We start from the raw sequence: 72,089 nt of genomic DNA on the forward strand, positions 1-72,089 counted from the left end.
AAAACAGCTCTTTTGAGTTGCTGCCCAGGTATTTCACAGTATGACACCCTGTTTACTCCCAAGTTGTGGAATTCAGTTAAAGACCTGAGCCTAGGATGCCTACCATAAGTTTTTGCTTTACTTTTCCCAGGGCATTTAAAATAAAAGCTTAGAGTTAAGCTGACAAAAAGTCAGTGACCTCTACCCTGACCACCTTGTAAATAATAGGAACTTGCTACCCTGCTCTCAATCTCCTGCTTGCTGGTGAACTGGCATGGAAGACTGCCCTTCCTTGGCTCATTATACCCCCTTGTTTCTGGGATCTCTAAATAATAAATGTTATGGTCTTCCTTTTTGAGGGTGTACTGGAACTTCACCTTCAATCAAAATGACTCTGGGATTTGCATTTCTCCAAAGTGGAAACTCAAATGCTAAAGGAGCTACCTGCCAACTATATGTGGGTTGCTTGTGCCTTCTCATTCAGCAGGTCATAATCTGTATATTTTAAAATGAATACACTTGCTCTGGGTCTTCCTGCACACCTGCTTAAAATGGCACTTGAACAGAGAGCACAGACCATGACTTCCCTGTCAGCAGGCCAAAAATGGTGACCCTGTCTAGCTAGGTAATTCAGTGGAGAGTCTCACCTGATTTGGATACTCAAACAATGAGCCATGCTGGCCCTCAGATCTATTCTACTGCTCTGATTGTACAGAAACTAAATCATAGCCCCTACTGAGTATAGTACTCAGTCCTGACCATGTAGTAAACTTAGCAGAAAACCCAGGCAACTGCAGAGCCCATCCTTCAGCTTTGCTTGGGCAGGGAACAAGACAGCAGTCTTATCCAACAGTTCTCAGCCAGAAGCACCCATTCTTGACCTAAGAGCTTGGGGAGCTCACCCAAAAATAGACCCTAGTATCAGACTCCAACTTTCCTAGATGCTACCACCTGATACATCCTAAACCTCAAACTGAGCTGACTGGTGAAGAACTGTCTCTGCCATAGTAAACCTGTAAAGTCTGGAAGAGAAGACCACTTACTCAAATGCACAAACACTAACATAAGCAATTGAGGATCAAAAAAAAATCAAGCAAACACAACAGCATCAAAGGAAACTAATAAAACTCTAATAACTGACCCTAAGGAAATGTAAATATTAGCTATCAGACAAATAATTCAGAATTATCCTCCTAAAGGAGTTCAGTGAATTACAGGAATACACAGGCAACTAAACTGAACTAGGAAAACAATGCATGAACACAATGAGATGTTCTCAAAGAAATAGAAACCATTAAAAAAAGAAAACAGGAGTCTTAGAGCTGAAAATACAATGAGTGAACTGAAGAATTCAATAGAGAGCACCAAGAGCCAGACTCAACCATGCAGAAGAAAGAATCAGCGCATTTGAAATTTTCAGTCAGAGTAGCAAAAAGAAAAAAGAATGAAAAAGAGTAAAGAATGTCTGTGGGCCTTATGTGATACAATTGAAAGAAACAATATATGCAGTATGGGAATTTCAAAGGAGAAAGAAAAAGGGATAGAAAGTACATTTAAAGCAATTCTGGCTGAAAACTTCCCAAACCTGAGGAAAGAATGCACATCCAGATGTATGAAGTCCAAAGAACTCCAAATAGTCCTCCAAGGAGGACTACTCTGGGACACATCAGGGTGAAATCCTCGAAAGTCTGAAAGAATGAATTTTGAAAGAAACAAGAGAAAAGAGAGAAATTAAATACAAGAGAACGTCCATAAGACTCTGGGTAGATTTCTCAACAGAAACATTTCAGGTCAGGAGAGAAGGGGAGCTTATATTCAAGATATTTTTAAAAGTCCAAAACAACCTCCCAACCAAGAATCCTACACGGGGCAAAACCATTCCTCCACAACAAAGGAGAGATAAAGACTTTCCTGAAGGAACAGACAGTAGCTGTGGGAGTTCTTAACTACTAGATCTGCCTTACAAGAAATGCTTGAGGGCATTATGCTAACTGAAACAAGTCACACAGGGAAATACAGTTACATGACATCTCACTGATACCTGGAACCTCAAAAAACAACAACCAAACTCATAGAAAAAGAAATCAGATTTGTGGTTACTAGAGACAGGTGGTGAATTACACATCAATATTACCATATTACAGAATCTAACTTTGACTACATACTTAACTATTACCAGAGAGTTTTACCCTGTCTTCTTATGTTTTTAGGATGTTAATTAGCACTCTTTTACTTGCACTCAAAGAACTCCTGTTAGCATGAGGTGAAGGTGGTGACAAGGTACAAACTTCCAATTAAAAGATAAAAAGTACTAGGAAAATAACGTACAGCATGGTGATTACAGTTAACACCAAGGTATGGTATTTATGAAAGTTGTTAAAAGAGTGAATCCTAAAAGTTCTCATCACAAGGACAAATTATTTTTTCCCTTTCCTTCCTTCCTTCCTTCCTTCCTTCCTTCCTTCCTTCCTTCCTATTTCCTTCCTTCCTTATTTCCTTCCTTCTCTCTCTCTCTCTTTCTTACTTTCTCTCTTTTTTCTGTATCCATGAGTTGATGAGTGTTAACTAAACTTCTTGTGGTAATCATTTCATGATATATGTATGTCAAAACATTATGCTGTATGTCAATCTTACCTCAATAAGACAAAAAATTCAAAAACAAATGTGCATAAAAATCTAAAAATACTTCTCTATTAACATGTTAAATAAGATCTAGACATAGGTCTATGACCACTACCATCATTTAGTAGTCATGAACATAAATGATATGTTATAACTGTAAAATGATAAGAAAAATCTTTGCCTTCTGTTCAAGACAAAGTCAGATACTGCTAATATTACATTCATAATGAACAGAAATGCATGTTTTGGTGAGGCATTAGCACAAGTAAAGAAATAATTTTTTCCTACATATCTTGATAGATTTCCCTGGATTCTATTCCTGGTCCTTTAACACAAGAGTGGAGTGAATACTTGACAACATTGTATAAAAGCAACATATAGGATGATAGAATGACATGATGGAATAAATCATGAGGCAGTTAGAGTTGACTTGATGGATGTCTGCTAGAGGTGGCAATTTTCACTAGAGAGAATGAGCATGTATCAACCAAGTTTAGAAAGTGGGAGACAGTGGTCCAGATGGAGAGGCTCCATGAAACACTCAGGTGAGCAACGGGGACATGTTGGGGACATGTCACCATGGAAGAGCTTGAAGAACAAGTGGACACCTAAAGAGGGCATTTTCTGTATGTTAGGAAGGTGCCTTGTTCTTGGGACACTGATTTGTAAGTGTTGAGTGGGAGTGATGGATGTGGCAATCTCTGGGAATTCAAGAAAGAACAGGTGTAAGGAGCAGAGAAGATGCTCAGAGAGGACACTGATAGAGACCATCAGGGAGAGGAGGGACAAGGATGAGGGGAATATCATGGAGGCCATGTCAGGAAGGGGTGCAAGTCACCTGCGCATTCTGAAGAGTCCAGAGTGTTAGTGTCCAGTAGATGGAGATGCTGACCTGTCAGGGACACTCTCTGGGCTGAGGTGAGGATTCATGAGCTCCTGTGTGGGGAAGCACCTGTAAGTATGGGTAACCAGCTGGACAATACATAGAGTTGTGTGGGGTCTCTTGTGCTTGGTGGCGTAGTAATAATTAATCATGCTTCATAGTTCATATTTTCTAGCATTCTTGTCTTATTTGATTTGAAATTCAAAACAGATGCTAGTGTTACACCTGTTTGAGTGATTTTAAAATAAAGCTAGTGTCAGGATAGATGACCCATCAAAATCACAGTTAAGATTAGACGTGGGGCTCAGGAGCTCCTAAAGCACTGACTCACAATGTTGCAGCTGAGGAAGATCTTCCAAGACTCAAAACCCCTGGGCTCTGGCAAGCAGAGTCCTGCTCCGCCTTGGGTCAGATCCACCTGTTGGCAGGCCCAGACTCTTTGAATAAGGCTTTCTCCTCAGGGATGCTTTTCCTCCAAGGTGTTCCAAGGCATCCCCAGAAAGCTTCATGGTAGAATGGGTCAGCCCAGCAGGGTGAACCTGAGCTCCCAGGATCAAAGCCCTCCTGAATGAGAGCTTGCCTAGGTACATTAGTTTCTGGTCCTTGTCCAGGGTTGTTTGGTGGCCTGGACTCCTCCTGGCTTGTCTTGAGCCAGTGCTCAGGAACTACCCTTCCAGCTGGACACCAGGAAAATGTTATACAGAATAAAAACCAAGATTTGTTAGTTTGTTTGAATATATAGAATCTATATGACACTGAAACTTGTTCTTGAATTAAAAAATAGCCATTCAGGGGACACCTGGGTGGCTCCATCAGTTAAGCATCTGATTGGCTCAGGTCATGATCTCATGGTTCACAAGTTTGAGCCCCGTGTAAGGCTCTGTGCTGACCACTCACAGCCTGGAGCCTGACTGAGATTCTGTGTCTCCCTCTCTCTCTGCCCCTCCCCACTCGTACTCTCTCTCTCTCTCTCAAAAATAAAGACATTAAAAAATTAAAAAAATAGCCATTCAATACAATTACAGTGCAAAGTTAATATGCATCTGTGCTCTGTGGGAATTTACCTGCTCTGATCTTTCCTTTGTGAATTTTCTAATGCTGCTGCAAAGGGAATGGTGTGATTCACAGTAGCCTTGCTGACTGCTGAGAGTTTTCAGATGCCTCTAGTTAGCGCTACCTTTACTGCTATCAGGTGTTCCATCTGCCCTGACACTAAGACTTTGTAATTGGATGTTTTCACTAAACAATGGAAATTTCTTCTCGAAATCAGGCTGTTTTGGTGCTTATTAACAATGCAGTAGGCATCACTCATTAATGGTATAATCTGCACTAAATGGTTTATAGAAGTTCTTGTTTTGATTCTTACAATAGCTAATGTATAAGATACCAGTTTTACAGAATGAATCTGAGACTCAGAGAGCTTAAGTAATTCACCCAATAAGAGACAAGACTAAGATTTGAACGTGGGTCTGTCACCGTAATGAGGTCAAGCTCTCAATACTGATAGTAGCTCTAGTCTGCTGCCAGCAAAATAGTACTGTAGAACACAACTATTCTTCAACCATCTTTCATTCCACTAGGAAAAGACTTCAACAGGGTTAGATTTTATTGATGGACTTTATTAATTTATTAATTAATTTTATTAATTTATTTATTGATTATTGAAGGTGAACAACCTATTCCAGAAAATGTCTCACCTGGGTTTCTACTCTGTGAAATAATTGTTTATTTACAGATCCCAATCTGAAGACCCCAAACACTAAGCCATTTTGCATGTGTGTATGTGATGATTAATGTGGTAAGGCTTACTTGATGACTCAGCGACCAGAAGAAGCAGCACATTGGTTTCAGCCAAAATCAATTCAGGAAAACCCAGAACCGTGTTCTGGGGATACTGTACAAGGTCACAGCACGTACACACTAGATGGAGCTTTAGGTGCAGAACCAGAGAATCCTACTTGGACACATGTGTGTGAATGGCTGGTGGGTGGGAACAGGGGAGGGATGCTCCTGATTATTCAGGGCTTTTGTAGCTAGATGGAGGCTGTGGAAGATGGGAGGTGTCTCAGGCTGGCTTACAGTCCTGAGGTAGGTGGAGAGGAGCACGTTGCACCCACTGGCTTTGTTCTGCCTCTACCAGATGCTAGTATTTGTCCCCAGCTGTAAATCCAGGCACAGCTCTGCTGTGGTCTCCTGCTTAGGGCAACCACACAGTTTAGTTGTCCTTGTTTCTCCATGTGGCTTCTGCAAACAACCAGTAAGAGTGTGAATGAGCAGGTGTAAATGGATGAATAAATGATCCATTAATCATTGCAGTGACAACTTTTGATGGGAGTCTCACGGGTTGTACTAAAGGACTTCAAAGACCAGATCCCTGGACATGAACTTACAACTATTTCAGCCCACCCCCTCTGTCCCCTGTAGAAGAAACATCCATCTTTTTCTTCCCCAAATGAGTTGAGGAGAAAGTGCATTTTAGGGAATCAGAAGGCTTGTACCAAAACACAGGTTCCTGTTTTCCAGTGCATGCATATGTGTGCCTGTGTGTGTGTGTGTGTGTGTGTGTGTGTGTGTGTGTTTTCAGGGTAAGAATGTTGTAGTCAGTGGACTGCATGGCTGTCATTGGGGTGAGGAAGGTAGAAGTAGTCTTCAGAGCTTCAGGTCTTATACATCTCACATAGTTCTTAATTAAATTTCTATTTACTTTATCTAATTGCTGAGTTTACACTTCTCTTTACACACATTACTACCCAGTATCCTCTATTGAAAAAAAATACTTGTACAGAATTTATTATCAAAATTCCATTTGATTGCATCAGGCGGTCATCCATTTTGCAAGACTTCTGGCTACGCTCCCAAGCCACAACTTCAATTATACTTTTGGGGCAGAGTCATGACTTCTTTATCTCTTTCTAAAGCTTAGTTCTTGATTAAGAAGCAGTAGATCAAAGCCTGTCACAGAACCATCTGTGAAGCCAAGTGCTCTAGTACACAGATTGCTCTTCCATTTATTAGCTAAGACCTTGGGGAGGTTCCTTCATCTTTCTATGCTTCAGTGTCTTCTTAAGTTATTGTCTGTTGTTGAAGAGGAATCAACATGGTGGAGAAGTAGGGGGGCCTGAAGTTCCCTCATTTCTCAAATGTAGCAGTATTGAGGCCAGAAGACTTGGAATTCCAGGAATCCTGGCTACAGAGTGACAGAAACATCTCCAGGGGCCTATGGGCACAACTCAGAGGGCCACAGGTATGTGATTATGAATTGGGAGAGATCAAACAGCTGGCATATGCATGGAGGGGAGGGATCCCTTTCTGTGGAGAGACAAAAGGAAGAGAAAAAGAGGCTGTGGAAATGTAGGATTGTATTTGGACAAGAGAAAAACCATGGACCAGGAACATAAAAAATGGAGAAGAAACCAATTTCTAACACAATCCAGGGTTGTGGGACTTTCTCCAGATTGGTACCAGCCACCCTGTGCATGTGTTGAGAAGGAGGGGAGTTAGCCCCGGGATGGGTAGTGAGTGCAGAGGCACAGCCAGAGAGAGCAGTCCCCTCCCTCCAGTGCTGTGGGAAGAAGGCATATAGCCACTTCAAGGACAAAAGACCCTGCAAGTGTCTACCAGCCAGAGACCTTTTGTTGGCTGGGTAGAGTAGTACTACCCTGGAATCAGGGCACGTGGAGTGGGATCCTTTAAGACATCAGGGTTTTAATCTCAGCTGACTGCCTTGAAGGCACAGGAGACTGTGGAGTGGGGCAAACCAGCTGCTTGCACCCACACAGCACTGTGAGGATGGCCTGAACAGAGTGGCTTGGGACACCCAGTCTGGGGAGAAGAGACTGTACTGTCACCATTTTTATCCCCATCATCAACAATGTGGGGATTTGGGGAAGAGGACAATGGGCCCACATTGGAGGGGGTAACCCATCTACACCAAACCATGCCCCTCTCCCTCTGATAACTGCTTATCTAACAGAGCTAGATTGATACTGACCAAACCAGACAGCTCCTCCTCCAGACCAGCACAGCCACAAGTTCCAAAGCATTATCAGATATTGGTCCAGCAGTTTTGCATTTTCTGATTTGATTCTTGGTCAATTCTTATATAGATATCATATATCTATATAAGATACATATATATGTATATATGTGTATATATCATATATATGTACATATATGTGTGTATATACACACACACATATATATATTCCTTTTCTTGCTCTTCCCTTCTCTATTTTGATTGTTGGTTTGTTTAAGCAGAAATTTCTAATCTATTCTTTTTAAACCTCTTTTGTATCTCCTTTATTTTCCTCTCTCTCTTTCTCTGGATTAAGCTGTATAGTTTCTCTGAATCTCTGCCTGGTCAATTTTTTTTTCATTTCTTTTTCCTTGCCCCTGTCATTTCTCTCTTTGTATGGGGTAAAGATTCCTCAACCACTCCCCCTTCCCCTTTTAAAATTTTTTCCAGGGTTACTTCAACAAACATATCAAAGCACACCTGGTGGAAGGTTCAAAACACTTCTATGAGTAGGGAGATAAAGTAATTAGAGTCACCACAACAGAGAGCATGCAACACACTCCATAAACATCCCTTGAAGGGCCAGGCCCTGGAAATTGTATGACCCCTTTTAAATATAGTAGTGTTTACAGGCACAGGACAAATAACAAGCTATTAAAACATGTAAAGGACATAAAACTAGCCAAAATGACAAAACAGAAGAATTCTCTTCAAATGAAATTACAGGAAGAAATGACAGCTTGAGAATAGCTCACCACAGATATAAACAATATATCTGATCAAGAATTTAGAATAATAGTCATAAGATTAAGATCTAGGCTTGAAAAAAGCATACAAGACAGCAAAGAATCAATTACTGCATAGATCAAGGAAATAAGAAAGAGTAATGATGAATTAAGAAATGTTGTAAATGAGGTGCAAAATAAACTAGATGCACTGACAGCAAGGAGGGAGGAAGCAGAGGGAAGGATAAGTGAAATAGAAGATAAAATTATGGAAAATGATGAAGCCGAGAAAAAGAGAGATAAGAAAATGCTAGACCACGAGGAGAGAATTAGAGAACTAAATGATTCAATGAGGCATAATAATATCTGTATCATAGGAGTTCCAGAAGAAGAGAGAGAGAAGGTGGCAGAAGATTTACTTGAACAAATTATAGCTGAGTACTTCCCTAATCTGGGGAAGGAAGCAGTAATCCAAACCTAGGAGGCACAGAGAGGCCCCTTAAGATTCAACCAGAATAGGTCTTCACCATGGCATATCATAGTGAAACTGGCAAAATACAAAGATAAAGAGAGAATTCTGAAGGCAGCTAGGGATAAACAGGGGTTAACCTACAAGGGTAGACACATAAGTAGCAGGCCTGTCCACTGAAACTTGTCAGGCCAGAATGGAGTGGCAAGAAATAATCAATGTGATGAATAGAAAAAATATGCGGCTAAGAATCCTTTATCTTGCAGGGTGTCATTCAGAATAGAAAGAGAGATAAAGGCTTTCCCAGACAAACAAAAACTGAAGGACTTCATGACCACTAAACCAGCCCTGTAAGAGATCTTAAGGAGGACTCTGTGAGTGGAATGCTGCAAAGACTACAAAGGACCAGAGACATCACCACAAGCATGAAACCTACAGATAACACAATGACATAAAATCCATATCTTTCAATAATAACTCTGAATGTAAATGGACTAAATGCCCTAATCAAAAGATATAGGGTATCAGTATGGATAAAAAAAAAAAAACAAGACCCATCTATATGCTGTCTACAAGAAACCATTTTAGACCCGAGGACACCTTCTGATTGAAAGTGAGGGGTTGGGGAACCACCTATCATGCTACTGGAAGTTAAAAGAAAACTGGAATGGCCATACTTATATCAGACAAGCTATATCTTAAACTAAAGACTGTAACAAGAGATGAAGAGCATTATAATTATGGGGTCTGTCCATCAAGAAGAGCTAACAATGGTAAATGTTTATGCCCCCAGCTTGAAAGAACCTGAATATATAAATCAATTAATCACAAACATAAGCAATATTACCGATAAGAATACAGTAACTGCTGGGGACTTTAATACGCTACTTATAGCAATGGCCAGATCAACTAGGCAGAAAATCAATAAAGAAACAATGGCATTGAATGATACTCTGGACCAGATGGACTTGACAGATATATTCAGAACATTTCATCCAAAAGAAGCAGAATACACATTCTTCTTGAGTGCACATAGAATATTCTCCGAGATTATCATATACTGGGTCACAAAACAGCACTCAATAAATTGAGGTCACACCATGCATGTTTTCAGATCATAATGCTATGAAAATTGAAATCAACCACAAGAAAAAATTTGGAAAGCCTCCAAATGCATGGAGGTTAAAGAACATCTTACTAAAGTATGAGTGGGTCAAGAGGCAATTAAAGAAGAAACTGAAAAATATGTGGAATCAAATGAAAATGAAAACACAACAGTCCAAACTCTTTGGGATTCAGCAAAGGCAGTCATAAGAGGAAAATACATTGCAGTCCACGCCTATCTCAAGAAACAAGAAAAAACCCAAATACAAAACCTAACCTCACACCTAAAGGAACAAGAAGCAGATCAACAAAGAAACCCCCAAGCCAGCAGAATAAAAATTAGAGCAGAAATAAAAAAAAATATATAGAATAAAAAAAAAACACCCCAGTATAACAGATCAATTAATTTAAGGGTTGGTTTTTTTTAAAGAATAAACAAAATTGATAACCCACTAGCCAGTCTTCTCAAAAAGAAAAGAGAGAGAACCCAAATAGATAAAATCATTAATGAAAGAGGAGAGATCACAACCAACACCACAGAAATACAAACAATTATTAGAGAATACTATGAAAAATTATATGCTAACAAACAGGACAACCTAGAAGAAATGGAGAAATTCTGAGCTACACACACTTTACCAAAACTCAAATGGGAAGAAATAGAAAATTTGAACAGACCCATAACCAGAAAAGAAATTGAATCAATTATCAAAAATCTCCCAACAAATAAGAGTCCTGGGCCAGATGGCTTCTCAGGGGAATTCTACTAGACTTTTAAAGCAGAGTTAATACCTATCCTTCTCAAGCTGATCCAAATTATAGAAATGGAAGGAAAGCTTCTTGACTCATATGTGAAGCCAGCATTACCTTGATTCCCAAACCAGACAGAAACCCCACACAAAAGGAGAATTATAGGCCAATATCCCTGATGAACATGGATGCAAAAATTCTCAACCAGATACTAGCAAATTGAATCCATTAAAAGAATTTTTTCACCATTATCAAATGGGATTCATTCCTGGGCTGCAGAGACTGGTTCAATATTCACAAATCAATCAATGTGATACATCACATTAGTAGAAGAGAATATAAGAAACATATGATTCTGACAATAGATGCAGAAAAAGCATTTGACAAAATACAGCATTCTTTCTTAATAAAAAACCCTCAAGAAAGTCAAGGTAGAAGGAACACACCTTAATATCATAAAAGCCATATATGAAAAGCCCACAGCTAATACCATCCTCAATGCAGAAAAATGGAGAGCTTTCCCCTGGAGATCAGGAATACGACAGTGATGTCCACTCTCACCACTGTTGTTTAACATAGTGTTGGAAGTCCAAGCCTCAGCAATCGGACAATGAAATGAAATAAAAGGCATCAAAATTGGCAAAGAAGTCAAACTTGCACTTTTCACAAATGACATGATGCTCTACATGGAAAACCTGAAAAACTCCACCAAAAAAGCTGCTAGAACTGATACATGAATTCAGCAAAGTTTCAGGATATAAAATCAACGTACAGAAATTGGTTGCATTTTTATACACCAATAGTGAAGCAGCAGAAAGAAGAATCAAGAAATGGATCCCATTTACAATTGCACCAAGAACCATAAAATACCTAGGAATAAACCTATTCAAAGACGCAAAAGATCTGTATGCTGAAAACTGTAGAAAACTTATGAAAGAAGTTGAAAAAGACACAAAGAAATAGAAAAACATTCCATGCTCATGGGTTGGAAGAACAAATATTGTTAAAATGTCAATACTACTCAAAGTAATATACACATTCAATTCAATCCCAATCAAAATTGCACTGGCATTTTGCTCAGAGCTAGAAAAAACAATCCTGAAATTTGTATGGAACCATAAAAGACCTCAAATAGCCAAAGCAATGTTGAAAAAGAAAACCAAAGTGGAAGGCATTACAATCCCAGACTTTAGCCTTTACCAGAATGCTGTAATCACGAAGACAGTATGGTATTGGCACAAAAACAGACACATAGAACAATTGCATAGAATATAGAACCCAGAACTGGACTGACAAATGCATGGCCAACCAATCTGTGAGAAAGCAGGAAAGAGTATCCAATGGAATAAAGACAGTCTCTTTAGCAAATGGTGCTGGGAGAACTGGATAGCAAAATACAAAAGAATGAAACTGGACTACTTTCTTACACCATACACAAAAATAAACTCAAAATGGATAAAAGACCTAGATGTGAGACAGGAAACCATCAAAACTCTAGAGGGGAAAACAGGCAACAACCTCTGACCTCAGCCACAGCAACTTCTTATGCGACATGTCTCTGGAGGCAAGAGAAATAAAAGCAAAAATGAACTATTGGGACCTCATTGAGAAAAAAAAACTTTCTGCAATGCAAAAGAAACAATGAACAGTACTAAAAGGCAACCAAGAGTATTGGAGAAGACATTTGTAAATGACATATTGGATAAAAGATTAGTATCCAAAATCTATAAAGAACTTACCAAACTCAACATACAAAAAAAACAAATAATCCAGTGAAGAAATGGGCAGAAGACATGAATATACACTTTTCCAAAGAAGACATCCAGATGACCAACAGATACATGAAAAGATGCTCAACATCACTCATCATCAGGGAAATAGAAATCAAAATAACATTGATATACCACCTCACACTGGTCAGAGCGGCTAAAATCAACAACTCAGGCAACAACAGATGTTGAGGAGGATGTGGAGAAACGAGAACCCTCTTGCAGTTTTGGTGGGAATGCAAACTGGTACAGTGGCTCTGGAAAACAGTGTGGAGATTCCTCAAAAAAAGTAAAAATAGAATTACCCTATGACCCAGCAATAGCAGTACTAGGAATTTATCCAAAGGATACAGGAGTGCTGATTCATAGGGACACACGTACCCCAATGTTTATAGCAGTGCTTTCACCAATAACCAAATTATGGAAAGAGCCCAAATGTCCATCATCTGATGAATGGATAAAGACGATGTGGTTTATATATACAATGAAATACTACCTGACAGTGAAAAAGAATGAAATCTTGCCTTTTGCAAAAAAGTGGATGGGAACTTGAGGGTATTATGCTAAATAAAATAAGTCAGTCAGATAAAAACAGATATCATATGTTTTCACTCATGTGGAATTAGAGAAACTTATCAGAAGTCCATGGGGAAAGAGAAGGGAAAAAAATAGTTTCAAACACAGAGGGAGGCAAACCATAAGAGACTCTTAAATACAGAGAACAAACTGAGGGTGGATGGGGGTGGTGAGGGAGGCTGGAAAATGGATGATGGATATTGAGGAGGGCACTTGCTGGGATGAGCACTGGGTGTTGTATGTAAACAATGAATCATGGGAATCTATTCCTGAAGTCAAGAGAACACTGTATACATTGTATGTTAGCTAACTTGACAATAAATTATATTAATAAAAAGTTATTGTCTGTTAGGTTTACAATAACTTTTGGTTAAGTTGGTTCAGAGGGTTGGATGACTTATGTAAACCACTTACAGCAGTGTCCAGAACACAATAAGCCATGTACATATATATAATAATATATAATACATATAATCAGTATATATATAATCAAATACACACACACACACACACACACACTACCTTGAGTGGGTAAAAACTAATGGCTTTGAATTCCCAAATTTCGAGAAGTGATACCTAACTCATATAATTAATAATGAACTGTCCAGGAGACCCATAGATGCTGAGTCCTGTGCTCCCTCCCTGTTCTAGGCACATTGTAATCATGATCTGTTTCAGGGACATTACAAGACTTTCAATAAAGGCTGAAAATCCTATTTCTATTGTTTTTTGTATTATCCAGTAAATTGTTAAAGGCTAACTCAGGTAATCCTATTGACAGAGGGGCTTTAACTTACAAACACTGAACTGGCTATTAACTTACTATAGAGAAAGAGAAAAGCATTATGTAAGTGTTAAAGCAAATGTTAAAGTCTGTATACTTATTCTGTATTTGTCATTATAAAGTTCACTTCTGCCCAAGTCTGTTTGTTGAAGAGGTAAAAAAAGCTTTCCCCAGTTAATTTTGCTATTAGACCTGCTTTTTCTTTGTTTGGAGAGAGGTTATGAGTCAGTATACTTGCTTTTGAGTATTTGTCATAAAAACTTTATCAAGATATTTTTATTACAGGGGACTGCATTTGTTAAATTATTACTTGTATAAAACTGCATATTCACTTAAAGTTGTGAACTATATTTATCTTAAGATGTTGATATTATCCATCAACCAAGTGTTAAGTAGTTCTTGTGTGCTTTAGCTCTAAATCAACTTGGCTAAAAAAATTATACAGATTTTAAACATTAAAATAAAGCAAAAGAGTTTAACTTTTAGACTCCTTTAAAAATACAAAGTAATTAACTCCACCAGATTAACGTTAAAACACAATGAGAATTGGTTTGTGCTCAGTTAGTGGTCTAATGACAGGGTTAAGTTATGAAAGACTTTAAGACAGGAAGAGAGAATGGAATCTCTTCCTGAAGACAATGAAAATAGTGCCTTCAAATAAGATTAATTAGCTTTGGAAACTTCTAATTTACTGCATCTCTGATCTGACTGCAGTATTGAAAACTTGGTTAGTTTTCTTGGATTCCTAAAGCTTTAGTCTTAGTAGTCATAAAATGTGTTGGAGAAATAATTTATTATTCTCTCAATGTATTCAATTAAATAAATTTTATAGATAATGTTAATTTTGTTAATTTAACGCAAGTGTTAATTTTATTAGAACTTTTGTCAATCTGACACTTCAGGATGTACAGTTTTATGGTTTTGTTAAGTATATAGATTTATGATTATAATATGCAGAAATATAAAAATAATTGAGAAAGAGACCATTTCAAATAAACTTTCTTTCTAGTTCCAAAGGTATAACATCATGTGCAAAGTTGATCCTGATGAGGGTGGTGTCACCTGATTCACTTTTTAGTCCTTAGAAATTCATGGAAGCAAAACAGGATACAAATATGTACATAGGCTCCAAGCATACTTGCTAATTGAGCACTGACCACATTCTGTACCTTAATTATGCCAAATAATAAATATATTTTCCTTTTTTTTGTCAACTGAAGTGTAGTATCTTTATTCCATATCAGTGACTTTATTTCTCTTCTAAATATTGGGAATAAATTTAGAGGTCAATTGAGTTTTAGAAGAAAATATGTATCTGATTGAATTCTTCTGATGGAATGCATTTCTGGGAAGAGTATATTTTTTTCAATAGAACTGGGATTTTGTCACTTGTGTTACCCCTTCCTCACCCTGCAAGCTCCAAAATGCCCTTCCTTTTGTGCTCTTTACAAATTATTACTTTGAATTAACAACACTGGTTAAAAACATAAAAGCATGGGATTGATATTGGGTTGTTTATTTTTTAAAACTTTTCAAAAAGGTTAAGATTATAGTAACTTAGGACAAACTATGTGGGGAAAAAGATATAGATCCTGGTGTCACAAAGGACAGCATATTCTTTTGTTGGGAAGCATGTTTGCCTTTCACAGGATATATTATATCATCTTTTCTCTATCAATTAAAAAAATTTTGAATTAAATTAAAAAATTATGAACATGGTATATCTTTTTATTTGTATCATCTTCAATTTCTTTCTTCAGTGTCTTGTGGTTTTCAGAGTACAAGATCTTTTACCTCTTTGGTTAAATTTAAGAAATTGAAAAAAAATTATTTTTTAATTGAAATAAAAAATTTTTTAATTGAAATTCACATAACATAAAATTAACCATTTTAAGGTGAACGATTTAGTGGCATTTAGTAGATTCCACAATGTTGTGCAACTGTTTTGGAAGCTGGTCCGGATCACCTGGCAGAAGAACCAAGAGGCACTAGGAGATCTTGGAAGGAAGGAGGTTTATTTTACACTGGTGGGCCCAGAGGAGATCATTCTCCAGAGATCTGAGCACAGAGCATCTACCGAGGGGACAATTTATAGGTTGTTACTTCCGCATTCCTCATTAGTAGTAATTTGGCACCTGAGGCAAGCAGGGTGGGGACAAGAACCCAGAAAGGAAGTCTTCAGGCAGGGACTAAAATTCCCTTATCAGTCCTGTTGGCCATTATGTAACAGATTTTTCCTTAACACAACCATCACTATCATCTAGTTCCAGAACATCTTTGTCACCCTAAAAGGAAACTATGTATCCATTAAGCTATTGGTTCCCAACAGTCTCAGCAGCTACCTGAGTTTAATCTGAAACTGGACCCATGCCCAGGGAGAGACCAAAGAAAGGCACACCACTCCAGATTGATAGGTGGCAGTTTTAATAGGCAAAGGGGACTTATACGAGAGGCTTGTATCGGGCAGCAGCAAGACAAATGGATCCCCTTCCTGGGGTTTTGGAATGGTGGGTGTCTGGAGTTGATGGCCAAGAAAGAATTCTTGAGATGTGTTTGGTGCAAAAGGGTGATTTTATTAAAGCATGCGACAGGACCCCTGGGCAGGAATTGCTGCGGTGAGATTGTGAAAAGTGACTAGTAATATACTATGGAGTTGGGGGGAAGTAAAGGCAAAAAGGAGGCCTCCAGAAGGACTTTCATTTGCTAAAGAGGACTCATAGGATCCTGGAGGCCTTGCTGTTGTCAAGCTAAGGTTTTTCCTCTAGTAAGGAAAGTAGTAGGGAGGGAGGATAGTAGGGAGTCCCTGGAGAAATGTCTTACTCTGTATTTGCCTCAAGTATTTGTCAATGGGCTGCAGGTTATAAGGAAATTTAATTTTATTTACATTTCCTTCTTGCATTTGTTTCCCACATTGCTATGGAGGGGAGGATGATGTCAGTGCTCCAAGAAACTGAGTCTATAGGTTTCTGGAGATTAGGCTATTGATAAGATTGTCTTTTTCTTATAATTTACTAAGATGTATATAAACTTATGGAGACTCATGACCTGCATGACTGTGATCTCCATCAGTTAACCATCTGTTTTCCCCTTTCCTTTGTTCTTGGGTAGTCTGGAGTGCCTAGGAAATATCACACATATCCCACCTTGGTGTGGGGTTGCAGGGTGGTCAGCTTGCCTTATGCTCCCTCACCACCCTCTCCTGCCTGCCCACTGAATCTTACAATTTATATAGAAGCCTTAACTGGGTTCAATCATGTGTAGGGTGCAGGTGTTCTCAACACAACATCACTATCTCAAAGCTGTGTCCTGGGAGCAGCCTCTAGGAGTGGGGAAAGCAAGCATAGCCCTCGTCCCAAGGACCAGGGAAAAGGTGAGGAAGTCTGAGGTCCACCTCATTGGTAAATCTGTGGTCACGTCTTTTCAATGACCTCCCCCAACATAAGCTGCCATTCCCCATTTCCTCCTTCCAGCACCTCCTGGTAACCACCAAGTTGCCTTTATAGATTTGACTATTTGGGGTATTTCATACAAATAGAATTATACAAGTCTATGTGACCTTTTGTGTCTGGCTTTTTTTGCTTAGCATAATGTTTTGAGGTTCATTTACATTGTAACATGTATCAGTACTCCATTTCTTTTTGTGGCTGAAAAATACTCCATTGTGTGTGTATGCCATATTTGTTTATTCATTCACCCACTGATGGTCATTTGTTGTTTCCACCTTTTGGTTAATGTGACTAGTTTTTCTATGAACATTTGTGAAGAAGTATTTGTCAGAGTACCTGTTTTCAAGTGTTTCAGGTATATGCCTAGGAGGGGAATTGCTAGCTCATAAGGTAATTTTGTGTTTAACTTTTTGAGGAACCATCAAATCATTTTCCATAGTGGCTGCACATTTCACTTTCCCACCAGCAAAGTAGAAGATTCCCAATTTCTCCACATCTCTCCAGGGAGAGACCAAAGAAAGGGCATGCCACTCCAGGTTGATAGGTGGAGTGTTCTTTTCCACTTGTTCTTTCCATTTGTTCTTTTCCATTTTAAAAATTATAGCTATTCTAGTGAGTGTGAAGTGCTATGTCATTGTGGTTTTGATTTGCATTTCCCTAGTAGCTAATGATGTCAAATATTGCACTTTTCAATTGAATATATTATGAATCAACCAAAAATTTTAAATATGCTTTGCTTTTAATCCTTTTTTTAGGACATACAATGTATAATGATATTTGGTAATTACTTCTGTTTGAGTTTTAATTTTTTAATTGGGGAACTTGCAAAGTTAAATATTTTTATATAGTGTCTACAACATGCATATTTAATACTATATACAATATATGTATTTTCATAAGAATCTGTTTAATTTAGACCACTTTGTCTCAGGGAAGAGAGGTAAAATAACTTCAGAATTATCTTAGAGTTTTATCAATATATACAATCCACTTGTAGTTGTATTTTTAAAAGTTCCTCTGCCTTAATCCAAGGAAGATAGGAATTGTAGAAATTCAGATAATATATGGAAGAAATGCTCCAGAACAGATTTTTCTAAAGTGAGTTCAGCATATTTTTAAAGTATGCTAAAGGCAAATAGGCAAATAGGCAAATTTAAGTAAGGATGGGGAACATGGTATTTCAGGTGGTCAAAGATATATATATGTAAAATATGCATAATATATATGTATAATATGTGTATAACATATATATTTCTAAAATACTTTTAAACTTCTAATACATGTGTATATTCTTTAATAATTTCCCTTGAATTGCTGAAAGAAAATTGAATTATTAGCTACCAGAAAAGAATGAGATACTCTTAAATACTAGAAAATACTTAAAAAAATAGCAACTAAATACTGATGAAGATGCAGTTAAATGGTCACAACTCAAACAGTGCTGATGGAAGGGAAAATTGGTGTATTATTTTTGAGAACAATTGAGCAGTATGAGACTTAATGAGTTTATGCTCATTGAGCCAGTAGTTACATATCTGGAAATACACCTTGATTCACTTAGAGACAAAGGCTTATGTACACAGGTATTTACTGCACTGTTAAAATGACAAAGATGCAAAATTACCTAATTATTAGGAATTGTTGAGTGAATAGTAGTGCCTCTTTAAGATAAAATCTTAATCAGTCACTAAAAATTATGTGTACAAATAATTATTGATAAAAGAAGAAAATGTATGACAGCAAGTCATTATGAGTGTTTTCATGTCACCATCACTAGATAAACATTGTTTCTGATAAGCCTCTCAAGCAGTCTTTGATATTGGTGCTATTCTTGCATGTATTTTGTTGGTGAGGAAACAGGCACATTGGTGTTCAGTAATTTGCAACCAACAAGAGGTGGGGTTGGATTTAAATCTAGATATTGTCATTGAAGTGTTGGATTCAAACTCTGTACCATTTTTCTTTTCTCTAGTTTAGGGAGCTCAAGGGTCTTGTCCAAAGTAACAAGGCCAATAATTAGTAAAAGCTGACACTACACCTGAACAACAGCAAATTCAGAGACCAGGCTTGTAACTGCTTTGTTTATGGTGTCCAAAATCTCCAATGAAGAGGGTCAGGTGGGGAACATAGTATCTTCAAAAATTTGAAGAACTGAAACATGGAGGATGATGAAGTGGACAGGCATGAATATCTCCAAAGAACAGAATTATCACATGCAGATTGAAATTTCAACAAACTGCATGTAATTCAGATATTTAAACAATTAAAGCCATCTGGCTATTAGGCAGGAAGTCTTAAAAGAAAGTAACATTTTGACCAGAAGCTAACAGACCCTCTTTTAGGAATATTGTACTAAGAATTTCTGCACGGAGACAGAGGCTTTTCTAAATTTTAGGAACCTACCAAAATGCTATGGTTCTTCAGAATGCTAACCTAAACATAAACATTATAAACTAATATTTGTAAAGCACTTGATGTTATAAGTATTTACCTTTAAAGACAAACTGTATCAATGTTATAGGCATATGTACTAGCATATGTGTATGTATATATATATATATATACACTATATATAATAAATAAGTTAAATAATATTAATTATAAATAGATATAAAAATAAAAATAAAACATGAATCTTAAAAATTTTTTTCATGTTCATTTGTTTATTTTGAAGGAGAGAGAGAGAGTGAGAGAGAGCAAGTGGGGGAGGGGCAGAGACAGAGGGAGAGGGAATCCCAAGCAGGATCCATGCTGTCAGCACGGAGCCTGATGCAGGGCTCAATCTCATGAACCGTGTGATCATAACCTGAACAGAAATAGAGCTGGACGTTTAACCAACTGAATCACTCAGGACCCTGAATCTTTTAATAATAGGTGGTGTTCTTCCTGGGGACAAACAAACTGTAATCTGAGTCTGGTCCATTTCTGTGTGTGTGTGTGTGTGTGTGTGTGTGTGTTTTGTTTTGTTTTTGAGAGAGAGAGAGAGCAAAAGTGCATGAGTGTGTGAGCAGGGAGAAAGGGAGAGGGGCAGAGGAGAGAGAGACTCTTAAGCAGGCTCCATGCTCAGCATAGAGCCTGATGCAGGGCTTGATCCCACAACCCTGGGATGATGAACAAAATCAAGAGTCAGCTACTCAACCAACCAAGCCACCCAGGTGCCCCAGGGGTTTGATATTTTTAAATCACTGTTAAAACAAAGCAAAACAGTATCAAAAAAACACAAACACACAAAGGAAACTATGTAACAGAGACTGTAAGTTCTCTGAAATACCCAAAATATTTACCATCTGTTCTTTACCTAAAATGTTTGCTGACCCCTGCCTTCCATTAAACAATGCATTATCACATAACAACTTAGAATATTTTTTTCTCTAGAATATTAAACAGTATTTTGCCATCTGAATTTACTTTTTCACTTAACATCTGGCAGAACTGTAAAATAACAGTTTGGACACTAGAGGGAGAAATGAAATTTTTTTTAATTAAAAAAATTTTCATATACTGACAAAGAATGTTCAACTGAAGACCTGTTCAAAACTTGAGATAAATGCAGATTGATGTGTTATTACATTTCCTAGGACACGATTATACTTCTAATAACATAATAGCTTATACACTGTCTACTTTAGGCTCAGCTTTTTGAGAAACCTGGTTAAGAGAGGAAATGAAGAAAAAAATCAGCTTTATTGCTCTGGAATCAGTCTGGTTGCTTAGATTTTGGTGTTAGAGCACTTAAAACCTATACTAATTTTCCATATACCTAGGAAGAGTGCAATGTGCTTCAAAATATTGAATAGTTTTACCATAATCACTGAGATCAATTAATAAAGAAATCAAGGTAACATCAGTTAAATGGTGTTGACTATACAGCCACTAATTCCTGATTTCTTCTAGGAGTTGCTTTGCTTGTGTTTCTCACACATTTCCAGAAGAAACAGCAGTGATTATAAAACATGATCCTGCTCCCTGGCCAAAGGCATCTTATGAAAGGTGAACCAATCAGGTGAATCAGGAATATGGATTTGAGATTAGAGACTAGGGCTCGGCTGGCCCCTAGTCTGTGTGGCTCAGATGCAAACCCACTCTGTCTGCCTTCAAGCCAGAGCTTCCTTAATATAGTGCAGCCTACCCTTTTTTTATAAACACTTGAACAGCTGACATTATGTTTTGTTTCTAGGATGGAGGTCATACATTTTGCTACCTTTTTACTAGCCTTTCATTTAAAAATATTTCCTTGAGGGGTGCATGGGTGGCTTAGTCAGTTAAGTGTCCAACTCTTGACTTCAGCTAAGGTCATGATCTCACAGCTCCTGGGATCAAGCCCGGCATCTGACTCTGCACTGACAGCATGGAGCCTGCTTGGGATTCTCTCTTTCCTCTCTTTGTGCTGCTCCCCTGGTTGCATGCATGTGCTCTCTCTCAAAATAAATAAACTTATAAAAAAAACTTTAAAAAGAAAATAAAAATATTTCCTTGAAAATTGTGTCCATGTTTGTTACTAATTTTAAAGACATTTTATAGAAATCTTCTTCTATAAAGACTTCTTTATATAGATATCCTTCTATATCCTTTATAGAAGGATAGCATACAAACAGAAAAGTATCCTAGTTATAAGTACACAGCTTGATTAAGTTTTACAAAGTAAACACACAACTGTAACCATCACTCTGATTAACAATGAACATTACTGTCTTGTTGAACTCTCCTTCCTGTTATGTCCCCTTCCTGACATGACTCTCTTCTGCTGCCCCCACCATCAAGGAGGGCCACTATTGTAATTTTTAACCCTAGATATCAAAGTTATCTTTTTAAAAATAGTTTTTATTGAGATATAATTGCCAGCCATACAGTACTATATAAGTTTAAGATATTCAGCATAATGATTTCACTTAAATAAAATATGAAATGATTACAAGTTCAATTAACACCTATCATCTCATATAAAAACAAAAAATGCATTCTTCCTTGTGATGAGAACTCTTTGGATTTATTCTCTTAACAAGTTTATTTTTTTAGATGTTTTTAAAATTTATTTTCTTTATTTATTTTGAGGGAAGGTGAGGGGCAGAGAGAGAGAGAGAGGGAGAGAGAGAATCCCAAGCAAGCTCCACGCTCAGCACGGAGCCTGATGGGGCTCAATTGTGAGATCATGACCTGAGCCAAAATCGAGAGTCAGAGGTTCAACTGACTGAGCCACCCAGGTGCCCCTCTCTTAAAAGTTTTCATATATATTTTCATATATAGTTAGCAGTGCTAACTGTAGTCTTCATGTTGCACATTACATCCCCAGGACTTCTTTATAACAGGAAGCTTGTAGCTTTTGACCACCTCATCTAATTCTCCTCCTCCTTTTTCCTAGTAACCACAAATCTGATCTCTTTTTCTGAGTGTGTTTAGATTCCAGATAGAAGTGAGATCATACGGTATTTGTCTTTCTCTATCTGACTTATTTCACGTAGCATAATGCCTTCAAAGTCCACCCATAATGTAAAAAATGGCACAATTTTTTATGCCTGGATACTATTCCATGAATATGTTCATCACATCTTCTTAATCCATTCATCTGTTGATGGATAATTAGGTTGTTTCCATGTCTTGGTTGTTGTCAATAATGCTGCTAAGAATGTGGGGGTGCACATAGGATTTCAACATAATGTTTTTATTTCCTTCGGGTATATACCTAGAAGTAGAATTGCTGGATCATATGATAGTTCTATTTTTAATTTTTTGAGGAATCTCCACATTGTTTTCCACAGTAGCTGCATCAGTTTATACCCCCACCAACAAAGGTTCCCTTTTCTCCACATACTCACCAACATTTGTTCTCTTACCTTTTTGATAATAGCCATTCTAACAGATGTAAGGTGATATCTCATTGTGGTTTTAATTTTCATTCCCCTGAGGATTAATGATATTGAGCATCATCATTTCATGTACCTGTTGGTCATCTGTGTCTCTTCTTTGGAAAAATGTCTATTGAGGTTCTTTGCCCATTTTAATTGGATAATTTTTTCCCCATTGAATTGTAGAAGTTTTTTACATACTTTGGATATTAAATCCTTATTAGACATATGATTTGTCTAATATTTTTTCTATTCTGTAGGGTTTTTTTTCATTTTGTATATTGTTTCTTTTTGTGTGTAGAAGATTTTAGTTTGATGTAGTACCACTTATTTATTTTTTATTTTGTTCATGTTTTAGGTGTCATATCTCAGAAATCATTGCTAAAACTCATGTCAAGGAACTTTTTTCCTTTGCTTTCTTCTGGGAGTTTTGTATCTTTGATCTTACATGTAGGTCTTACATTTGAGTCTTTAACCCATTTGAAGTTAATTTTCATGAACAGTGAAAGATAGGGGTCTAATTTCATTCCTTTACAAGTAAGTATCCAATATCTTGGCACCATTTATTGAAGAGACTGTCTTTTCTTTATCGAGTATTCTGGTCTCTGTTGCCAAATATTAGTAGACTGTATATGCATGGGTTTATTTCTGGGCTCTCCATTCTATTCCATTGATCTATGCATCTGTTTTTATGACAGCACCATACCATTTTGATTACTATAGCTTTGTAATATAGCTTGAAATCAAGGAGTGTGATGCTTCCCACTTTGTTCTTCTTTCTCAGGATAGCTTTGACTGTTCAGGATCATTTGTAGTTCCACATAAATTTTAAGATTGTTTATTCTATTCCTATAAAAATGCTATTGGAATATAGATGGGGTTGAATAGTATGGACATTGGAAGAATATTAATTCTTCCAGTCTAAGAGTATGAGTCTTTCCATTTATTTATGTTTTCTTTGATTTCTTTCATCAATGTCTTGTAGTTTTCAGTATAGAGATCTTTTATCTCCTTTAGTTAAATTTATTCCTAAGACTATTGGTTTTGATGGTATTACAAATGGGATCATTTAAACATTTTTTTCAAATAATTCATTGTTAGTGTATAGTGTATACTACTGATTTTTTAGGTTAATTTTGTATCTTGCAACTTTACTGAATTAATTGATTAGTTCTAACCATTTTATGGTGGAATCTTTAGGATTTTCTATATATAAAATCATGTAATCTGCAAATAGAGTCTACTTCATTTCTAATTCTAATGCCTTTTATTTCCTCCCTTGCCTTACTGTTTACGTGAGGATTTCCAGTCTTATGTTGAATAGCAGTGGGGAGAGTGGGCACACTTATTTTGTTCCTGATCTTAGAGGAAGAGTTTTCAATCTTTCAAAATTGATTATGATGTTAGCTGTGGGCTCACCATATATGACCTTTATTATGTTGAGGGGCATTTCTTTTATACCTAATTTGTTAAGAGTTTTTGTCATGAATGGACATTAAATTTTGTCAAATGCTTTTTTTTTGCACCTACTGAGATGATATGATGTTTTTTCTTTCATTTTATTAACATAGTGTATCACATTGATTGATTTGCATATATTAAACTGTCTCTGCATTCCAGGGATAAATCCCATTTGATCAGAGTGAATGATTCTCTAAGTGTGCTGTTGAATTTGGTTTGCTAGTATTTTATTGATAATTTTTGCATCTATTTTTATTAGGGGTTTGTTTCGGTCTGTTGTTTTCTTTTCTGGTAGTATCCTTTTCTGGCTCTGGTATCAGGATAGTGCTGGCCTTGTAAAATGAGTTTGGAAGTGATCCTTCCTCTTCCATTTTTTTTTTCTTTGGAAAAATGTGAGAAAGATTGGGATTACTCCTTTTAATATTTGGTAGAATTCACCAATGCATTCTAGACCTTTCTTTGTTGGGAAGTTTTTGATTACTAATTCAAAACATTTTTTAAAATATTTATTTATTTTTGAAAGAGAGAGAGAGAGAGAGAGAGAGAGAGAGAGAGAGTGTGTGTGTGTGGAGGAGGGACAGAGAGAGATGGATACAGAATCTAAAGCAGGCTCCAGGCTCTGAGCTGTCAGCACAGAGCCCAATGGGAGGCTCCAACTCAGGAGCTGGGGATCATGACATGAGCCAAAGTCAGATGCTTAACTGACTGAACCACCCAGGTGCCCCTGATTACTAATTTTTAAATACAAGATTTTCCTTTTATGAATGTTGCTTGCCACTGATTTTTGGCAGTATCCTTTATAAAGTTAGCAATCTCCCTTTATTCCTAAAAAATATTTTTATTTATTTATTTATTTATTTATTATTTATTTATTATTTATTTATTTTAACTTGTTTTGTTTTTTATTTTTTAAAATTTACATCCAAATTAGTTAGCATATAGTACAACAATGATTTCAGGAGTAGATTCCTTAGTGCCCCTTACCCATTTAACCCATCCCTATTCCCACGCCCCCTCCTATAACCCTCAGTTTGTTCTCCATATTTATGAGTCTCTTCTGATTTGTCCCCCTCACTGTTTTTATATTATTTTTGTTTCCCTTCCCTTATGTTCATCTGTTTTGTCTCTTAAAGTCCTCATATGAGTGAAGTCATATGACTTTTGTCTTTTTCTGACTGACTAATTTCACTTAGCATAATACCCTCCAGTTCCATCCACATAGTTGCAAATGGTAAGATTTCATTCTTTTTGTTTATTTATTTATTTATTTATTTATTTATTTATTTTATTTTTTATTTTTTTCAATATATGAAATTTATTGTCAGATTGGTTTCCATACAACACCCAGTGCTAATCCCAAAAGGTGCCCTCCTCAATACCCATCACCCACCCTCCCCTCCCTCCCAACCCCCATCAACCCTCAGTTTGTTCTCAGTTTTTAAGAGTCTCTTATGCTTTGGCTCTCTCCCACTCTAACCTCTTCTTTTTTTTTTTTTTTTCCTTCCCCTCCTCCATGGGTTTCTGTTAAGGTTCTCAGGATCCACATAAGAGTGAAAACATATGGTATCTATCTTTCTCTGTATGGCTTATTTCACTTAGCATAACACTCTCCAGTTCCATCCACGTTGCTACAAAGGGCCATATTTCGCTCTTTCTCATTGCCATGTAGTACTCCATTGTGTATATAAACCACTATTTCTTTATCCATTCATCAGTTGATGGACATTTAGACTCTTTCCATAATTTGGCTATTGTTGAGAGTGCTGCTATAAACATTGGGGTACAAGTGCCCCTATGCATCAGTACTCCTGTATCCCTTGGGTAAATTCCTAGCAGTGCTATTGCTGGGTCATGGGGTAGGTCTATTTTTAATTTTCTGAGGAACCTCCACACTGCTTTCCAGAGTGGCTGCAAGTGCAAGAGGGTTCCCGTTTCTCCACATCCTCTCCAGCATCTATAGTCTCCTGATTTGTTCATTTTGGCCACTCTGACTGGCGTGAGGTAATATCTGAGTGTGGTTTTGATTTGTATTTCCCTGATGAGGAGCGACGTTGAACATCTTTTCATGTGCCTGTTGGCCATCCGGATGTCTTCTTTAGAGAAGTGTCTATTCATGTTTTCTGCCCATTTCTTCACTGGGTTATTTGTTTTTCGGGTGTGGAGTTTGGTGAGCTCTTTATAGATTTTGGATACTAGCCCTTTGTCTGATATGTCATTTGCAAATATCTTTTCCCATTCCGTTGGTTGCCTTTTAGTTTTGTTCGTTGTTTCCTTTGCTGTGTAGAAGCTTTTTATCTTCATAAGGTCCCAGTAATTCATTTTTGCTTTTAATTCCCTTGCCTTTGGGGATGTGTCAAGTAAGAGATTGCTACGACTGAGGTCAGAGAGGTCTTTTCCTGCTTTCTCCTCTAGGGTTTTGATGGTTTCGTGTCTCACATTCAGGTCCTTTATCCATTTTGAGTTTATTTTTGTGAATGGTGTGAGAAAGTGGTCTAGTTTCAACCTTCTGCATGTTGCTGTCCAGTTCTCCCAGCACCATTTGTTCAAGAGACTGTCTTTTTTCCATTGGATGTTCTTTCCTGCTTTGTCAAAGATGAGTTGGCCATACGTTTGTGGGTCTAGTTCTGACGTTTCCATTCTATTCCATTGATCTATGTGTCTGTTTTTGTGCCAATACCATGCTGTCTTGATGATGACAGCTTTGTAGTAGAGGCTAAAGTCTGGGATTGTGATGCCTCCTGCTTTGGTCTTCTTCTTCCAAATTACTTTGGCTATTCGGGGCCTTTTGTGGTTCCATATGAATTTTAGGATTGCTTGTTCTAGTTTCGAGAAGAATGCTGGTGCAATTTTGACTGGGATTGCATTGAATGTGTAGATAGCTTTGGGTAGTATTGACATTTTGACAATATTTATTCTTCCAATCCATGAGCAGGGAATGTCTTTCCATTTCTTTACATCTTCTTCAATTTCCTTCAGAAGCCTTCTATAGTTTTCAGCATACAGATCTTCTACATCTTTGGTTAGATTTATTCCTAGGTATTTTATGCTTCTTGGTGCAATTGTGAATGGGATCAGTTTCTTTATTTGTCTTTCTGTTGCTTCATTGTTAGTGTGTAAGAATGCAACTGATTTCTGTACATTGATTTTGTATCCTGCAACTTTGCTGAATTCATGTATCAGTTCTAGCAGACTTTTGGTGGAGTCCATCAGATTTTCCATGTATAATATCATGTCATCTGCAAAAAGCAAAAGCTTGACTTCATCTTTGCCAATTTTGATGCCTTTGATTTCCTTTTGTTGTCTGATTGCTGATGCTAGAACTTCCAACACTATGTTAAACAACAGTGGTGAGAGTGGGCATCCCTGTCGTGTTCCTGATCTCAGGGAAAAAGCTCTCAGTTTTTCCCCATTGAGGATGATGTTAGCTGTGGGCTTTTCATAAATGACTTTTATGATGTTTAAGTATGTTCCTTCTATCCTGACTTTCTCAAGGGTTTTTATTAAGAAAGTGTGCTGGATTTTGTCAAAGGCCTTTTCTGCATCGATTGACAGGATCATATGGTTCTTATCTTTTCTTTTATTAATGTGATGTATCACGTTGATTGATTTGCGAATGTTGAACCAGCCCTGCATCCCAGGAATGAATCCCACTTGATCATGGTGAATAATTCTTTTTATATGCTGTGGAATTCGATTTGCTAGTATCTTACTGAGAATTTTTGCATCCATATTCATCAGGGATATTGGCCTGTAGTTCTCTTTTTTTACTGGGTCTCTGTCTGGTTTAGGAATCAAAGTAATACTGGCTTCATAGAATGAGTCTGGAAGTTTTCCTTCCCTTTCTATTTCTTGGAACAGCTTGAGAAGGATAGGTATTATCTCTGTTTTAAACGTCTGGTAGAACTCCCCTGGGAAGCCATCTGGTCCTGGACTCTTATTTGTTGGGATATTTTTGATAACCGATTCAATTTCTTCGCTGGTTATGGGTCTGTTCAAGCTTTCTATTTCCTCCTGATTGAGTTTTGGAAGAGTGTGGGTGTTTAGGAATTTGTCCATTTCTTCCAGGTTGTCCAATTTGTTGGCATATAATTTTTCATAGTATTCCCTGATAATTGTTTGTATCTCTGAGGGATTGGTTGTAATAATTCCATTTTCATTCATGATTTTATCTATTTGGGTCATCTCCCTTTTCTTTTTGAGAAGCCTGGCTAGAGGTTTGTCAATTTTGTGTATTTTTTCAAAAAACCAACTCTTGGTTTCGTTGATCTGCTCTACCATTTTTTTAGATTCTATATTGTTTATTTCTGCTCTGATCTTTATTATTTCTCTTCTTCTGCTGGGTTTAGGCTGCCTTTGCTGTTCTGCTTCTATTTCCTTTACGTGTGCTGTTAGATTTTGTATTTGGGATTTTTCTTGTTTCTTGAGATAGGCCTGGATTGCAATGTATTTTCCTCTCAGGACTGCCTTCGCTGCATCCCAAAGCGTTTGGATTGTTGTATTTTCATTTTCGTTTGTTTCCATATATTTTTAAATTTCTTCTCTAATTGCCTGGTTGACCCACTTATTCTTTAGTAGGGTGTTCTTTAACCTCCATGCTTTTGGAGGTTTTCCAGACTTTTTCCTGTGGTTGATTTCAAGCTTCAAAGCACTGTGGTCTGAAAGTATGCATGGTATAATTTCAATTCTTGTATACTTATGAAAGGCTGTTTTGTGACCCAGTATGTGATCTATCGTGGAGAATGTTGCATGTGCACTCGAGAAGAAAGTATATTCTGTTGCTTTGGGATGCAGAGTTCTAAATATATCTGTCAAGTCCATCTGATCCAATGTATCATTCAGGGCCCTTGTTTCTTTATTGACCATGTGTCTAGATGATCTATCCATTTCTGTAAGTGGAGTGTTAAAGTCCCCTGCAATTACCACATTCTTATCAATAAGGTTGCTTATGTTTATGAGTAATTGTTTTATATATTTGGGGGCTCCGGTATTTGGCGCATAGACATTTATAATTGTTAGCTCTTCTGGATGGATAGACCCTATAATTATTATATAATGCCCTTCTTCATCTCTTGTTTCAGCCTTTAATTTAAAGTCTAGTTTGTCTGACATAAGTATGGCTACTCCAGCTTTCTTTTGGCTTCCAGTAGCATAATAAGTAGTTCTCCATCCCCTCACTCTCAATCTAAAGGTGTCCTCAGGTCTAAAATGAGTCTCTTGTAGACAGCAAATAGATGGGTCCTGTTTTTTTATCCATTCTGATACCCTATTTCTTTTGGTTGGCGCATTTTATCCATTTACATTCAGTGTTATTATAGAAAGTTACGGGTTTAGAGTCATTGTGATGTTTGTATGATTTATGCTTGTAGTGATGTCTCTGGTACTTTGTCTCACAGGGTCCCCCTTAGGATCTCTTGTAGGGCTGGTTTAGTGGTGACAAATTCCTTCAGTTTTTGTTTATTTGGGAAGACCTTTATCTCTCCTTCTATTCTAAATGACAGACTTGCTGGATAAAGGATTCTCGGCTGCATATTTTTCCTGTTCAGCACATTAAAGATCTCCTGCCATTCCTTTCTGGCCTGCCAAGTTTCAAAAGAGAGATCAGTCACGAGTCTTATAGGTCTCCCTTTATATGTTAGGGCACGTTTACCCCTTGCTGCTTTCAGAATTTTCTCTTTATCCTTGTATTTTGCCAGTTTCACTATGATATGTCGTGCAGAAGATCGATTCAAGTTACGTCTGAAGGGAGTTCTCTGTGCCTCTTGGATTTCAATGCCTTTTTCCTTCCTCAGTTCAGGAAAGTTCTCAGCTATTATTTCTTCAAGTACCCCTTCAGCACCTTTCCCTCTCTCTTCCTCCTCTGGGATACCAATTATGCGTATATTATTTCTTTTTAGTGTATCACTTAGTTCTCTAATTTTCCCCTCATACTCCTGGATTTTTTTATCTCTCTTTTTCTCAGCTTCCTCTTTTTCCATAACTTTATCTTCTAGTTCACCTATTCTCTCCTCTGCCTCTTCAATCCGAGCTGTCGTCGTTTCCATTTTGTTTTGCATTTCGTTTGAAGCGCTTTTCAGCTCCTCGTGACTGTTCCTTAGTCCCTTGATCTCTGTAGCAAGAGATTCTCTGCTATCCTCTGTACTGTTTTCAAGCCCAGCGATTAATTTTATGACTATTATTCTAAATTCACTTTCTGTTATATTATTTAAATCCTTTTTGATCAGTTCGTTAGCTGTTGTTATTTCCTGGAGATTCTTCTGAGGGGAATTCTTCCGCTTGGTCATTTTGGATAGTCCCTGGAGTGGTGAGGACCTGCAGGGCACTTCCCCTGTGCTGTGGTGTATAACTGGAGCTGGTGGGTGGAGCCGCCGTCAGCCCTGATGTCTGCCCCCAGCCCACCGCTGGGGCCAGAGTCAGACTGGTGTATGCCTTCTCTTCCCCTCTCCTAGGGGCGGGATTCACTGTGGGGTGGCGTGGCCGTCTGGGCTACTTGCACACTGCCAGGTTTGTGGTGCTGGGGATCTGGCGTATTAGCTGGGGTGGGTAGGCAAGGTGCACAGGGGCAGGAGGGGCAGGCTTAGCTTGCTTCTCCTTAGGTGATCCACTTCAGGAGGGGCCCTGTGGCAGCTGGAGGGAGTCAGACCCACTGCAGAGGGGTGGCTCCACAGAAGCACAGCGTTGGGTATTTGCCCAGAGCAAGCAAGTTCCCTGGCAGGAACTGGTTCCCTTTGGGATTTTGGCTGGGGGATGGGCGAGGGAGATGGCGCTGGTGAGTGCCTTTGTTCCCCACCAAACTGAGCTCTGTCCTCCCAGGGCTCAGCAACTCTCCCTCCCTTTGTCCTCCAGCCTTCCTGCTTTCCAAGCAGAGCTGTTAACTTATGACCTCCCAGATGCTAAGCCACGCTTGCTGTCGGAACACACTCCGTCAGGCCCCTCCACTTTTGCCAGCCAGACTCAGGGGCTCTGCTTGGCCAGCAGGCTGCCCCTCCACCCTGGCTCCCTCCCGCCAGTCCGTGCATCGCGCACCACCTCTCTGCCCTTCCTACCCTCTTCCGTGGGCCTCTCATCTGTGCTTGGCTCCGGAGACTCCGTTCTGCTAGACTTCTGGTGGTTTCCTGGGTTAGTTAGGCAGGTGTAGGTGGAATCTAAGTGATGAGGAGGACGCGTGGTGAGCCCAGCGTCCTCTTACCCCGCCATCTTCTTCCAAAACCGATTTCATTCTTTTTGATTGCCAAGTAATATTCCATTGTGTGTGTGTGTGTGTGTGTGTGTGTGTGTGTGTGTGTATATATATATATATATATATATATATATATATATATACCACATCTTCTCTATCCATTCATCAATCAATGGACATTTGGGCTCTTTCCATACTTTGGCTATTGTTGCCAGTGCTGCTATAAATATCGGGGTGCATGTGTCCCTTTGAAACAGCACACCTGTATCCCTTGGATAAATGCCTAATAGTGCAATTGCTGGGTCATAGGGTAGTTCTATTTTTCGTTTTTGAGGAACCTCCATCCTGTTTTCCAGAGTAGCTGCACCAGCTTGCATTCCCCCCAAAATATTTTTATTTTAAATTTTGAATTTCATCACATTATTTTTATGCAGCTGTGGGGATGAACATAATTTTCTCCTTTATTCCATTAATGGGATTAAATTATTTGGTGTGGAATGCTGGTGGTATGAGGGATAGTGTGGTATGGCCACTGGAGTGGCACAGAGAGCAGAGTTTTCAGCAGATGGTCCTTATGAATGACTTAGTCTATTTTCTGTGCCTGGCTTTCTGTCCTTCCCATTATTTCTGTGAGCCACCAGACAGCCCCACAACAAACTCCTCTTATACTTAAACATTTTTTTTCCTGTATTTCATTAATACAATTTTTGAAAGCTGGATAACTGATTAAGGTTATTCCTCCAAACTAAGGATGCAGAGCTAGATGCTCCTGAGTGATTCCCATGGAAGGGGGAAACTGCAACTTTTTTCTCTGGAAATCAAAGAAAGAGTTGCAAGGTTTTTAAAACTTGGCTGTTTCAGGGCCCACTAAATGGAAGGGCAATGCAGTCATGACAAAGGTGTTATACTGACTCCTGGAACAATAGCCAGGGTAAATTTTAAAAGGGGTAAGGCAGGGAGGGAGAGATGCTTAAGCATTCAGGGGCAGGGAGTCCCAAGAAAGTAGGCGTGCAGTTGCACTTGACTGAACATACTTCTTCATTCATAGTATGTCTCATTTGCATGTTAAGTCTCCACCTCTGGGCTTGTATTTTAGCACTAAAATAAGGAGAAAAGTCTGTGAAGTGTCAAATTTGGTTGCAGCCATTCTGTCTCCCATCAGTCTGAACTGGTCTGTGCTTGCTCCTTGGTCAGCACTCTGCTCTGCAAGATTGGCTTTAATAGCCAGCAGGTCATGCACCAGGTGCACAGGGGCTTATTCCCAAGGTCCCTGACTGTCTCAGTAGGCTATTTTTTTTTTAATCCCAAACAAGTCCCTGTTAATACATTGGTGGGATTTCCTAGCTGGGTGACTGTTGGGAGATGCTATATGATAGATTCTTATCTAAAAAAGTGTTATCAGAACTACTTGATTTGATCATATTGCTTAAACTTGTAATTTATGACTGCATAGGGTGTAGCTGTACTGGACATGAAGCATAGTCACAAGTGCCCTCTGGACGTGCAATCAATGAGGTATAAGAACCTGGAGACCCTGAAATTGAACACTTTCCCTGAGCTGGTTTGTGCTGCACAGAAAGTGCTTGTCTTTTGCTCTCAAACAGAGAAGGGGACTTTTAGGATATTGCTTTTGATTGTTAAGAGAAGCGCTGGCCATTTGAAACCAAAGCCTACAGTATATTTTCTTTCTGCTAAGCATACAAAGAACAGTTAAAAGAGTTGCAAAGCATTTTGCTTTTTAGAAATAAGAAATAGAAATAAATATATTTAATTGCTCTTGTTCCTTCTGACAACCTTTGCAAACCACTGCTGGATACTGATCTGAAGAAAAAATTCCTGAATGTGTTGGAGGAGCAGCTCCCCAGTAGAGTGTGGAAACTTCCTTGGGGGAGAAGTCACATTGAAAGCATAAAATTCATGGTTCACTGATGTTGGAAGAGATCTCGAGGTCCATCTAATGCAAACTCATAATTTCACTATTGAGAAACTGTGATCCAGAGATATTAAATACTGCACCTTGAGTCACACGTGAAAGCTGAGACCAGGACCCTGATTCCATGACTCCAAGTAAGATTGGTGATCACTCTTCTACATCACTGGTTCTCAAATTGTGGTGCCTTGACCAGCATCATCAGCATTACTTGGAAACTGGTTAGAGATGCAAATTGTCAGGTTTTAATGCAGACCTGCTGAATAAGAAACTTTTGGAGTCAGGGGCGGGAATCCGTGTTAAATAACTTTTTTCCCCAAGACATTCTAATGCATGATTAATTTTGAGAACCACTGCTATTATGTTGGCTCATCATGTTTCTAACATGATTATGTATATTTCTGCACAGCAAGGCAGGGATGTAAGAAAAACCTGACTATAAGGAAGCATACAAAAAGAAGAGAAAAACAGGGATCTTTTGATAACAACTAAGACAAATACACATACACACTACACACACAGACACACACAGACACACACACACACCCACCTATTTTTTTTCCTCAGAAAACAAATATATATATTTTCATTTTGAGGTACAACAACTAAAAAAGCTTATCTTCTCTTGTGATTTATTAAAAGATACAAGTACTTTCTTGGTTTCAGCATTATTGGCTGGGTGCAGTATTGGACTATGAGCTCTTCCAAGTATGTCATGTAAATATAAATGCAGTAGAGAAGGCAGGAAGGTGTGTGTATGTGTATGAAATATTATTGTCTAGTCAAACTGTTTTTGTTATTTTTCTCTGAAAGTTTTCCAACATGAAAAACTAATACTAAAGTGCCAAGAAATTTATGTTTCATGGCAAAGCCAAAAGTCTCTGGAATGCTTAAGTCATGTTACATAGAGCTGTCAATTTCTTCCTCCCATGGGGTCTGAGGGTGAGGTAGGAACGATATTGAGTTTAGTATAATAATTATTTTTCATGGGTCTGTCTGGGCAGATCTTTCTTACTTGTCATCAAACTGTGTAGAAGTGCCTGGTAATATTTTAGCTTCTGGAGTGTTTTGATTAGTTAGGGCAGAACTTTTAGTAAAAGTACTGAATGGGCTTCTAACAATCTCAAAACAAGAGAACAAAATAGTTGGATATTTTGGAAAAAATTGAGATGAACTGGTTCAAGGCATTGATGAACCCTGAGAAAATGTAAACAAGTCAGATTATTTTAGATTCTGACTAGACTTGAAGGGGCTATAGTTTCTATATGAATGTCTTTACAATTTTGTTGATATGGGCTGCCGTTTTAGTTTAAATTGGAATCTTAATCTTAAAGGGGTTTGAGGATGTGGATCATTGGATTATGGGAAAGATTACACATGTAGGGAGCCTCTCTTATGTTCTGAGCAACTGAATAGTCCTTACTTTTGTCTTTGTTCATTATCATGGTTATTGATATGATCATAGCTGACATTTATTGAATATCAATGATATGTCAGGCATTGTAATCAGATTTCTCATGGGCCAACTCATGTAATCCTCGCTAGAACTTTGAAGGTAAATACTATCACTGCCTGTTTTACAGATGAAGGAGTTTAAGCGAGAGATTAGGTAATCTGCCCAGGATTGCACAGCTAGTAAGAGATAGAGTCAAGAGAGAAATCCAGGTATGTTAGTTCCAGAGGCCACCCTCTTACCCTCTATATGATGCTGCTTTTCCATTCCATTGAATGCTGACATCACTGTTAAATTATATGTGTTTTTATTCTCTGCAGATAGTAGAGGATAACTTGGCTCAGAGAAAGGAGAAAACTTGCTAAGGTCACAGGGCCAGCCAGTGGCCAGACAGTTCTGTGTGTATCATTTGCACTTCTCACATTGTCTTCCACAGTGCCTCACACACATTTTTGGGTGTCTTGTGTTTTTTTTGCATTTTGCTTTTTGTGCCAGCGTGTGATGCTTTGCACATTTGTCTTAGAACCAGACAGGCTTCTGATACTCTTTTTCAAGTTCAGAAATACACACTGTGTTCATGGGTTTCCTCTTTCTCATTCTTGCAGCATGGTAACTAGGCTACTGACACTGTTTCCTATTGTTCATATACTTTAATCAGCATGCTAGTTCAGGTGATCAGGGTCTCTGTCAACTATATAATGGTAGAGGAGGAGAGTTGTCATAACCAGTGGGCCCAGTTAGTCAATAAAGGTGTACTGCTCTCTCTACCAGGTGAAGGCAAACTGCTTCTAATTTATTCTGACTAACTGGAACCGAATGTGCATGACAAAATATCTGCATAACAGGTGCCAGAGTTTTTTGGTTTCCTTAATAAACACATAACATTTGTAACCACAGTGATTAAATTTGTAATAACTCATAACCATTCTGGAAGTGCCTTTGGGATTTGCCATTTTTGCATCTTAAATGTCTTTTATAATAACACTAAACTGTGCTATTTCTTCAGAAATGAAGTATAACTTTTGGTTTATCATTTTGTCCAGAGGTGGAACAGATGATTCCAGGGGATTTACACTTGGTCTTTCTTACCATACTAGTCCTTATTCCATAGATCAGGGCATCAGTGTGGAAGCTATGCCAGTTCTAAGTATGTTTATTCTAATTACATGTTCAGAAACCAGGGAAATAAGCACGGGGTAGGTCTGTGAGACCACAGAGCATTCTGTGAGACAAATTGAGGTCAAGACTCTATTTCCATAAGCCATAGTCTAATCATTTGATCGCTGTGGCATTTGTATCACCTGAGACTAGTATCTCTTCAGAGCTAATACCTAAAACCTAACACACTGATGATTTCAGCATCTCTCTTCCCACAGTCATCTTTTTAAATGGCTGCAGGTTTCTCTAGGAAAGAACTGGGGAATATTTTCAGTATGTTTTGGGTCCATCCCTAATGACTCCCTGACTTTCTATTCATTCAAGGAGCTAAGGATATGTGAACTTGCTTAGGTCTAGAATCTGGGTGTGGATTCATACTAGTCCCTCAGTTTTCTGTTTTGTTTTGTCTTGGTCATCAGACAGGATGTTTGTGGATTATATTAATCAAGGAATACCTTAAGAGGTGATGCATTTATTTCATTAATAGAGAACCAGTAATAAATCTGTACACATTTCCAAGGGTCAGTGTGCCCTCATTACTACTACATTTCTGTGGTGTATTATGCTAATTGGGTCAACTTTGTCTCTGATAGTTTAGCCATACAACTGGGTCCCTGCTACCCTGAGCTGACATTATTCCCATTGAAATTAGACCACCCCAGTCAATCACAAAATCTCTCATCATTATCTCAAGGTTGCATAAGAGCCACAGAGAGAAGTTTGGAGATCCTGAGGCCCCTTATCAATGTGTTTCTTTTCTCTATGTCATGGGATAAGATTAAGAAGTAGCTAGGAGTCTTGCACATGAGAAGTTAACTCCCACATTTTCATCTACTTTAGCTTCCAGTTTCCTCTAATTACAATATGCCAGAGAAGTTTCCATATCTCAATTCACTGCTTATAGGCCACTATTAGAACTAGGCTTCAACTAATCAAACAAACAGAACCACTCCCTGCTATGTGTGCTAACATGGTAAATCCAAAATAGTGCTGTCCTTGATCTAGCACTGTTAGAATGTATTCCATAATGCTTTTTATATTTATATGAGAATATATATGTTAAATGAGATTTATATATTATTTATTTATATATTAATATATATTAGTTATATATTAATATATAATATACATTGTATATTATAAAAGTAATTAAAATATATACATATATTATTATGTATACTATCTATTGATATAAATTAATGAGACCTTCCACCTCCAGGGGGCAGAGTGATTAGATCCTCAGAAATTAGCACTGGAATAAAACTATTGACAACCCTAGGGCAAAGGGATAGAGAATTGCTGCAAGAGCTGAAGCCATGGAGGGGCCACCTAGCAGCGGCTGTAGTTGTGAAAGAACATAGCTACTTCCAGAGCACAGGAAGGACAGGGAGTAAGAACCCTGTTCTGTCTCTCTGTCTTCTCACCTTTGGGTGATACCATTCACTGGCTGAAATCACCTGGAAACAAGCCAGCAAGGGAGTCCTGATGATGTCTTGTGTGGGTTACTCTCAGAGTACAGAGCAGGGTAGAAAAGGTTGGATAATGTTTTAGAAAGGGAGTATGCTGCGGTGCCTGGGTAGCTCAATCAGTTAAGTGTCTGACTCTTGGTTTTGGCTCAGAGGGTCTTGATCCCACTGTTCATGAGTTTGAGCTATGCATTGGGCTCCACACTGATAGCATGGATGTTCTAAGTATTCTTACTATAACAATTCTCTGTATCCCTCTTTCTCTCTGCCCCTCTCCTGCTTCTGCTCTCTCTCTGTCTCTCAAAATAAATAAATAAACTTTAAAAAAGGGGGAGTATGCAAATGGAGAGTAACTAACAATTCTTAAAAAAATCTGAAGTCAATATAAAACATCCTGAGCTTAAATTTTAGAAGCTCATATATTATAATTCCTATTGGTAAAACATGAAAAATGTTTGGGATTTGTCAAAAACTTGTAAAGTTACTCTCAGACCAAGGAAAATCTTTATTGCTTCATGGCCATAATTGAAGGTAAGACAAGTTATCCTGCTGCTGTAAATTTTCTAATTTACCTCCTAATATATCAGGAAGATGAAGACATTAATCTGACATTTTCATCCATTTCTGTTTCTGACATACCCACTGGGATGGGGGAATAAAGAGTGGTGTGCCAAGAGAATAATATCCACCTGCACACTTTCATTATTTCTTCTTCTATTTCTTTAAATCTATGCCTGCTGAAAATCATATTCCTGGAAGCTGCCAATTTTCACCCTTCATCAATTTTGATTAAGAGTTATCTGCTTGTTAATGGTAATTGAAAGTTTAAATTTATTTTAATACTGTAATGTTCATAAACCCTCTCAGCCTAAGGAACTTCTAAGCTTAATAAAAAACATTGCTTGTGTCCTCCCTTATCTTCTCTGTAACCCCAGGCAGACTTCTGCTAATGCTTCATCCATGCAAGGCCTTTACCCCACAGCCCTTGGGGGCTTAGGCCATCCCAGATGTGAAAAATGTGTGTTTTATTATAGTAAGACATGTGCTTCATTACAGTGTTAAGGATCACTGTAATTATTTCTTTAAAAACATTTTAAATGTTTATTTATTTTTGAGAGAGAGAGCAAGAGAGCATGAACAGGGGAGGGGCAGAGAGAGAAGGAGACACAGAATCTGAAGAAGGCTCCAGGCTCTGAGCTGTTACTACAGAGCCTGATATGGGGCTTGAACTCATGAACCGCAAGATCATGGCCTGAGCTGAAGTCGGACTCTCAACCCACTGAGCCACCCAGGCACCCCAATAATTGAGTATTTCTTAAACCTTAGTAGAAGATGCTAACATTCAATAAACAGAGGTATACATTGAGATAGAAACTCATGGAGACTATAAACGAATATTTTTCTTATATAAACTTTACATATTACTTCAGGAATTTGGGGGAAATATAGAAACATGTAAGAGAACTAACAAAACCACCATAATTCAACTATTATTTTCATGGTAGAATTATAGTGTTTTCTTTGTATCTGTTTCTGTCTGTATCCATTTTCATGGTAGAATTATAGTGTTTTTTCTGTAGCTGTTTCTGTCTGTATCCATAGTGTTATTAAATCTATAGATCATATCTATACTGATACATATATTTGATAGGAATTGGGATCATACAAGTTGGAAAAACCTTTTTTCGTGTGATATATTACTCATATATATTTTATTTATTTATTTTAATATTTATTTATTTTTGGGAGTGCACAAGTAGAGGAGGGGAAGAGAGAGAGGCACATTGGATTGGAAGCAGGCTCTGCACTGATAGGTTGATAGCAGTGAGCTAAATGTGGGGCTTGAACTCACAAATCCAGAGGTCATGACCTAAGTCAAAGTTGACATGACCTAAGTCAGTCAACTGACTGAGCCACCCAGGTGCCCCTGGATATATTTTAAATAATCTAAAATGTGATTTTTAGTGACTCTATTTTGGCATTGATTTCAGTGTTTCATTCTTTTAATTAGTTATAATTTATTAATCAATTCTATATTTTTAAAGATTGTAAGCAACATTGCAACAAGTCCCTTAATTTTAGAACACAGTTCTATGTATTTAGAATATATTCTGAAGTGTAATTAGTGAGTTAAAAAGATTCCCTGGATTATTAATTTTTTTAAGTTATATATTTTGATATAAAAGAAATATCACCAGTTGTTTTATCTGCATTTATCACAGATACTTTTGTATGCACTGGGAATACAGCATGTCAGAGGTTTGAACATCTGAAGGATTAGTCTGGGCAGAACATTTTCTTTTTCTGACAGGAATGGTTGACTTCCCAGTCCTGTCTCTCTGCTTCATTGAACGGGAGTGCCTGTTATGTTTGCCTGCATCCATTTTGAAGTTTCAAATGGTCACAGCCTATAAGGCAGAGTGACAAAAGGCCATCAATCAACATAAATGGGTGCTCATCCCATGGGTCTGGTCTTAGGTTGGTGAGATCATCAGAATGTAAATCTGTCTTTCATATTTAGATGAATAGTCCAGAAACAGCTGGTCATCATACACAATGGGGTATCTGACATAAAGAGCATTTTTTAAAACTGAAATACATGTATGCAAATTGAATTTTCAGGTTATTCTGTTTCCTCCTAGCAATGCCATTCACTAGTTAGCAGGTCAACATCATTCTTGAAAGTATTGATTTTCAGTGACCATAGAACATTCTCCATGTGCCAGAACTCCATTATTAATTCTGTTGTTTTTTTTTTTTAATTATTACCTTTGAGCATCTGAATGCTGACCTGAATCAGCTTTAAAATCAATGCCAAAAAAGAGTCTTCAGCTGCACCTTAGGTTAGGCAATATCAGGAGACTCTTACACAGCTTTTGTCTTGAATGAATGTGAAGGAAAAAATGACCTTTAATGCATGCAATACTACCTATTCCTGCTGGGGGAAAATGTCTTTAGTAAGGGGTATAGGAGAGGGCATGCATGATCCTGTTAGTTCTTTACTGAGCTTTCCTAGATGCTTCCTCCAAGCTATCTGACAAAAGGGCTTTTATCCTGGCTGACATTCTTTTCTAAAGGGAGTAGCTCTGAGACAGTAGTTCTCTCTCCCTCCATCCCTTCCTCTGTTTCTCTCCCCTCCCTCATTATTTTCTCTCTACTTCTTCCTTTCTTTTTCTTATTCTACAGAAAATTTGCAAAATATAGAAAACCATAAAGATTGATATTATCAAAATCATCTAGAATCACATTTCACAGAAAGAATACTTTATGTTTGCAGTGCAAATGAGTGAACATATGTGTGCATGCAGAGTCATGCTGCACACACACACAACTACCTACATGCATATGTATACAATACACAATTAACCAAAATGGCCAGCATTAACCTTTGGAGTCCTAAGTACATTATGCAGGTTATTCTTAACTAATAATTCCATTTTAAGATGTAGCCAATGGCAGGTGCTAGTGTCATTTACAAAACTGGCTGATACCTCTTCTGAAAATACATTCATGGTCTCTATTCCATTTGATGTATTGTTTTCAGGGGATGGGTGGGTAGGTTCTCAAAATTTCTCCATCCATGAGTTGTTTTGTATCATCTTTGATGTCCCTTTTCCTCCGTTTCCTCCACCCAGTAGTGGGCAGTTGCCGCTAGCTGTGGAAAAAGGCTTTGATGGGGTGATTGGGGAACTTGGGGGTAAAATTGAGATGTTTAAAATGTGCTCAAGGGTCAAAATTGATTCAGAGACTTCACTTGGAAGCATTTAAAATGTCTTTAGGCACAAAGGCAAGCTCTGAGCACTGTAATGCCCCAAAGGAGCATCTGTGAAGACAGGGAAGGTCCCACAATAAACAACGCCTCCTGGGGTGCCTGGGTGGCTCAGTCGGTTAAGTGTCTGACTTTGACTCAGATCATGATCTCATGTCTCCTGGGTTTGAGCCCTGCATAGCTCAGAGCCTGGAGTCTGCTTTGGATTCTGTGTCTCCTTCTCTCCATCTCCCCCACTCACGCTGTGTTGTCTCTCTCTCAAAAATAAATATACTAAATTTTTTTTAAGTTTAAAAGAAAAAAAAAAACCAATGCCTCCTATGGGAAATGCTCTGTTACCACCATCTAGACCCTCATCCTCAGTGGACACTCAGCCAAAAGAGGGGAAAGAAGCCAGTTGAATATACGGAGCGTCAGAGGTTAAAATGCAGTAGTTCTTATCCTGCTCTTACTCTGGGCGCACTACATGTTTGTTTCACTGTAAATATATATGAGCCCGAGAGACGCTAGCTGTGCCAGGGCTCACATAGTGAAATCACTTCCAGAGCTGTTATTGTTTTTTCTCAGTAGATGGCACTGTTTTGAATAAATAAGATTTGGTTGAGTTAGTTTGGAAAAGTGGAATATAGTTGGCTTTTTTAGATGAAGATTTTGTTGTCATAAATTGAAAAGCTTTGTTATCAAAGATGGAAATAGTATCATAGTAAAAGAATGTTTATTAGCTTCTAGATCATCACTATCCTATGGAAATATAATGCAAACCATGGGTATTTCTAAAGTTTCTAATTAAAGAAGTAAAATAAAAAGTGAGATTAAGTTTAATAAAATATTTAACCCAATATATACAACATATTAAAATTTTAAAGTGTAATAAATATAAAGATTATTTATTTGTTTTATCCTTTTATTCTTCCAGAAATGGGTGATTTTCCAGAACAACTGGCCTGTACCGAACTTTCCTCACTTTGTTTAGGGTAAATCGTAGCATTGAATTTGATCCTTGTGAAAGCAGAGTCTTCATTCACGCAAAAGATGTGTGTGTGCATATGTGTGCATGTGTGTGCGTGTGTGTGAGTGTTTGTGTGTAAATACCAGTTTTTCTTCCTTCCAAGAAGAGGACAATGCTAGCATCAAGGATACTATTAGAAAGTACTCTGTCATCCACTAAACAAATATCTATTGAGTTCCTACTATGTAGCAGGCACTGATCTAAGAGATGAGAACCATCCTGTAGTCTGACACCAGCATTAAGGAAAGCATTTGAATAGACACAGTGTGACTTGTACTTTTTCTCATCATTGCTTTCCATTCAGTTCATCCAATTAACATGGGTTCCTACCTTCCTGCAGGAAGTTTTCTGGGTGCCAAGAGTGCACACATGAATAAGGTGGCTGCCCAGAAGATCATGGTCCAGTGGGGGGTGGACAAGAAAGCAGACAAGTTTATAGGATGGCACACATGTTATGATTAAAACATGTTCAGGATGTTATGAGAACTTGGAAGAAGGGTCTAAATCTGGATTGGGGATGCTAGTGGTGGAAGATGGGAAGGGGCGAAGTTTCTGGAAGGGTTTGATGTCTGAGATGAATCATAAAAAGATGGGTGGAGCTAGAAGAGTTGGAGGATAGCATCATCAGTGGGCTGAGGGTTCATCTGGCAGGGGAGCAGCACCAGAATTTGCTCAGATGTGCAGGACAGTACAATGTGGTTGAGGAGCTACAAGTAGGTGAGGCTGTCTGGTGTGTAGGGCTGAGGATGGGGCACTGAGTGGAAGGGAGGAACCATGCTCAGATCATTAGAATGTCCAATTCAACCTCCTTCTTGTTAACATGATGAAACTGAAATCCAGAGAGGGCAAGCAGATACCCATCGCCTCTCTTATGTTGGTCTCTCAAGTGGCAGCTAAATACTCTAGACATAGGTCTAAGGCTGCCGAAAAGAATATAGTCATTCGTTCACCATTTATTTTCATGAGAATATAATTCTAGTGGCTCTGATATAGGAGTTTAGAGTCTTGGAGATTATGTAGGACACGTCTTAGGCAATTACAAAGCAAGAGGTTGGAACAGAATTCCTAATTCCAGGATGGTCATGAAGCTACTGACCCTGATCTGAGCTGATGGAAGACTGGTGAACATTTCTGTCCTGTTAGCTCAGACAGGCCCAGAGCTCAGCTGTGCTGCACATTGATATTAAACTGGTGTTTAGGTATTTGCACAGCCTATATTGGCTGAAGAGTGGAAAAAACTGTTTTCACTGAGGCCCTAAGCCACCTTCTGTCATGGCTCTGTCTCCAGAAGGATGTAGAAAGTGAATGTCAAGTGCAGGTCTCCAGTGAAGACTCAGCAGGGGGACAGCCCACACAGCAGGACCAAGGTGCCCACTTCTGACTTGACTTTTGAACATTGTCAGTCCTGGCCCCAGTATAACCAGAGTGGGGTGACGGGCATACTATTTATTGGCCTTGGATGTCTAGGAAGGAATCTTTAAAAAATACTGTAATATTTATATTTAATGTTTATACTTAAGGAGTTCTTGCTGACCACTTCTCATGTTTTCCTGTCAAAGCCCACTCTTCTTTAAAGATCTAAAAATAATTGTACTGTTTCTAATAAAATGACTATTTCTATTTTGGGGTACAAAGTCAGAATTTTCTGTACATTTTAATCTTTCTATCTGACTTTTAATAAAGCTGGTGCCTTCTTGAGAGATAAAATGATCTTTTTGGTGTTTCTGAAATTCACTGCTTCACCCTTCTTGTTCTCTTTAATTCCAGAGCAGAAGGAATAAGATCAAGACAGAATTTCCTACTGCCTTTTCCAATAAGAAAATCATTTTACTAAAACCCTAAAAGCCAGAAACAAGGTATGATTTTTCTTGCCAGTAAGGCTTGCATGTTTAACCTACCAGGCGTTGGATTATTGATGCTGTTCTTTTTTCTTGTTTTTGTAATACTTCCTGTAAACTTGACTTCACTGTAGGCTTTCACCCTGATTTCACATTTTATTTTATCCCATGTCAACCATTAATAATTTAATATCCAAAGTTACATGTTATCAATATCCTTCAGAGATTTTCAAGGCAACATTGACTGAAATGAAATTTTCTCTGTACTGCTGGATGTTTGTTGTGGAAAGACACAGTTACACTATTTGTCTGAAGCACAAGCACATGACCATAAATCAATATGGTTACCCAGCGTGCACATATGTTAAGGTAGAGATTTAGTGGAAGTTGTTTTTACCTATTGAGTTTAGTAAGTTTATTACGGTAGATATGGCCAAAGGGATTAGTGATAAGGCTTCTTAGGAGACTCCCAAGGTTAGACAGTGCCAAGATATACACACTCCAAAATCTAAAAGAAATTGGTTTCAGAGAATTATGTTCATGATTATCTCAAAGAGGTAGATATGGCTGACAGAAATAATTGAACATTTGTGTCTCTTCCAACAGTCAGAGTGGGTGATGGGTAATGGGGATGGGGAATTGGGAGTGGGTTTGTTTTTTGTTTTTTGTTTTCACTGTAGGAGACCCCAGGAAAACAGATTTCCCTTTTATTTTGGAAAGGGAATTAAAGTTGCAAATTTGAGGTAGCTCAACCTGACAGTTCTGCAAGTAAACATCTTAAAGTATTAAAATTTCTTGTGTTGAATTCATAGATGTCAAGTAGCCACTGATAATTCCTTTCTTCTCTTTAACATTTAGTCGAGTGGCCTTTATGTCGTTCTGAAAATAAGAACAGAATCACAAGCATCTGTGATTGTTCCAAGTAAGTTCATACACTGGAAGATTCTAATGCTGGAAAGCTAAGCTGACAGAGTTAGGGAGGCTTGTTTTCTGTGGGAAAGCCTGCTAGGCATACTCATGAATGAATTCATCCCAGTCACAGCTGACTACACTGCCATAATAATTTTTACCTTTCTACCCCACAGAGTATCACCAAATACAAGGAGGATGCCTTTCCATTCATTTTTTTCCTATATGTTGGTAATAATGTCCTTATAGATTTCAGTCAGTAAAGGCTCCCCATGGTTGTGTAATCCTTAGCATTTCATTGAGGTCTTTACAAAAGTGCAGAGACATCATTAGGGAACATGTGACTCCATTGTTCCTGGACCATGAACAATGCTGGGCACATAGTGACCACTGAATACATGATATCATTTGTTTAATGAGTAAACAAGTTCAAGACACTTAAAATTCCATGCTATGAGTTGCATTATATTGGTGGCATCTCACACTAGTCCCCTTTGTACTACAAGAATTTTCTTTAGGCTGGGTCTCAGAGCTTTTCCACATAGTCCATCTTACACTTTCTATATCTCATATTTAGTTTTAAATTTTTACCAACCTTAGTCATGTTTCCTGAATTTCCTGAAATTGGAAGGAAGCCAAACTGTTTCTAACTGCCTGATTTCTCTCTGGGTCTTTGGCCTTCCTTCCGTCTTAACACCTCCTTTGCTCGAAGCTTGTGTTTTAGGTTCTACTCCACCCTTCTCTGCCTCCATTTCTAGCCCTTCATCTTCACAAGGATGATGAAGTATCAAACTTTACTTGGCCCTAGGAACTCCAGCATGAACTTTAGGTTTCTGCATCATAAAGAACTTCTGGTCTTAGAAGCATTGGACCTTGAGATGCTAAAAACAACTGGAAGATGTGTTTGAGATTCTCCTGTTAAATCGCTTTGGTGTTCAAATGACTAAATCTCTAAGTGGGCAAAGGGCAGTGATGGAATGAAAAGTTCTCTCACTTAACTGTGCTTCCTTTGAGAGAACTTTAACAGAATCGGGCTAGGTAATGCAGTGCTAGCATTTGGTCATCTGTTGGACTTGCATCCCAAGGAAAACCTTAGTTGCCCTGTGGGGGAAGGACTTGGAGCTGAAGACAGAAAGAGAAAAGAAAGGAGTTGTGGTGGGAAGAGGGAAGAGAAAGAGATGGAAAGTTATGTTAAAAAAAGAAGTCTGTCGCATCACCTGGGTGGCTCAGTCAGTTAGGCGTCCAACTTCAGCTCAGGTCATGACTCACAGTTCGTGGGTTTGGGTCCCGTGTAGGCTCTGTGCTGACAGTTCAGAGCCTGGAGCCTGCTTCAGAGTCTGTGTCTCCCTCTCTCTCTGCCCCTCCCCTACTCACACTTTGTCTCTCTCTCAAAAATAAATAAACATTAACAAAATTTTTTAAAAAAGGAAGTTTGCAACTGGCTTATTTCACTTAGCATAATATCCTCAAGGTTCATAGTACAGGATTTTCCTCTACTTTAAAATTGAATAATGATATATTTTATGTATATACCACATTTTCTTTATCTGTTCAACTGCTTGGATGGACATTTAGGTTGTTTCCTCATATTGGCTGTTGTGAGTAATGCTGCAATGAACATGGGAGTGTTAATATCTCTTTGAGATCTTGATTTTAATTCTTTTGGACAGATACCTAGAAGTGGGATTCTTGGATCATATGTTAGTTCTGTTTTTGTTTTTCTGAGGAACCCATACCGTTTTCCATGGCAGCCATACCATTTTGCACTCCAACCAACAGTGTACAGGGTTCTTCCAATTTCTGATTCCACTTTATGAAATGTCTAAAATAGTCAAACTCAGGACACCTGGGTGACTCAGTCGGTTAAGCATCTGACTTTGGCTCAGGTCATGATCTCATGGTTCGTGGGTTCAAGCCCCACGTTGGGCTCTGTGCTGACAGCATGGAGCCTTCCTGGGATTCTCTCTCCTTCTTTCTCTGCTCCTCCTCTGCTCGTGCTCTCTCTGTCTCTTTGTCTCTCAAAACTAAATTAATGTTAAAATAATAAAATGGGCTCATAAAAGCAAAGAAAAGAATGGTGATTCCCAAGGGCTGCAGTAAGGGGGAAATGGGCTTGTTTAATGCATGTAAAGTTTAGTTATATACAATTAAGAAGTACCAGAGATCTGATGTACCACATTGTGCCTATAGATAACAATAATGTATACTTAAACATCTGTTTAAAAAGTAGATCTTATGTTAAGAGTTCTTATAAAAACCAAACCAAACCAAACCAAACCAAACCAAACCAAACCAAATCAAACCAAACCAAAAAAAGGAAAGAAGCCTAAAAGCACAAATACACACATCCTCACATTGAAATTGCTAGTATTTTCTAGTTATAAATGGTGTGATGATGTGTTAATGATGGCAAAATAATTCTCAGGCTCCTAACACTGTCTCCATTGTTGTTTAGAATAAACTACAAAAAAGTCTTGGACGCTATTCCATATGATCTGTTATCTAAACCATATTTTCTTTCTTCATTGTTTTTAACTTAAAAATATATATATTTAGCAGGGAGATAATGGCTTCAGCTAAGCTGGTATTTAGTATTTTCAAATGTGTGAAAAAGATTTTTGGAACTAGATAAGATCTGTGCTTTCTCTTCTTTATATTTTGAGTCAATTATACAGTTGAGTTTCTATTACACAATGTGCTCCTGAGGTTTTTTTAGGCATTGGAAAATAAAAAGTCAAAGTAAACATTAAATGCCTAGAAATAACTGTACTGTTGAAATGTTAGTATTACAGAGAAAGATTCTGCTGGTTAATACCACGTGCCTAAAACTTAATTTTCTAATACTTTTAATTAAATAAATCAAATAATTCAATCAAAAGCAAATTCTTTTCAGGTTTCTATATTTGTTTTTTCTCTAATCTAGGTATCCAGCATGTACTATATTTAGGTCTGCCTTGTTCACTAAGGTTTTCCTTAAATTTTTAACTGTTTTTATGAGAAGAAATCGTAAAAGCAAGTTGAATAAACCTTGACACTATGGCAATGCCCTATGTGTTTATAATGATGTCTGTTTATTTCAGTTTCTACTCATTTACCTATCTTATACATGAAATGATTTATCTCTGTTTTTGAGCAGATGTTGCCACTCAGGGAAAAAGACATTTGTGCTTGCATAGCAAGTATACCCTGGAGTACTTTAACTGATCTGGGTCTCAGATCTCAGAAAAAAACACACATTATTCCCATTATAAATATAAAAGTTTATTGGCTAAAAGATGTTGACATTCTGACTTGCTGAGAGCATTTTAGATGTCAATCTGTCTGGAAATGAGTAATTCCAGGGTTCCTAATGACTGGCTTATATCAGGTATTTTCAATTTTTCTCTCTCATCTAGGGCCAATAAATGGCTTTATTTTTTAAAAATTTTGAGGGTTTAATTTTTTCCAGTTTTATTGAGATATAATTGACATATAACATTGCTCAAGTCTAAGATGTTATAAAGTATTGAACAGATACACATATAAATCATGAGATAATTACCACAATAAGGTTAGTTAACATATCTGCCACCTCCCATTGCATTTTGCATGTGTGTGTGTGTGTGTGTGTGTGTGTGTGTGTGTGTATTGAGAAGCTTTAAGATCTACTGTCTTAGAAACTTTCTAATATATAATCCAATATGTTAACTATAGTAACCAATATATACATTAGATTCCTAAACTTATTCATCTTATAACTGGATTTGTACTCTTTGACCACCTTCACCTATTTGCCTCACTGTCTCACCCTCTTGCCCCTGGCAATCACCAATCTACTCTGTTTCTGCCAGTGTTTTTTTTTTTCCTCCACATATAAGTGAGATCATGCATTATTTGTCTTTCTTTCTGGTTTATTTCACTTTGTATAATACCTTTAAAGTTCATTCATCTTGTTGAAAATGGCAGGATTTCCTTCTTTTCTATGGGTGAATACTATCCCACTATCTATATATGTCATATATTCATGATCTATTTATCTGTTGATGGACACTTAAGCTTTTTTTATGACTTGACTATCCCACTATCTATATGTGTCATATATTCATGATCTATTTATCTGTTGATGGACACTTAGGTTGTTTCCATGTCTTGACTATTGTGAATTATGCTGCAATGCACATAAGGTTGCAGATACCTCTTCCAGAGAGTGATTTCATTTCCTGTAAATCTATACCTAAAGTGGAATCGCTGGATCATATGGTAGTTCTATTTTTAATTTCATGAGAAACCTCCTTACTGCTTTGCACTGTGGCCATACCAATTTACATTCTCACCAACAGTGTACAAAGGTTCCCATTTCACAAAATCGATACCAGCACTTGGTATGCCTTGTCTATATAATATCCATTTTTTATGTATTTTAAATGTTTATTTATTTTTGAGAGAGAGAGAGAGAGAGAGAGAATGTGAGTGGGGGAGGGGCAGAGAGAGAGGGAGACACAGAATCTGAAGCAGGCTCCAGGCTCTGAGCTGTCAGCACAGCTTGAACCCACAGACTGTGGCTTGAACCCACAGACTGTGAGATCATGACCTGATCATGAGCCAAAGTCAGATTGAACCACCCAGGCACCCCTATAAAATAGCCATCTAATAGGAATGTGGTGATATCTTGTGTTTTGATTGCATTTCCTTCTGATTATTGGTGCTGAGTGCCTTTTTATGTACTTGTTGGCCATTTGTATATTTTCTTGTGAAAAATGTCTATCCAGGTTGTTGGCCTATTTTCTAACTGGATTATTTACTTTTTGCTATTTTGCATGCATTTCTTATATATTTTGTGAATATTAACATCTTCTTGGCTATATGGCTAGCAAATATTTTCTCCCATTCTGTAGGTTGTCTTTTTCATTTATTGATTCCTTCTTTGGCTGAGAGAAAGCTTTCACATTTGAGGTAGTCCCACTTTTGTTGATCATTGCTTTCATTGCTTGTGCTTTTGATATTGTATACAAGAGCTTATTACCAAAACCATTGTCAAGGAGCTTATTCCTTATGTTTTTTTGCTTTTCTAGGAGTTTTACAGTTTCAGGTCTTACATTTAAGTTTTTAAACTATTTTGAGTTAATTTTTACAAGTGGTATAAGATAGGGGCCCAGTTTCATTCTTTTGCATGTGAATATCCAGTTTTTCCAGCACCATTAATCAAAGAGACTATCTTTTCTGTATTGAGAATTCTTGGTTCTTTGCAAAAAACAATTGACATATAAATTTGGCTTTATTTATGTGTTCTTGATTCTATTCCAGTGGTCTATGTGTCTGTTTTTATGCTAGTACTATACTGTTTTGATTACTATAGCACTATAATATAGTTTGAAATTAGGAAGTGTGATGTCCCCAGCTTTGTTCATCTTTCTCAAGATTTCTTTGACTATTCAGTGTCTTTTGTGGTTATAAATTTTAGAATTTGTAAATTTATAAATTTTAGAATTATTCTGTATTTGTGAAAAATACCATTGGAATTTTGATAAGAATTACATGAAACTAAGGCTTTGGGTAGCATGGATATTTTAATACTTTTAAATCTTCTGACCTAGGAACATGAGGTGTACATTTACTTGTTTGATTTCTTCCATCAATGTCTTATGGCTTTCAGTGTGAAGATCTTTCACTGTCTTGGTTAAGTATTTTATTCTTTTTGATACTATTGTTAATGGGATTGTATTCTTTATCACTTTTTCAGATATTTCATTGTTTGTATATAGAGAAATAACTGATTTTTGTATATTGATTTTATATCCTGCAATTTTACTAAAAAATATTTGATTAGTTCTAACAGGTTTTGGTGGTGTCTTTAGGGTGTTCTATGCAAACAGACACAACTTTACTGCTTCTTTAATATTTGGATGCCTTTTATTTATTTTTCCTGCATGATTGCTCTGGCTAAGACTTCCAGCACTATGTTGAATAGGAGTGGTGAAAATGGACACCTCTGTTATGTTCTTAACCTTAGAAAGCTTTCAACCTTTCACTGTTGAGATGATGTTAGCGGTGTATTGTCATATACAGCCTTTATTATTTTGAAGTATGTTTCTTCCACACCCACTTTGTTGAGAATTTTTTTATCATGAAACAATGTTGTATTTTGTCAAATGCTTTTTCTGCCTCTTTTGAGATTATCATATGGTTGCTATCTTTCTATTAATGTAATGTAGCACATTAACTTATTTGCATATGTTGAACCATCCTTACATCCCAGGGATGAATCCCATTTGATCCTGTTGATCCGGGTGTGTGGTCTTTTTTTTTTTTAATTACTTATTACTGAAGTGTAGTTGGCATACAAATAGTCATAAGAGTGCTGGTAAAAGAAAACAAAGTTGGAAGGTTATCTCTATGTGATTTCAAGAATTATTCTAAATCTACAATAATCAAGACTGTGAGGTATTGACATCAAAATAGATAATTTTATCAATAGAACATAATAGTATATCCAAAAATAGACCTATATATAAATGGAATACTCAGTTTTGACAAACATACAAAAGTTATTCCTTAGAGAAAATAAAGTATTTTCTAAACAATTTTTGAAAGTTTTGACCTTCCTTAATTCTTAATAGGTTTTATTGAAGTATAAATACCATATGAGAAGATGCACTTTTTTAAAGTGTGTAAATGGTACAAAATTATTTGTATCATTTTGTAATCTCTCCATCCTTCCCATAATATTCTCCCTCATTCCTCAGCCAACAATGAAGTTTGTTTCTGTCACTATCAATAAATTTGCATTTATTTTCCATAGTTTTTGCCAATGGAATCAAGATTCATTTACTTTGTTGCATGAATTGTTTTTCCTTTTCCTGATTAGTATTTCAGGTTTTGAATTTATAAATTTATCAATTTATGTTGATAGACATTTGGGCTGTTCCAGATTTGGTTATTATAAATAAAATTACTCTGAAAATTTATGTCAAACATATGTTTCTTCTTCTCTTGGGTGAGTTCCTTGGGGGTGGAATGATGCGATAATATAATAGCTGTACATTTAACTTTTTAGAAAATGACCAAACTTTAAAAAAAAATGGTTGTACCATTTTACATTCCCAGCAGAAAAGTATGAGTGTTCTAGTTCGTCCACATGCTTGATATCACTTGGTATGATCAGTCACTTAAATTTTAGCCATTCTAATGGGAACCTTATAGTATCTGATCATGGTTTTAATTTTCATTTCCCTAATGACTAATGATATTAAGCATGTTTTCATACCATTCATATATCTTTTTTGATGAAATTTCTTTTCAAATATTTTCTTATTTAAAAAAATTGACTTTCACGATCTCGAGGTCTGTGAGTTTGAGCCCCGCGTCTGGCTCTGTGCTGTCTGCTCAGAGCCTGGAGCCTGTTTTGGATTCTGGGTACCCCCCCACTTCTGCTCCCCACCCACTTGTGCTGTCTCACTCTGTCTTTCAAAAATAAATAAATGTTAAAAAATAATTTAAAAATTTATTTGTTTTTTTTTCTTATTAGTGAATTTTGAACATTCTTTATAATCTGGATACAAGTCTTTTACATGATATAAAAATTGCAAATATTTTCTCCCAGTGCAATAAATTTTCTTTCACTATTGAAACAGTGTTTTCAAGGGGCAGACACTTCACTTTGTCAAAATTTTCTTTTTTATGGGATGTGTTTTTAGTATCATATATAAGAAATATTTGCCTAACCAAAGATTACAAAAATATTATCTTATATTTTGCTCTAGAAATTCTTTGGTTTAGGTTTCACATTAGGTCCATTTTTCCTTTTGTTTAATTGTTTTTAATAAAATGTGATATGTGAGTCAAATTTCATTTCTTTTGCTTTTTGAATACTATTTTTTTTTCTGGCACAATTTGTTGAAAGATCTGCAAGACTTGTACACTGAAAACTACAAAACAATTTTGTTAGAAAATTAAGAAATGTAAGTGCATGGATTTAATTTCATTTAATTTTTGAATACGTAGAACAAATACATTCCTTCAACTATTAAAATTATGCAAGTTATACACAGATACATGTAATTCCTTTCCATATCTCTTTTACCTAATTCCCCTTTATCCTTTGTAGTAACCACTTTCAAGGTTTGCTGGTTTATTCTTCTTTAGTTCCTTTTTGCAAAGATAAACAGATATATGTCTAATATCTTATATTCTATTTTCTCTTATATAATATGTAGCATAATATAAATCCACTTTTGTACTTTGTTTTTTCTTAATAAATTACCTGGAAGCCACATTATACAAGTTCATAGAATTCTTTCATTCTTACACACAGCTGTGTAGTATTCCATACTGTGTACATACCCATAGTTTATTCAACAAATGTCCCATGCTTGGAAATTTAAGAAGTTTCTTATAGTTTGTAATTACAAATATATTTCTGAATATGCAATATTTTTGTTTTAATATTTTATTTATTTGTTTATTTTTATTTAATTTGAAGTGTAATTAACATACAGTGTTATATTAGTTTCAGGTGAACAATATAATGAGTCAACAATTCTATATTACTCAGTGCTTATCATGATAAGTGCACTCTTATTCCCCTTTCTCTATTTCACCCATTCCTCCCATCCACCTCCCTTCTGACAACCAGCAGTTTGTTCTCTGTATTTATGATTCTGTTTTTTTGTTTGTGTCCTTTGTCTTTTGTTCATTTGTTTTGTTTCTTAAATTCCACATATAAGCAAATTTATATGGTATTTGTCTTTCTCTATCTGACTTATTTCACTTAGTGCTATTCTCTCCATTGTGTAAAACAGTATAGACGTTCCTCAAAAAACTAAAAAATAGAGCTACCATATGATCCAGTAATTCCACTACTGGGTATTTGCCCAAAGAAAACAGAAACACTAATTCAAAAAGCTAAACACACTCATATGTTTATTGCAGCATTATTTACAATAGGCAAAATATGAGAGCAACCTAAATGGTATCGCTCTCTAATTTCATTTTCTAGTTTTTGTTGAAAGCATTTAGGAATACAATTAATTTTTGTATGTTAAGGCTGAATCCTGAACACTGATTAAAAAAAAATCACTTAATGATTCTATCAGGGTATTGATAGTTTCTATTGGGTTTTCTAAATAGTTGCTAAGGTCATCTGTGAATAAAGACAATTTTACTTCTTTCTGTTGATCTAGATTTAAAGACCTGGATTTACTTTTATTAACTGTATTATTGCCCTTTCTAGAACTACTAACACAGTGAAAAGAAGTAGTGAGAGTGGGCATCTTTTCTTTGTTCTTTTGTCTACTTTATCTATTAACTTTGTCACTTAACCTTTCTTTTGACTAGTGTTAGCATGACATATCTTTTCATCTTTTCACTCGTGTGTCTTTATATTTAAAGTCCATTTCTTGTAGGCATGGGTCTTGTTTTTATCCTACCTGACAATCTCTGTCTTTTACTTGGGATGTTTAGAACATTTATGTTCAGTGTGATTATTGATATGGTTAGGATTATGTCTTGTTATTTCTTGAATACTGTCTCATTTGTTCTTTATTACTCTTTTCCTCTTTTTGTGTTTTGTGCTTAAATTAAATATTTTTAAGTGATTCCACTTTATCTCCTTTGTCAGCTTATTAACAATAGCTATTTTATTATTTTAATAATTGTTTTAGTGTTTTCAGTACATATTTTTAACTTACGGTATTTAACTACCATTAAGTGATATCATACCTTTAAATGATATGAATAATACCTTACAATTGCATATTTCCATTTCTTCCCTCTTGGCTCTTAAGGTATTATTTTCTTGTATTTTACTTACGTATATGGCATAAATCCCGTGATGTATTGTTATTTTTGTTTTGTCATTTATCTTCTTTTATTTAAGTTTATTTATTCATTTTGAGAGAGAGTACAAGCAGGAGGGGCAGAGAGAGGGAGAAAGAAAATCCCAAGCAGCCTCTACACTGTCAGTGCAGAGTCCCATGTAGGACTTGGTCGCATGAACTGTAAAATCACGACCTGAGCTAAGATCAAGGGTCTGATGTGCAACTGACTGAGCCATCCAGGCACCCTTGTCATGTATCTTCTATGGAGATATGAATGTCTCATATATTTACCCTTGTGGTTACCATTTCCAGTGCTTTTCACTCCTTTAAAGAGATATTTTTGTCAAGTATAGAATTCTAGTTTGATGGGTGTTTTCTTTTTTCTCAGTACTTTAAGCATGTTGCTCCAATGTCTTCTCACTTGAATTGTTTGTGTTGGGAAATTTGATATTTTCTTCATTTCTTTGCATGTAACATATCTGTTTAATCTGACTGCTTTAAAATTTTTCTCTTTGTAACTGGTTTTATGTAATTTGGTATGTTGTGCCTTGGGTTTTTTTCATAGTTCTTGTTTATTTAACTTCTTGGATTTATGGATTTATGGTTTTCATCAATGCTGGATAGGTTTTGGCCATTCTTCTTCATAGATCCTTTTTCGTTTTCACTAATCTATGGTGTCTCCAATTAACCACATACTAAACCTCTTGAAGCTGTTCTTCAGATCACTAATGTATTTTTAATGTTTTTAAAATTCTTTTTTTTCTCACTGAGTTTTGTTTTTGATAGTTTGTAATACTAGACCTTTAACATCATTGATTATGTCAATCCACCTCTTATATTGTCTATTAATTCCATTCAGTACATTTTTCATATTAGAATTTGTCATTTTCATCTCTAAAAGTTTTATTTGGGTCTTTTTTCTACCCTTCACATCTATACTCAATAGTTTGAACATACAGGATACACTTACTATAACCATTTTAAAGTCCTGCTTGCTAATTCTAACATCTGTAATGGTTCTGGCTTGATTGCAGTCAACTGATTTTTCTCCTATAGAGGTCATCTTCTCCTGATTTTTGCATGTTTGATAATCTTTGATTCAATGCCAAACATTGTACATCTTACCTGGCTGTTTTACCTGGTTGGGTGGTGGATATATTTGTTTTTCAATAAATCTTGAGGTTTTTGTCTTTCATGATTCAGTGATACAATGAAGTTACTTTGAAACACTTTGATCTTTTTGCTTTTGCTTGTATGATTTGCTAGGTAGGTGTGGAGCAGTGCTCATTCTAGTGCTTACTATTCTCCCACTACTGAGGCAACACCTTCTTGAGTACTTTAATCAAAGCCCTATAAATTGTAAGATTATTTAGTCTAGCTGGTGGGAGTAGACACTATTTCTGGCCCTCTATGAGTGTCAGATACTGCTCTTTCTAGTCCTCGTGTGTGATTCTCTAGGTGGCATTGTATAGTTCCCTAACAGGCATATGCTGGCCACTATTACTGAATACTTGAAGGGGAACTTCTGCAGATCTTCAAAATTGTTTGATGTAGCACTCCAGTCTCAGTACTCAGCCCTAGAAATTGTTGATGTCTTGATCCCTGATTCTCAGCTCCATGTGTTCAATGCTGGGAGTCACCACCTCCATCAGTGTTTCCTCTCCTTGTGCCATATCCTGGAAACTCCCTTAAGGTTGTGAACTGGGACGATCATATGGCTTACCTCATTTGTTTCTCATATATCAGGAATCACTACAGTTTGTTGCTTGATGGCCATGTCTTAAAAACTTTTTTGGGGGGTGCCTGCGTGGCTCAGTTGGTTAAGCATCTGACTTTGGCTCAGGTCATGATCTCGTAGTCTGTGAGTTCGAGCCCCGCGTCGGGCTTTGTGCTAACAGCTCAGAACCTGGAGCCTGCTTCTGATTCTGTGTCTCCCTCTCTCTCTGACCCTCCCCCCATTCATGCTCTGTCTCTCTCTGTCTCAAAAATAAATAAATGTTAAAAAAATTAAAAAACAAACAAACTTTTTTTTTCTCACATACCTTTTATGCTTTTTCAAAATTGTTTCAGGGGAAGATAAATTCACGCCTAGGAGTGGATGTATTTGTTTTTAAAGTTCTTTGTAAATTAGGGACACTAGTCTCTTATCTGTAATATTATGTTGCTAATATTTTCCCTCTGTTATGTCTTTTGTATTTGATTATGGGATATTTAAAAAAAATTTTTTTTTCAACGTTTTATTTATTTTTGGGACAGAGAGAGACAGAGCATGAACGGGGGAGGGGCAGAGAGAGAGGGAGACACAGAATCGGAAACAGGCTCCAGGCTCTGAGCCATCAGCCCAGAGCCCGACGCGAGGCTCGAACTTCCGGACCGCGAGATCATGACCTGGCTGAAGTCAGACGCCTAACTGAGTGCGTCACCCAGGCGCCCCAGATTATGGCATATTTTTACTATGCAATTTTTTCACTTTTATGTTGTTTAATTTATCAATGTTTTCTTTTATTGAATCTGGAATTTTAGTAATAGTTAGAAAGGCTTTTCTAAATGTTTCTATTAGTACCCTAGTATATTTCCAATTTTTGTAAACATTCCATGTGCATTTGAAAAGAAATAATATGCTTTATTATCAGTAAATAGCATTTAGCATATATCCAAAGGTTAATCTTATTGATTATTTTGTTTAAACCTTTTATATTTCTTATTTTTTATCTACTTGATTTGTCTCCAATTGAGTGATATGTTAAAATCTTTATTATTATTGTGTTTCTATTTCTTTTTGCAATACTTAAAGTTTGTTGAGTTATTTAGTGCATAGTTATTCATAAATATCAGGTCTTTATATGGAACGTGTCTTTTAATGTTATAAAGTGTCCTTTGTCTCATTTAATGCTTTTTGCTTTGAAGTCCTCTTTGGTATTAGAATTGCAGCTCTTGGTTTCTCATTACTTCTATTTGCCTAGTACATATTTTTAAATGCCTTTATTTTTAGCCTACTTGAATCACTGCATGTTAAGTGTGTCTCATATATAGAAGAGAGTTGCATCTTGTTTTATTGCCCAATTTGAAATTTTTTTCTTTTCATAAGCATATTAATCTTGTTCATATTTATTGATATGACTATATTTGTGGTCTCAATTTTGTCTATTGTCCTGTGCAGACATTTATTTGCATATTATGTTATATATACTGTTTGTATTTCTTTATTTGTTGTGCTCATTTTGCTTGTTAAATTTTTTCTTTTGGTATTTAAGAAGGCAAAAATATTATAGTGCTTACCTTTGGATTGATACTTATTACAAGGCCCTTAATTTTTTTTTTTACTTAAGTGTTCACATCTGTCAGCTTTAAATGGTATCCTTTCACTCCCATTGACAACTATCAGTTATCTCATCTTACTTTTTCACTTTTCTTTCCTTTCTTGTTTTTAGTTGCTGTTTTCTACTTTGCCCAAACATAATGTTTACTTATTATCTTTAATTCATGATCATGTTCTTTTACTGTTGTTAGTGCTTCAATTAAACATACGGAATATTTACTATAAGTCCTTTTGTGTAGTTTTGGGGCCATCCTTTGGCTGAAAGAAAGCCATTCTCTGTTAGATTTCTCTGGAAGTGCTCATGTATTCTGATTCTGGCATATGACAAAGTCTTTGTCTATGGCCTTATTACTTTTAGGAACTTTGGCTGAATAAATAGTTTAATTCTTTAAGTTTCTTGAAAATTATACTCTCTTGTTGCTTTTCTTTGTTTATCATTTTGAAATACAGTATCTCAGTTTGAATCCTCTGCCTCTGTAATTTTTTTCTTTTCCTTTCTCTTTCTTTCCTCCTTTATCCTCTCCCTCCTCCTTCTTCTGCTCATCCTCTTCCTCCTATTTCCCTTCCTCCTCTTCTCCCCTCTCCTCCTCCTCTTTGTTGTTCTTCCTCTCCTTATTTGCCTGGAGATGATGGAAATTATTTTTTTTTCTTTATCTCTAAAGTAATAGTTTTATTAGAATATGTGTTGGGACACTTTTTTTTTTCTGGAAGAGTCTCCTGAATTTATAGTTTTTAAATATTAGTTGTGTTCAATTGTCTTGATTTCATTTTTTAAGAACACCTTATATATAGGTTCAACTTTTGGGAGGTGCCGAGATGGCAGAGAAGCATGGAACTTGTTTTTTGCCTCTCACCCCTGAAGTGCAGCTAGATCAATGCCAAGCCATCTTTCACATCTTGCACACCTAGAACACTGATTTAAGGATTAACAAAACGATCTGCACAACTTGAACCACAGAACATGGCAGGTACGTGGCATGGAGAGGTGAACTGGGGGAGAGAGAAGCTCCAGAGGCTAGGGAGCTGTTTCTTCTTGCAGAGAGAAGACAGAGACGGAGGGGAGAGTACAGAAAAAGCACTCCTCCCCCTCAAAACAGCTGGAGAGAAAGAGAAAGAGTGGATTTAACAAAAAAGGGAGAAAGGAGAAAGGGACTGCAAGGGACTGAACAAAAAAAGGGAGAAAGGAGAAAGGAGAGGGTTTAAATTCCATTAAGATGCTATAAACAGGGGAACACAGAGTTGGAACTCCACAGCTTGATATCTGGTGGAGCTCTGGTGAGAAGGACAAATCCTCAAGAGTAGAGAGCGAGGTGTGAGGGATACTCAGGCCACACGGATAGTGGCTGTTTCCCTGCTGGGAAGACATTTGGTAGAGGCTGTGTGGCCTCCCCACAGGCAAAGGTCCCAGCATACCCTGGAGAACAGCCACATTCACTGGTGTTGGAACAAGGACATTAAGGGTGAAGCCTGGTGCCAGATGGGTGTTATGATTTACTGTGATCCATGAAATGCTGTTGCTACAGGATTGCATGAACTTTTTCTGGGGCAGGCTAACACCTGGCAGCAGTCTCTGGGCATCTGCAGCAGCATGGTCATGCAAATGTAGCAGTGGTCTGCAAGACCCTCCCCCAGAGGGTCTGAGCAGGTCAAAGCTGCAGGGCCCTCAGAAGTGAGGGGTTTGGAAACACAGCCCCATCTGAGATAAAACTTGGAAGGGAGGTGCTGCCTGGCAGGCTGATGGCTTGGTCACAGACAGTGTAGAAGCAGGGAGTGGATGGAAGCCAGAGACAAAGGAGAGGTGTTTGCCAGTGTGAGAGCACAGAGTTCTGATACTACAGACTGGGTAGCTGGGTGAGGCCATTTTCACCCCTTCCATTCATGCACATACATACCTACATGCACCACAATGACCCACCCCAGTAATCGAACCCTTGGCATCTAGTGGATGCCCAATGTTTATAGCAGCACTATCGACAGTAGCCAAAATATGGAACAGCCCAAATGTCCATTGACAGATGAATGCATAAAGAATATATGGTATATATATTCAATGGAGTTTTACTTGGCAATCAAAAAGAATAAAGCCTTGCCATTTGCAACTACATGGATGGAAGTAAAGACTATTATGCTAAGCAAAATTAGCCAGTCAGAGAAACACAAATATCATATGGCTTCACTCATATGAGGAATTTAAGATACTAAACAGACGAACATAAAGGAAGGCAAGCAAAAATAATATAAAAACAAGGAGGGGGACAAAACATAAGAGACTCTTAAATAAAGAGAACAAATGGAGGGTTGTTGGAAGGGTTGTGGGTGGGGGATGGGCTAAATGGGTAAGGGGCATTAGGGAGGACACTTGTTGAGATGAGCACTGGGTGTTATACACAGGGGATGAATCACTGGAATCTACTCTTGAAATCCTTATAGCACCATATGCTAACTAACTTGGTATGTAAATTAAAAAATAAATAAGTAAACAAAATATATATATATAGGTTCAACTTTTTGCCTATCTTCCATTTTTATCACTTTCTTTCTGACACTTTTATTCCTTTCTTTATCTCATATTTCTTCTACTGTTTAAAAAATTTTCTTAATGCTCATTATTAAGTTTTTATTTCAATCAGTCCTCCACTGAGTACCTTGTAATTTAGTCTTAATTTTATGTTTTATGTTTTATTTCTTTCCTGAGTTCAACTTTCCATATCATTTCTTTCTGAGTTTCTATACATTTTGCTCTTTGCCTTTGTATTTCTGATTCAATGCATTTTACCATATCCCCATATTCTTGATTGAGAATATTCAATATAGTTTGAAGTTTTGTACTACAGTTTTCTTCAATTTAATGTTTAGTGAGTCAAGTGTTTTCTTCAGCAGAAAAGGCTTTCTGTTTATGTATGTATTTATTTCCCCACATCTTCTGACACATGGCAGTCATTTTATATGGAGGTGATCTGCTATTTTTTACTCCTACTCATTTCATGAACAGGATTTTTAGTTTGTTCCCCATCAGTGCAGTTTATTTTATGGATGGTTGTGTTGTTGGTAGGTAAGGGAGAAAGGGTTGGCATGTCTTTCATTTCTGCAAAATTCTTAATTTTCCCTCTCATTTCCTCCTTTTCCCCACTGAGTTGTCGCCAGGGTTTACCACTTCTTTTTATGTCTAGTTCTTCCTAAAAGCCGTAGTTCTTCTAAGTTGCCCCCTCTGGTCCTTTCCCCTTTATCCAAGGCTATAAACTATGAAGTCCTGGTCTGGATTCCTTACTTGGGCAATTTATTGTTGCAATTTCTCTTTCTAGAGGCAGTCTTCTGCTTTTTTTTCACATGGAATCTTTTAAGTCTTCCATTCTCCATGCTTCACACCTAGAGGATTGCTGTCATAAGAGTTCTGGGTTTTCTTTTCCTTTCTTTTTGGTCCTTTCTAGTTATAGGTAATTTGAAGGTTGTATTTTATTAGTGTCTAGAAATGATGAATTTGTTCTCCTTCTTGATGTCATGTCTTTTGGGGGGGGGATGTGAGTAAATGGGAGGCAAAAAGTCAAGCTTTGCCATTGTTCTCTGGACCTGAAATCCCTCATGCATCTGTTATATTTTATCTAATTTCTTTAAATGTTTCTTCTACTTTTCTTTTCTTTAAATGTTTTCTTCTACTTTTATTACCTTAGGCCTTTTCTGACTTCCACTAATTGGATTCTAAGGATATCTATATATAGCTTTGCTCTTTCTCATATTAAATTGAATCTCTAATGGCCTTTAATTTTTAACCCGCTTTCTTTTTTTTATCTCACTTTTTCTGTTTAATTATCTTGATTTGGAAATTTTCAAGTTTTACCGAGTTTGCATTCTTAAATTCTTCTACAGCTGAAAGCATTTATAGGTTTATTTCATCTCTTGGGTAATTTTCTTCCAGAATGAGTTTTTAGTTCCCTATTTTTCTTTTGTTATCTCTCCCTTTTATCCTTGCTTCCTTCTGCCTTCCTCTACTATTGTTCTTTCATTTGTTTACCTAGTTATGCTATTTATCTTGTTCATGCTATAATTGGCAGCTCTCTCTAGACCTTTACTCTTCAATGTTATAGAATAGGTAAATACTTCTCAGCACCCTTATTGTCCATTCTAGGGTGGCTTATTTAATTTTTGTTGAGTATGCTGGATGCTGTCCATTGATAGCTAATACCATCTCAAGTATTCTAAACTCTAACTTGTATCCCAGTTACTAGAAACCTGAAAACAATATTTTCCACATTACTTTGACATTTATGGCCTACATTTTACCAATTAGAGTCAGCTGAACGACATTTGGAGGGTAGAAAAAAATGGGGAGCCATTTTTCTCTTTTGGCAGCAACTGATAGACCCATAAGGGAGATGGGATACAAAGCGTTTGCAGTGACTTCCAAATAAGTTCCTGTGAATCACCTTCTTTGATAGTGTAAGTAGTTAAAATATTCAAGTTTGGTTTCTATTTTCCTGTCTAAACAATAATTGACACAGCCCCGTTTTGAGGGCTAAAGGAGTTTTCTATCTACTTTCATGAAACACAGTATGAGGATATGGTGTAGGGATGGCAGATAATATTAAGTGTACTATCTTTGCTGTGCAAACTGGGCTTCCTCCTCAGAGAAACCACTAACCATTCTAAGCTTGAGACCACTCCCTTTAACCAGGAATGTGCGCAACTCCTATGAACATCAGTTATGCTGATTTTAATTGCCGAGATAACTGTCTGCTAAGTCCCAAGATTGCTGTGTATAATGACAATGCAAAAACATTCAAGATAACAGATTCATTGCTTGCTGTTAATAAAAAGTATGGGTCTTCTCTGTATCATTATTTCATTGTAAACATTTGACTGAGAATCTGAACAAATTTGGAAATCCCAAGCCTTTTTGGCTCTCTCTTGTTCCTGGTAAAATAAGGCTAGTTCAGACTTAACAGGAATACCAAGTTTATCCAGGATTTCCAAGTCAACTTTTGGGCTAACTTAAATAACAACACTGAGTCAATAAGGGTCATTTAGGTCCCTCAGATGTTACCATGACCAAAGGAAAGCTGGTCAATAGCACTTTAATAATTAAGGGTCCAACCTAACTGGCAGCCAAACTCAAAAAGATGCAATAGGTATAATCTACTACAGCACATAGTTTATAGAAGCGTATGACAGGAAACAAAGTTCACATAGCATCTGATCTGATTGGGTTGCACAGTATTAGTGAGTACCCTGGATTTTTAGTGACCTCACACTGATGGGGCATGTGCATCTGCTGTAGATGAAAGCCAGTGTGTGTGCCATCTTGACAGAGAAGCTGTGGCTAGGTTTCCCATCATTTTTACATTTTCCCATCATTTATGTTTACACTCTATAACGTAGGCCCAAGGCTCACCTTCCAACTTACAGATTCCCAAACTCAGCTGCCATCCCACAGAAAAATAATGTCCACAGCAAACAAGACAGACATAGTATTCCATACTTTTCTGAACTCCATTTTCAAGTATTACCATGAAAAGAGGTGATCCACACCTGATATTAACCCCTTTCCCAGAATTGGATTGGTTACCCAGGAATAAACAAAATTAGGTGAGAATTCAGGAGGCACTGTGCCCTCTCTGTCTTCTAATTATAATCCTGTGGCTGCAGCGAATCTGGGATGTTCCTAGGAAGAGGTGAGTTGGCACAATCTTGGACAATTCTTGAGTTTTATAGTTATAAATGTAGGTTGTACTCTAGAATTGCTCACAAACAAGTGACAACGGTTTAAACTGGCTTTGTTTCAAAAGGAAACAAAGTCTATTTATAATTAACAGAGTTAGAATTTTGCTTTGTTTTGTTTCTGACTCTCATCAAAAAAAGCAACATGAATAAAAAATACAAAACCTCTGTTTGACTTTCTCTTATAACACACCACTGGTAAATTAATCAGGAGAAATATGTTTCAGCTGTCTATCTCCTGGTTCTTTAGTCCACGCCTGGCTGGGCTCTCTGCTGATCTTTCATTAACGTTGATGAGCCCGCGGTGGAAAGGCACTTTTCTTTGCTCCTGAGAGAATCTCCGCTAGGTAGTCTCACAGTTTTAATCACTGCTAATAGCTATTTTGGCACACATTCAGAGTAGACTCAGTGAGGGGCAGAGGAAATATTTTGCATTAACTGGATTATTTTAAGTTTTCAGTCCTGCAATGTTGCTTCAGGACAAAATGGATGGTGCTGGGAAAGACAGCTTGCTTTCCCCAGAGCCTGCAACGAAATGGCTCCTGCAATGCTAAACCAGGTTGGATTCCTCTTGGCTGTCCACTGGATACTGTGCTTATGAAGCCTTCAGGCAGTGGAAATGGCAGTTATGATTGGGATGTGCTTGATATGTGGTGGTGGGTATGATGGTCTACTGGTGACTGATTGCAGGGGCTGGAAAAAGAAAGGAAAAGGCCATAAAAGCAAGTTTTGATTCCTCCTTTCAGATGTAATGTATTAGACTTACATGCTTCTGGGCTACCTTCCCTGCAGGACATTCAGAAGAATTTATGTTATTGGTGAATATTAAAAAGACTAAGAACATATAGAGGTTGGGTTTGAAACTTCCTCCATAATCTGATTTAAGGATCTTACCTCCTCTCAATGCCAAACACATGACTGACATGAACGTATCAGGGATTGAAAAGGATCTGGAGTCAAGCTGTTTCTGACTGGTTTGAAGGCATATAGTACAATATACTTTCTGAAATATGTAATGCCAAAGATGTACCCTTTGCCTAGATTCAGTAAACCATAATGGTTGAAAGAATAGGGTTTGGGGACTTGGCTTCAAATCTTGGATCCACCACTTGTGCATATTTTGACAAACTGATCAACATTTATGAGACTCATTTTCATCCGTCAATAGAATGGGGGAAATATTATCAATCTGATAGGATCACTTGGAGCATATAATGAGATTGTATGTGTGCATTATGTTTGTTTGCATGGTTTAATGTGTGTCTGTGTGTCTGTGTATGTGTGTGTAAATCAGAGTATCTGGCTTTAATCAATAAATGACAGTTAACATTTCCTGTCATGTTGGGACACTTTTAACAATGCTTCAGCTTTCTCCAGGGCTGCTTCAAGTTTCATGGTAGACTCTTACCTTTTTTACTGACAAAATCCTTGTTGAATGCTGTCTTAATTCAGGCTGCCATAACAAAATAGCATAGACTGAGTGACTTAAACAACAGAAATTTATTTTCTCACTCTTCTGGAGGCTAGAAAGTCCCAGATCCAGGTTCTAGCAGGGTTCAGTTCCTGGTGAGGGCCCTTTTCTTGGCCTGTATAAGCTCCCTTTTGTCTATTTCTTTACATGGTGGAGAGAGAGATCTCCTCCTCTTCTCATAAGGCCACAGGCCTATTGGATTAGGGCTTCAACATCATGACCTATTTTAGCCTTAATTAACGTATGGGCTTCAACATACACATTTTGGAGGGACACAATTCAGTCCATAGAAAAAGCCAATCTCTTCTGGGAAAGGGCACTTGATATGGGCAGCGGGTCATCCCAGATACACAGAGAACTTTTTTTTAAAGTTCATTTATTTTGAAAGAGAGAGCATGTATGTGTGAGAGTGGGGAGGGGCAGAGAGAGAGGAAGAGAGAGAATCCCAAGCACACACGGAGCCCAGATGGGACTTGAACCCATGAACCATGAGATTATTACCTGAGCCACTCAGGTACCCCAGACAGTCTCAGAGACCAATTCATTTAAGTGTTTGAGGTGAAATGTCATGGTGCAGGTCTCAGTTGCCAGGGGCCTTACCAAGAGTTGCTACAGGTAAATTAAGCATTCAAATTTTGTTTTACTCGACGCTGAATTTGAACTATCTGACCAATGAACTAATTTTAATTTTGAAATGTAATTGTTATAAACTGATGTTAATAATTAGATTTGTAATTTTATATCCCTGAAGCAAAGGATCTTTTATTTTCCCAGGTTTTACCCCTTTACTTTTCAGATTTCAGATTTTTTTATGGCTCTGAGGATAAGATGCCCACTGCTATAAACTTCCTATATTCATTTTTTTATACCTCAGTGTCTTCTGAAATACATGTGTGTTTTCTATAATTTGGAAAGTAGACACAAGTAATGCTTTAGTTTGTTTTCAGTAACTTTTATTCAACTGAAGAGAAAGGAGAGATATTTGATGCAACTAATTCTGAGGAAATGGAGTGATCTTGCTTGATTGTTGTCTGTCATCTGCTCATGATGGGCACAGGGAGGAATGAACAGTGTACACCAGCATGGGAACCGAACACCTATGTTAATGTACTGCCTTCTGTTTCCTTGATGGAAAGTCTGTCCAATCAAGAGTACTGAATCATATACAATCTACAGATGTCAGTAATGCAAGACTGAAAACGACACACATAAACATTTCACCTGCTTAAAATCTGAATGAAGCATGTCTTGAGTGAATGATTTTAGTTTCCCTTGACAGTGACTAGATAGCAGTGTGTGGAGATAAGAAGCATTCTGGCTCTTGATGGGGAGAGAACCAACTTTGAGTCCCAGCCTTGCCACTTGGGCAGATTACCATATTTTAGAGCTTCTCTTTCTTAAAGTATAATAGAGAATGATAATATCTAGTTCATACAAATTTAACAAAAATGAATCATGATAAAGGTAATGTGTGGAACATATTCTGGCTCGTAGTAAGTGCTCATTAAATGTTTCACCTACCTAATTTTGCTAATGATCTTTTGAGCTAGACTGAACTCCTAACCTCCATGCCCACTCTCCTCCCAATGGAGGGAGAAGTGAATTATCCACAACTTATTCTAGATTAGTGAGTTTAGGTAAACAGGTTGAGTTGCTGTTCTCAGCTTCTGCTTCTTTTCTGTAATCAATCTGCCTGCAAGGAGGGTTCGTTTACATTCTTACCTTGCCTATATTTTGGGGACATACATTTAATACAGTCCATTGTGGCTGCACACCAATGCCACATTTCTGTTCTAGGTTTCATAAGTAGTAAACTTACTATTTTGACTTCTTTTGTCTAACATTCATGTGCAGCGCTCAATTGGTCCAAGCCAAGTGGGGAATAATGTATTGTTGAGCCTCTTCAAATGTCATCATACATAAATAGCAGGACTGGTTTATGATACTTTATTAATTTAGCAAAATGGACCACCTTGGAGGAATAATGGTAAGTGGTCTTGAATGATGATTTGAGAATTACTGGAAAAGTTGCAGAAAAAAATTTTGTTCATGGCCAGACTTTCACTTTCACCATCAAAGTTTTTATTTTATTGGAGTCCTCTCCTCTAGTTTTTTGTTTGTTTGTTTGTTTGTTTTTGCTTTAGAAATGCAAGTATTATGAAACAGGATTAACATCTTAAATCACACAGGCTTCTAAGTATCATTTATGTTCTTTCTCACTTGGAACAGTGCAGGAAGAGGGAATACTTCTAGAATTCAGAGAGGTAGAAAAAAGAGGGGTGAGGAATTTTAAAACCGAGTATTACCTAATGCATAATATTGCCCCTGGTCAGTCTCATGGAATTTTGTTCACCATAACATTGGCACACAACAAATATTTGTGGGATGAATCAATGGACACTCTTACAGATCTGCTTAGTAGAAATACAAATGCCTACTCACACAGTTGTGACATTATGAGGAGTTACTGGCCTGAGATGATGCTCCTATTTCATTTATCCTTTTGCATGTGAAAAGAGAAGATGACTGATGTATATAATGTCTCACTGTGAAATCTTTCTCGGTTTTATTATAACATCTGTAAATAGTATGCACAAATTGAATTAAGATTGAGATGACTGTAACTTTGCAATAATGAAATACTAAAGTATCTTTTTATACTTCAAATAGTTATTTCCAGTGGTAAAATAAAGTATATCTTATATAAGCTCCTTGAATCATGGAATAAAAAGTTCAGTCAAGAACAATCTTATATCTATATAAATTTAGTGTTAAAAGTGATCTTAATTAGTGACCTTACTTGTGAGACCCAGTGTGAATGAGCTCAGTTTCCTTCATAAATAAAAAGTGTATTTAATGTGTTTGTGTGGTTTTGAATGATGCCCTGATATGAGATGGGGCTTGCGTCCAGTGGAACTAAATCACGTGGAAGTGCCAAACCATTGAAGCAAAGCTCTTTTAACAAGATGATCTGTCATCCTATCAGTTTTTGTTTTGACAGTTACAGACCATGATAATGTTGTGTCTGGCATCGAAACATTCTATTTTGATCTCTAAATGAATTCTCCTATTTGTTACCCATAAAAAATGAGTTGTATAAAAAGGCAGAACTTCAATCAAAATTTCCAAAGTGTGCAGCATAGCCTGGCCCTGCCCAGAGAGGAAGAAGTCAGGAAGTTCATGTCAGGATTAACATGGGTCCTATGTGATGAATTGGTCTGGAGTGGGCAGGAGAAGCAATGATAAATGCTAGTTTTTCCTTTGATAATAATATTAAGTTATAGTTCATACTATGGAAACTATCCCAATTGACTCTGGTTGCAACTCCTGAGAAAACTTTATCATTCTGACTCAATATGCAGAGCCTGGCACATTTAGCAAGAGGTAAATATTTTTAAATTTCTAAATGGATTTTCTGGCAGCAAAATGCTCTTTTAATATAACATACACCATGCACTAGCTTAATTAAGGTCAATTTATCACAAAAGTATTCTGCCCCAGGAGCCAGACTAGAGTTTTGGGAAAATTAAAGAAGGAAAGTAATGATGCAAAAATAGGTGGGACGCTATTTTCCAGACCAGCCAGCAATTTCCAGAATTCCAGGTTGGGATAAAGAGCTTTCCAGCAAGGGGACTTCTATGGCTTCCTCCAGCATGTACTAAAGGGCATTTAACCATAGTCATCACCCAGTATCAATTTATATCCTGGAGAGACTGGTCTTATTCAACCCTGCAGATGTTTATTGAGGACTTACTGTCACCTAGCAATTTCTTGTTTCTTATCTGCATGACAGTCAAGAACAGTCAAAAACAATAGTTGCATAATTATAACTTTCCCTACTCATCAGAAACTTAAAAAATCACATCAAATTTGTGGGAGATGGTAAAGTCCTGGATTTTTCAAAAAGGAAATAGGATATTTCTTGGATTGGATTATAAGAAAGTTACCTGCTGGATAGGAGAAGCATTTTGGTTAACTTGAATTTAATTTATTCCAATTTTTATTGTAAGTTTCACCAAAAATAAAAGTCAGACATCTTATTCACTATAGCATTTGCCATAAAAATGTTTCTGTGGACTTCACCATGAGAAATTCCCTTTAAAATTTTGCTTTTCTTGAGAAATTTGTGTGTTAATTAGCTGGTACTGATTCATGCTGCCTTCTGTCTCTGAGATGCTTCTAGAACTCAGAGTGGCCAGTATGATTTTACCTCATTATTTAACAATTAACTTCTATGTAGCCTGGAACAAGCCATAACCCTACCAATGTGTTTAAACATTCATGACCCTGGCATGCTCTGGCTAAATGGAGACTAAAACCCAATATCTGCATGGTTTACACAGCAACTGGGCATATAGGTCTTGGATTGATATAATCTGATTCCTTTATTTCACCAAAGGTGTATGTTTTACCAAAGCAGTTGTATAAAATGAGCAGTGGAAGAGATTTTATTGAAGATAAAGTTCAGTGTTTCCAGACAAATATCAGTAAACAAAACCTCTTTGTTTCATTCCCTTAAGAACACAGGAATCAAAGAATCCTTGATTAATGTAGATAGTGTCTGTTTGGTTAAGGCATAACAAAATCTTCCATCAGACAAATGATGTCTGGAGCAGGCTTCCAACCATATTTATCATTTATACTCAGGGGAAATGACCAATTCTTATAATATGCCCCTTTCAGCATGGATCTATATCCAGTGTTTCACTTAGAGACCCCACAGCTGCTGCCCAACACAGTTGTTTTCTACTGCAGCTGGGGCCAGATGAGGCCAAATGTTATATATTCTAATTAGTCAGGTAAGTTAGCTAGTATTTAATGTGTTAAAGATATATTTGCAAAGTGAAAAACCAACAACTATGAGTGCCACGAGACCAAGATGCCTTTGCTATGAGGACAAATCTGTACACTACAATGACTCTGCAGACGGGAGCCTGAGATGCATAATTTGGATCTATATCCATTAAATACTCCTCTACTCTGTCCCATAATGTAATTAACATTGCAGGTCTCAAGGCTCCTTTTAAGAGAATTAGAAGCCATGAGTCATTTGGGCTTCATCGGAACAAGCTTTCCTAATGCAAAATGACTTAATCGCAGAGATTGCTACCTGGCAGCATTCCGAGATATCAGGACCTGAAAGTCAGCACTTAATCTGATTTAGGGCCTCTTAAAATATTTTTCCAACTTGGCTAAACATTGCTCTGGTGAAAAAGATTGAGAATTATTTTAGGAACCAACCATGGCCTGAACTGTCTTAGCTGCGATATTATTCCTTTTAAGTAATTGCATTTAATTTCGAAACCTATGCAAAAACAAACTAATGAAGAAAGCTGACTATGCTAACTAAAGTCAGACTAAATGTGTAGAGCAAAGATAATATAAAAATAGAAATATTTAAATAGATGTACGTTGTTCTACTTTCCTGTTCTTAATGTCAGGACTTATTCATCTATGTAAGGGCATTTTTATTGTGATTTTAGTAACACCGAAAATAAAATCTTAACAAGTATCCTAATAGTGTTTAAAGGGCTTGTGAAAGTTAGCCCATCAAAGTGGTAGCCTATCAGATTGAAGAGTTGGTGTAGATGGACCAATACTTAATGGTATTTAATACTTAAAATGTCTTTAGTGTGATGTTGCACTTATTGTGTTGTTTTGGGTCATAATACTTTTTATTTATTTATTTATTTATTTATTTATTTATTTTTTCTGAAACTGGGACAATTTTATTGGTTGATTGATTTAGTCACTTAGTTTCTATGCTTTTATTTTTTTAAGTTCATAATTTTATTTTTTTATTTTTTATTTTTTAATATGAAATTTATTGTCAATTGGTTTCCATACAACACCCAGGGCTCATCCCAACAGGTGCCTTCCTCAATACCCATCACCCACCCTCCCCTCCCTCCCACCCCCCATCAACCCTCAGTTTATTCTCAATTTTAAGAGTCTCTTATGGTTTGGATCCCTCCCTCTCTAACTTTTTTTTCCTTCCCTTCCCCCATGGTCTTCTATTAAGTTTCTCAGCATCCACATAAGAGTGAAAACATATGGTATCTGCCTTTCTCTGTATGACTTATTTCACTTAGTATAACACTCTCCAATTCCATCCATGTTGCTACAAAAGGCCATATTTCATTCATTCTCATTGCCTAATTGCCTGGTTGACCCATTCATTCTTTAGTAGGGCGTTCTTTAACCTCCATGCTTTTGGAGGGTTTCCAGACTTTTTCCTGTGGTTGATTTCAAGCTTCATAGCATTGTGGTCTGAAAGTGTGCATGGTATGATCTCAATTCTTTTACACTTATTAAGGGCTGTTTTGTGACCCAGTATGTGATCGATCTTGGAAAATGTTCCATGTGCACTCGAGAAGAAAGTATATTCTATTGCTTTGGCATGCAGAGTTCTAAATATATCTGTCAAGTCCATCTGATCCAATGTATCATTCAGGGCCCTTGTTTCTTTATTGATTCTCTGTCTAGATGATCTATCCATTGTTGTAAGTGGAGTATTAAAGTCCCCTGCAATTACCACATTCTTACCAATAAGGTTGCTTATGTTTGTGATTAATTGTTTTATATATTTGGGGGCTCCCATATTCAGCGCATAGACATTTATAATTGTTACCTCTTCCTGATGGATAGTCCTTGTAAT

The sequence above is a fragment of the Acinonyx jubatus genome, chromosome A3 (genome assembly GCF_027475565.1).
Source record: "Acinonyx jubatus isolate Ajub_Pintada_27869175 chromosome A3, VMU_Ajub_asm_v1.0, whole genome shotgun sequence".
NCBI lineage: Eukaryota > Metazoa > Chordata > Mammalia > Carnivora > Felidae > Acinonyx > Acinonyx jubatus.